This window comes from Schistocerca piceifrons, chromosome 2 (genome assembly GCF_021461385.2).
Source record: "Schistocerca piceifrons isolate TAMUIC-IGC-003096 chromosome 2, iqSchPice1.1, whole genome shotgun sequence".
NCBI lineage: Eukaryota > Metazoa > Arthropoda > Insecta > Orthoptera > Acrididae > Schistocerca > Schistocerca piceifrons.
Genome location: NC_060139.1, coordinates 585,564,190 through 585,636,259, shown reverse-complemented (window position 1 = coordinate 585,636,259; position 72,070 = coordinate 585,564,190). Strand labels below are relative to the sequence as shown.

Sequence of the window (72,070 nt, the reverse complement as noted above, 5' to 3'; positions counted from 1 at the left end):
TTTAATGTGAGGGCGCCACGGTGGAACACATGGTCCCAGCAGCCAATAGCGGCGTTCCCGATCTTGTGTTTAAGTGCCTGCCTCTTGCTCAGCCAGTTAGTCTAGTGTGGGCGTCCATCTATCGACATCTCACCTCAGACAGGTCCTTCATTGTTCGTGTCCATCCTCTCCCATTTGCATTGTTGCTCACGGGCCGCTCCTTGGGTCCCAACACACTTTCCATCAGATCAACCCCATGACTGTTCCAGTTGCAGTTACAACAGAAAGGACTGAATGAAAGAATACCATATGATACTAAACAGAAACTTTAAGGAAAGAATTCAAAAAATTATTATTTATGAATGTTAAAGCCCAGACCATAAACTGACCAAAGATAACATTTATCCTAGAAGAGAGTTGTAGCCACATCGAGCTGTAAGTTTGCTGTGACTACAATGTAATTTGGCAATGGGGATGTTAACTTCACTTCTCTCTTGTACTCTTGCAATAGTAGTATGCATGTTAAGCACTACTAGATTGTTTTAAAACCGATCTGAAGTTTAAAAGTTTTACTGCACTCCTGCCTTCTATATGCTTCCTAAAGTCCACAAACCCAACCACCTAGGACACCTTGTTGTTTCCAGTTACTGCACCCCCACTGAGAGAATCTCTGTTCTCATAGACCTTCAGCCTATTACCCACAACCTACCATTTTACATAAGAGATACAAGCCACTGCCTCCACTGACTTTCCTCAGGTCCCATTCCTTCACTGCGGTGCCCTGATCATCACTACTGATGCCACCTCCCTTTGCACTAACATCCCTAATGCCATGGCCTTCCTACTATTGAACAATACCTTTCCCAGTGCCTGATGGGTTCCAAACCTACAACCACTTTCCTGGTCACCATGACCAACTACATACTCACTCAAAATTACTTCTCCTTTGAAGGCTTCACCCCCCCCCCCAAAAAAAAAGAGAGATTGGCAATGGCATAGTACCATCCTGTGTCAACATATTCACTGCTCATCTAGAGTAATCCTTCCTAACCACCCAGAATCTCAAACTCCTCACCTGGTTTAGGTTCACTGATGACACCTTCATGTTCTGAATTTAAGGTGAGGGCACCCTGCCCACATTCCTTCAAAACCTCAACACCTTTGCCCTCATTCACTTCTCCTGGTCCTCCTCAACCCAGCAAGCCACCTTCCTCAATGTTGACCACCACATCTCAGATGGTTTCATCAGTATCTTCATCCATATCAAACCTACCAACTACCGGCAATACCTCCATTTTGACAACTGCCATCCATTCCATACCATAAGACCCTTCCATACAGTCTAGCCACCAATGGCTGTTGCATGTATAATGATGAGCAGTCCCTCTCAAAACATACAAAAGGTCTCAGCGAGGCCTTCACAGACTGTAATTTCCTTCCCAACATTGTGCAGAAATAGATCTCAGTGCTTGACCTCTCCAGTCACCACCCACCACCTCTCAAAGTCCCACAGTCCAGACACAAAATTGCAGTCCCCTCACAACTCAGTACCACCGAAAAAAGGAGCAACTGAATCACTTTCTCCACCACAGTTTCAACTACATCTCATTGTGACCCAAAATGAGGAACACCATACCCATTATCCTCCCACCCACTCCCACAGTGGTATTCCGCTGCCCACCAAATGTACGCAATATCCTCGTCCATCCCTACACTGGCTACAGGAAAATTAAAGAAACCTTTGGAGAAAGGAGAACCACTTACATGAATATCAAGAGCTTTGATGGAAACCCAGTTCTAAGCAAAGAAGGGAAAGCAGAAAGGTGGAAGGAGTATAAAGGGTCTATACAAGGGCAATGTACTTGAGGACAATATTATGGAAATGGAAGAGGATGTAGATGAAGATGAAATGGGAGATATGATACTACGTGAAGAGTTTGACAGGGCACTGCAAGACCTGAGTCGAAACAAGGCCCCGGGAGTAGATAACATTCCATTAGAGCTACTGACGGCCTTGGGAGAGCCAGTCCTGACAAAACTCTACCATCTGGTGAGCAATATGTATGAGACAGGCGAAATACCCTCAGACTTCAAGAAAAATATAATAATTCCAATCCCAAAGAAAGCAGGTGTTGACAGATGTGAAAATTACCGACCAATCAGTTTAATAAGTCACAGCTGCAAAACACTAACGCGAATTCTTTGCAGATGAATGGAAAAACTGATAGAAGCCGGCCTCGGGGAAGATGAGTTTGGATTCCACAGAAATGTTGGAACACGTGAGGCAATACTGATCCTACAACTTATCTTAGAAGAAAGATTAAGGAAAGGCAAACCTATGTTTCTAGCATTTGTAGACTTAGAGAAAGCTTTTGACAATGTTGATTGGAATACTCTCTTTCAAATTCTGAAGGTGGCAGGGGGAAAATACAGGGAGCGAAAGGCTATTTACAATTTGTACAGAAACCAGATGGCAGTTATAAAGAGTCGAGGGGTATGAAAGGGAAGCAGTGGTTAGGAAGGGAGTGAGACAGGGTTGTAGCCTATCCCCAATGCTATTCAATCTGTATATTGAGCAAGCAATAAAGAAAACAAAAGAAAAGTTTGGAGTAGGTATTAAAATCCATGGAGAAGAAATAAAAACTTTGAGGTTCGCCGATGACATTCAAGGACTTGGAAGAGCAGTTGAACGGAATGGACAGTGTCTTGAAAGGAGGGTACAAGATGAACATCAACAAAAGCAAAACAAGGATAATGGAATGTAGTCGAATTAAGTCGGGTGAAGCTGAGGGAATTAGATTAGGAAATGAGACACTTAAAGTAGTAAATGAGTTTTGCTATTTGGGTAGCAAAATAACTGATGATGGTCGAAGTAGAGAGGATATAAAATGTAGGCTGGCAATGGCAAGGAAAGCATTTCTGAAGAAAAAAAATTTGTTAACATCGAGTATAGATTTAAATGTCAGGAAGTCGTTTCTTAAAGTATTTGTATGGAGTGTAGCCATGTATGGAAGTGAAACGTGGACGATAAATAGTTTAGACAAGAAGAGAATAGAAGCTTTCGAAATGTGGTGCTACAGAAGAATGCTGAAGGTTAGATGAGTAGATCACATAACTAATGAGGAGGTATTGAATAGAATTGGGGAGAAGAGGAGCTTGCGGCACAACTTGACTAGAAGAAGGGATCGGTTGGTAGGACATGTTCTGAGACATGGAGGGCAGCGTGGAAAGTAAAAATCGTAGAGGGAGACCAAGAGATGAATACACTAAGCAGATTCAGAAGGATGTAGGCTGCAGTAGGTACTGGGAGATGAAGAAACTTGCACAGGATAGAGTAGCATGGAGAGCTGCATCAAACCAGTCTCAGGACTGAAGACCACAACAACAACACCATCCCTACACAGCCCCTTGCCTTATGGCTCATATCTCTGTAATATGACCTAGATGCAAGACCTGTTTCGTACATCATCCCACCACCACCTATTCCAGTCACGTCACAAACATCAGCTATTCCATCAAAACCAGGCCCGCCTATGAAACCAATCGTGTGGTCTGCAAACTACGCTGTAGCCACTGTGCTGCTTTCTATGTGGATCTATCACAACAAGCTATCTGTCCGCATTAATGGCCACCAACAAACTGTGACCAAAAAACAGCTGGACCACCCCAGTGCTGAGCATGCTGCCCAACACAACATTCATTATAAATACTGTTTCAGAGCCTGTGCCATCTGGATACTTCCTACCAAAATCACTTTTAAAATCACTTTTCTGAACAGTATGGGTGGAAACTGTCCCTACAATATATTCTGGCCTCAACCTATCCCCTTCCCTGTCCCCACTTCAGCAGTTCACAGCTTTCCATTCCACCAAGCCACCCAGTCTCTTTACTTCTCTCCTTTTCCATTCCCTCCCCCCCCCCCCCCCTCCATTCCCGTCCTCTGTCTAACCTCCTGACTGCCCTACCCTCTCTCCACCTCGTCTCTGTCCCTGTATGCTTCCACAAGCAGCACTTTACCATCCCATAGCCATACCCTGCTGTCCCTCCCCTCCCCACCACAGACTGACTGGTCCTTACCCCACCACCTAGACTGCTTTTCTCATCATGAGCAATTGCTAGCAGTCTGGCCTGAGCAGCTAGCGAAAACGCTCATGTGTGTGCGAGTTGCATTTGCATTAATGTGAATGTTGTGTAATTCAGAAGGAGGCCTTTTGGCTGAGAGTTTACTTGTTTAGCAGCCTTTTTATTTTGTGTGTCTGCAACTCAATATTTCCACTATATGGTGGGTAGCAATCTGTACTTTTCATGACATTGTTAATTTGTACCATTTTCTTTCCAAAGTGTTAATTAATCATTCTAATCTTACAAAAATTGATTTTTAGACCTATTGTCTGACTTTATTAAGTTCTTCAAATAGTTATAGAATATTATCCATGCTATAGACAAACAGTATATTGTCAGAAAAACAAGTACGTTAATTTGCATTGCTTCATTCTTTTTCCCAGTTTAAGGGTTGGGTTGTCTCAGGGAGGAGACCGAACAGTGAGGTCATGGGTCTCATCGGATGAGGGAACGAAGCGGAAGGAAGTCAGCCGGAATTTGCCTGGAGCGATTTAGGGAAATCACGGAAAACCTAAATCAGGATGGCCGGATGCGGGATTGAACCGTCATCCTCCCGAATTCGAGTCCAGTGTGCTAGCCCAGTTTAAGGATCTGAAAAATGTGCTCTAGGGCTGCTGGGAATAATTCTGGTTATATGGAATTTGATTATCTGACTCCTCTTACAGTTCTCAGTTTCCATCATCCCGATGGAGACTAATGTAAGTTGTACAAGTGGGAAACACTAATGAGGCAGCTTCATAGCATGCTAGTTCATCTTTGGGACACACAATGGTGGCAGTTCTATACGGCACAGGTTCAACGTGTACTCTGTAGGCTTGCAGAGACATGTGGCACCAGATATCTTGACACAGGTCATCAAATTTCCATAAATTACAGTCCAAGGGTTTGTGGGCTGCCACCCCAAAGTGTCCTAGAGATGTTCCATTGCTTTCAGATCAAGCGAATTCCACGGCCAAGACATCAACATGAATTCACTACCATTGTCCTCAAACCACTGCAGCAGGATTCAGCCTCGTGACACAGATAGTTACCCTGCTCGAAGATGCCATTATCATCACGGAACACGAAGTATGAAAGAATGCAGATGGTTTGCAATAACATTCACATAGTCCACAGCTGTCGTGGTGCCCTCAGTTACCACCACACATCCCAACTGAATGTTCCCCACAGTATAATACTGCCCTCACTCCTGTGTTCATGTTTCAAGTAGCAGTTCACCTGGATGAGGATGTTAGCAGGAAATGCTTCTTAAAAGCAGCAGGGGCTTGAATTTTGCTAAGGTTGAGGGGCAGTTTGTTCCAGAGGTGGAGGCAACAGAGAAGGAATTTGCAAATATTTTTGTTTTGTGAGTGTGCACAGTTAGGATGCCAAATAACAGTGACTTTGTGTTTCGATTATGATGGCATGAAAGGTGTTTAATCTCTGAAGCAAGGTACTAGGGTGGTTGCGCAATGAGGATACGGTGAAGTAGACAGTGTGTGGTAGTCACGCAATTCGTCTGGCCGCAGCAACCCTAGCTGGGAATATGAAGCACTAACATGATCATATCGACAAATGTTGCTGTGTAACACACACAGACATTCATGGTTAATTCTAACAGCCTTTTTGTTTTCACTACACAAGCCTTGTGGAACTACATCACAATAGTGGAGGTTCAGTAGAATGAGTGCTTGCATGAGCTGGCATTTCACGTCCTCTGGAAATACGTTCCGAAGCTTTTTGAGAGCACAGAGACAAGAGGACATCTTCCGGCGCACTGTGATTTAGTAAGGTCAACAAAGGAACACACAGGAGTTATCTGCTGTGGAGCCCCACATTCAGCAATATGTACTAAACAGTGTGCTCTGAAACACTTGTGCCAGCACCAGCACTGTACTCTGTGGCCAGATCTGCCACAGATCATAATGTCTCCTGCTTTACGGAATGGGCAAGTCTCCAATCTCCACATTCTATTGTGAGGAGTAGACATCCAGCACCTTGTCAAATACTTGATTTAATGCCCTTCCACCACTTTCCATAGATGCTCACTACAGTAACACACAAACACCTGACCAGCTTCATTTCTGAAATGCTCATTCCCATGTGCCGAAGTCACTCATGTCACTGGAGTTCCCCATTTGCTGCCCATATCATCGATAGAATGATTCCCCATTCACCTCTGCTCCATTTGGATTCTATCCTTACCGCACTGTGTGTCTGCAATGCCACCAGGCATCACTTAGTCTTGCAGTTGTTAGCAGTCATTATTCTTGGCTCACTGGTATACAAGTCATTCAGTATACTAACATAGATATGCCAATATCTTGTTTCTTAAGGGCCATTGGTACAGTTTTTGTTAAAATGAGTCAAATACTTTCTCAAAACCAAAGCGTATTGAAGAACATAAATCATACTCATTACTCCATTCTACTATTTGCTTCATGATTTGCAAACAGTCCATTGTGTTATATACACTTATAAAGCCAGCTTACCCTTCCTTTTTTTATTAAAATTACTTGTCTCTATCTACGGGACTGGTGATAATTTTAGTTAGTATGTAGTAATTACGGAAAGGAGGCTGATTCATCTGTAGTTTCTTATATTTTGTTTATTTGCTTTCTGTTAAGTAACAGTATACCATTACTTTGTCTCCAGCTTTCACCATTTATATTTAAAGAGCCCTCAAATGTCTGTACATATCTCACCTGACATTACTTCCTGCATGTCATGATTTTCATTATCAGTATTTCTGGTTTATCTCTTGAGTTACACAAACATTTAAATAAATCTGCAGACACTAGTACAGTTTTCTTCATTGTTCGTGACTGTGCTATCTGCCAACTTTACTAAATAAATGCAATGCCTGCCCAACATAACAATCTATCTTCAAATGTTACTGTTTTCAGTTTTTGATTGAAATTCTCATTTTTCATTTAATGCTTGTATTGTTCTGTTATAGATGTTCTTGAGCTGCAGTTATCTCAAGTTTTTAGCTTTCCATTGACTAGACTGCATTGCAAAATAGGTACAGAGTTGTGTGCACTGGTGGAATAGAAGGCTGTGTAATGTTAAGAGTGGAAGCAGGGAAGGGGATAAATGAGTGAAGGACAGGGACAAATGAAGAATGAGGCCAGCCTTCTAGTCCATCAATGCACCCAACAGATTTTTTTCCTCCCATTTACTTTTCCACTGCCCCTCTCATCCCTCAAACCACCAGACTGCACCTAGCATCCCTACCCTGTCCTAATCATGCCCCTGCATGTTCCCACAAGCAGTACTATAACTTCCTCCAACCCTAATCTGCTATCCCACTCCCTTCCTGTTCCAGCCTTCTCCTTACAACAACCACCACCACCACACCACCACCGCTGCCGCCCATAGGCTGCTTCTTTTCATCAGGTGCAGTTGCTGTACGCACTCCAGCCTAAGCAGCTAGAGACAGTGGTCGTGTGTGTGTGTGTGTGTGTGTGTGTGTGTGTGTGTGTGTGTTGTACTTCAGACGAAAGCCATTTGGCCAAAAGCTCAAATGTATAGCTGTCTTTTTGCTTTGCCTGTCTGTGGTTGGTTGGTTTGTAGGGGTTGAAGGGACCAGACTACAAAGGCCATCAGTCTCTTGTTACACAACCATGAAAACCTACAAGGAATAAAAACAAGTATAAGAGGTAACAAGGGACGACACAGAACAAGAAAGACACAGACAAAGACCAGAAAACAAGGAAATAAAAGCACATAAGAGTAGTACACTGGTTGGCCAACCATGGAAATAAAAAGGAAAGGCCAACCACCAAGAGACACACTAAAAACCCCAATCTAAAACCGTAGGCCAAAGGCCAGACACAACACACAAAAGAAACAAACCCTCAGATTGAGCGATAAAAGTCCCCCGCCTGAATAAAACACAAAACTAAGCCCGCCTTGGCAGCGTCACCTGTTAAAAGTGAAGGCAGGGCAAACGTCTGCCTGAGCGCAGTTAAAAAGTGGACACGCCAACAAAATGTGGACCACTGTCAACACTGACCCGCAGCAACATAAAGGTGGGTCCTCGTGGCACAATAAATAACCGTGTGTCATCCATGTGTGGCCAATGAACAGCCAGCAGAGGACAGCTGAGTCCTTGCAAGAGACACACAAAGAGAAGCACCACGCACCGGTAGTCTCCTTGACGACCTGAAGTTTGTTGGGAATAGGCAGCGTACGCCATTGAGCACCCCAGGTACCTAGTAGCTTCTGTCACAAAACTGACCTGAGACCACACTCCAAAAGGCCAATCTCCAAGGCTGGTGCACCGACAGCCTGTTTGGCCAGCATGTCAACAGGTTCATTACATGGAATGCCGACATGACCCGGGGTCCACAGAAAAACGATAGAGCAGCTGCAATGGGCAGGAGTATGGATGGACTCCTGGATAGCCATTACCATAAAGAGAGCAAGGAAAACACTGGTCGATAGCTCGTAAACCACTCAGGGAGTCACTGCAGATAAGGAAGGACTCATCTGAGCAGGAGCGGATATACTCTACGGCGTGAGAGATGGTGACCAACGTTGCAGTGAAAACACTGCAGCCAGCCAGCAATGAGCGTTGTTCATAATGATCCCCTAAAGTAAGAGCATAACCAACTTGACCAGCAACCATTGAACTGTCAGTATAGACCATGTCTGAGCCTTGAAACGCAGCAAGGATGGAAAGAAAGCTGCGGCGGAGGGCCTCAGGAGGGACTGAGTCCTTCGGGCCCTGTGCCAAATCGAGCCGAAGGCATGGGTAGGGTACACACCACGGAGGTATACAAATATGGGCCTGGAAAAGAGGTGGGAGAGGGAAAAACTCAAGCCCAGAGAGGAGAGTCTGGGTGCAAGCCACGATCTTACACCCCGACTGGGGCCACGGTTCTGGAAGATGGACGTTCGAGTTGGGGAACAGGACATGGTAATTGCGATGCCTGGGCAAGCTACAAACATGTGCAACATAAACGGTCAGTAGGCATTGGCGCTGGATCCGCAATGGAGGGACACCAGCCTCAATAAGTATGCCGTTTACAGGGCTTGTGCGGAAAGCGCCAGTTGTGAGTCGGATCCTGCAGTGAAGGATGGGGTCAAGCGATCGCAACACGGAAGGCGATGCCAAACTGAAAGCCAGGCTCCCATAATCTAGATGGGACTGAATCAATGCCTGATACAGTCATAGAAGAGTAGACCAATCAGCACCACAGCTTGTGCGACTCAAGCAAGGAAGAGTGTTAAGACTCTGCCTGTACGTTTGTTTAAGCTACCGAATACATGGGAGCCAAGTCAACAGTGTATTAAAAAGGAATCCCAGAACTGATGTGTCACGACCACAGCATGAGGTTCGCCGTCGAGATAAAGCCGTGGCTCAGGGTGAACACTGCTTCACCGGCAGCAATGCATAATGCACATCTTGGCAGCTGAAAACTGGAAGCCGTGCCCTGCAGCCCAAGACTGTGCCCTGCAGCTGCCGTACAGCAACAACTGCAATGCCAGCGGAGCTGTAGTACATACAAAAGTCATCAGCAAACAAGGATGCTGAGACAGACATTTCCACTGCTGCAGTGAGCCCATTGATAGCAACTAAAAAGAGGCAGACACTCAAGACACCTTGCAAGACCCCATTCTCCTGGACTTGGGAGGAACTATGGGAGGGCCCAACTTGCACATGGAAGGAACAAAGTGACAAAGTTTTGAATAGAAATCAGGAGCAGGCCCCTAAGACCCCACCCATGCAGTGTGGTGAGGATATGATGTCGTATCGTACACCTTTCGCATGTCAAAAACAATGGCAACCAAATGGTGACGGAGGCAAACACTGTATGGATGGCAGACTCCAGGCAGACCAGATTATTGGTGGCAGAGTGCCTCTTACAGAACCCACCCTGAGACAGAGCCAGAAGGTCCCGAGACTCAAGTAGCCAACTCAACCTCTGGCTCACAATGTGTTCAAGCAACTTGCAAAGAATGTTTGTGAGGCTAATGGGGCAGTAGCTGTCCACCTCCAGGGGCTTCGTGCCAGGCTCCAACACTGGTATGATAATGCTTTCCTGCCATGGAGACGGTTAAAAAGGTCTAGGAGGCATCGCTGGCAGTCCACCGAGAGGTTTTTGAGCACCTGACAGAGGATATGATCTGGCTCGGGAGCCGTATCAGGGCAAGCAGCTAGGGCACTTAGGAATTCCCACTCGCTGAACAGAGCATTGCACGATTCAGGGTGGCGTGTGTGAAATGAAAGGCTCCAACGTTCCAACCACTCTTTCAGGGAGCAGAAGGCCAACGAGTAATTCGTAGAAGCGGAACTCTGAGCAAAATGCTCCACTGAGTGGTTTGCAACTGTGTCAGAGTCAGTACGAAATGCTCCATTCAGGGAAAGCCCAGGTACGCTGACGGGGGTCCGATAGCCATAGAGTCGCCTAATCTGGGCCCAAACCTGCGATGGAGAGGTACAGAGGTCAATGGTGGAGGCATACCTTTCCCAGCACTCCTGCTTGCGTCGACGAATGAGGCAGCGGGCTCACGCACGGAGCCGTTTAAAAGCGAGGAGGTGTTCCAATGATGAGTGCCACTTATGATGCTGGAGGGCCTGCCTGCGATCTCTAATCACCTCAGCGATCTCGGGTGACCACCAAGGCACAGTCCTCCACCGAGTGGACCCGGAAGAACAGGGAATTGCACATTCTGCGGCAGAAATGATGTCGGTGGTGATCATGTGAACCACCACATCAATTGTGTCAGTGGAAAGAGGCTCAATAGTGGCAATGGAGGTGAACAAGTCCCAGTCAGCCTTATTAATATCCCATCTGGAGGGGGGCCCAGAAGAGTGATGCTGTGGTAGTGACAGAAAGATTGGAAAGTGGTCACTACCACACAAGTAGTCATGCACACTCCATTGGACAGACGGTAGAAGGCTAGGGCTGCAGATTGAAAGGTCGATGACTGAGTATGTGCCATGCACCACACTGAAATGTGTGGAGGCACCATCATTTAAGAGGGAAAGGTCGAGCTGTGCCAACATGTGCTCAACAACAGTGCCTCGGCCTGTCACCACCAAGCCACCCCACAAAGGGTTATGAGTGTTAAAATCGACCGGTAACAGAAAAGGTGGCGGCAGTTGGGCTATCGGCACAGCCAAACATGCTATAGGACATCACCATCCGGTGGAAGATGGATACTGCAGACAGTGACAGCCTGAGGCATTCACACCCGAACAGCGACAGCCTCCAAAGGTGTTTGAAGAGGTACACAGTTGCTGTAAAGAGAGTTAAGGACATAGATTCAGATGCCACCAGATATCCTCTCATAAGCTGCCTGATTCTTATAACAACCCTGACAGCCACAGAGGGCAGGGGTTCGCATCTTCGGAAACCAAGTTTCCTGGAGAGCAATGCAGAAGAAAGGGTGAAGGCTGCGAAGTTGTCAGAGCTTAGCAAGGTGGTGGAATAAACCGCTGTAATTCCACTGGAGGATGACACTGTCTGCGGCCGAAAAAGGCATGAAGGGACTGATCAGGCACATTACGCCACTGGGTCATTTACTGCCACCGAAGGAGAGCCAGAATCGAGAACCATTGCATCTGAGGTAGAGGCGAGATCGAGGTCGTTAGGATATGCCAAAATCTGCAAATCGTCCTGCCGCAGAGCTGGTAGCGACAGGTGGCACAGAGACAACCTAAACCTATGCCTTCCTACCCAGCAGTTTCTTCTTCTTCTTCTCTGTCTGCCCCTCCACCCGCTGCTCCTTACGAGTAACCTGGGAGAGTCTCCGAAGGAGGGTCAGGGACAGACGAAGAGCGGGAAACTCTTCGATCTGGCACCTGTGGTTCCTTGAGTCACCGACTGACGTCAGCTGTCACACTGGAGGAGGCCTTAGAAGGTAGACTTCCAAGGGATCCTTTCCGCACGAGAGAAGCCGGAGAAGGCTGGTGTACCTCCGGCGGGGCAATGGAGTTCGATATCCCCATCAATTTGGGGGTTGGTCTCCCAATGGAGGTACCTTGGGAGCACCAGTAGAAGTAGTGTCCCCTGTCACAGACATGGGGCAAGAGGTGGGTGCAGCCCTGAGGGCCCACTGGAGGTGTAACAACCATAGGGCCAGCCGTCGCCAACGGGGGCAACGAAGTTGCAGTTGCACCATAGGATGCAGTCATTGGAACAGGAAAAAGGTGTTCATATTTCCTCTTTGTGTCTTGATAGGTGAGGCTGTCCAGGGTTTTGATTTCCATTATTCACTGTTCTTTGTGGAGAACAGGGCAGTCAGGCGAGCAGGGGGAATGGTGCTTCCCACAGCGGACACAAGTGGGAGGAGGCACACACAGAGCTCCCAGGTGCAGAGGACAACCGCAATTCCTGCAGGTGACACTGGAGGAGGGACGTAAGGTTTCATGTCGCAATGGTAAAGCGTCACCTAGACCTTTTCAGGTAACGAGTCACCCTCAAAAGCCAAGATGAAGGCACTGGTTGTGACCCTGTTGTCTTTGGGTCCCCTGTGCATGCGCCAGACAAAGTGGACACCCCGTCGCTCTAAGTTGGTGCGTAGCTCCACATCCAACTCCAAGGTCACGATGGAAAATAAGACCCTGGACCATGTTAATGCTTTTATGGGGAGTAAATGAGACAGGGATATCACCCAGCTTGTCACAGGCGAGTAACTCCAATGACTGGGCTGGGGAGGCCGCCTGGTTCAAAAGCGCCCCGCTACGCATCTTAGACAACACCGCCACTTCTCCAAACCTATCCCCAAGGTGGTCTACGAAAAACTGGGGCTTCATTGCCTGAAATGTCTCTCCATCAGTCCTGCTGCAAACCAGATACCGAGGTGAATACAGCTCTCGAGACCTGGTCGCCCTATGGTCCTCCCAAGGTGTAGCCAGGGAGGGGAACGATCAGGAATTGTATGTCGCAGCATCAAAATCATTTCTAACACGCTTCGAGACTGCTGGGGCCAAGCAACCACCAACTTGATTCGATTTAACCCGTTTCATTGCAAGTAAAACGCCCTGATGCCACCCACCCCGAACAGGGGCTCTACCCACGGGTGCCACCCAGCCTCAGCAAGGACCACCTGGCAGGATGGCCATTGCCATGAGTCCTGGTGCCCCAGAAGGACGGACACCTACTCCTTGGCATTCATGGGGAGGTCTCAGCTCAGGCATCAGCAGTGCGATCCTTGTGTTCTCAGGAGGCTACCACCAAGAGGGTACATGACGACCCCACCACGACATGGGCGATAAGGATGGGACTACACAGGAGACAAGATTGAGGCAACCCGGAAGACGTTGGGTGCAAAGCCCGCCACACGACAATAAGTAGCATGCAAGATCTTGGTGCATGATAGACAAACAAAAAACACCATCTAAGGTGTCCTTCCCCAAGTGGCACGCACTAGCAACAGAAATTTGTAAAAAATGTTGGTCAAACCCGAGAGGGAACCAACACAAAGGCCAAAACGATGGAGACTCCTTTTAGTCGCCTCTTACGACAGGCAGGAATACCGCGGGCCTATTCTAACCCCCGGACCCTCAGGAGGCACCTGTTTGTGGCTCAACGTCTCCTCTACATGGTGAGCAGCAATCTATCCTTTTCATAATATTGAACATTTTAATATGGTCATGAGTTGAATAACTGTAATGTAAATTTTAATGAATTAATATAGTCTGCTCATTATTACTGCCAACATTCCATCCAGTAGTCTCTACCTGATAGCTTTACAATTAATAACTTTCCTTTTCTGTAATTTTTATGTTAAATGTGATGTAATCTGCAGCTAAGTGCAAACATTTTGCAAGGCAACTAAACATAAATGTTTTGCAAATTTTTGTAAGTTGCCCACCATAGGAACCGTCCAGAAAGTTACTTTTACAGAAGAAGAAGAAGAAGAAGAAGTAGTAGTAGTAGTAGTAGTAGTAGTTAAGCACTGTGTTTTGTTTTAAGGTTGTCTTGTGGTATCTCAAAAACTGCCTTTTATTGACAACTTGGAACATGAAAATACTATTTACTACATTAAAACGAAGAAATTCAGTTTTTGTTGTGATCAGACTTGCCACTTTTCTTAACATTCAAGAAAACACAGCTACGGTTTATCAAACAGGTTATCAGTCATCTGAATGACATATGAAACAAAGCTCCTGATTGATGGGCCATAAGGCAGTGTTTTTAAAAATAAGCCTCCAAATGCTGTACCAGATGAACATTTAAAGATATAACCTTATATTTTAATAATTGTAAAACAGTGCAAATAAAAATTAACTTCCACAACATATGAATGTCAGCTCACTGAAGTTTGAACATCATTTATAATTTGAAGCTAAGATTCCTTTTGGGCAACTGAACACACACCTGCAAAATGTAATTTGTTACATAGTCTTTGGTAATGTATTAGGTCTATGACTTTGCTTCCACCGTTTTGCAATAGATGGCAGTAACGGCAAGTGGAGTTCGGGTGGTTGGTCATAGGTGTAATACAATAAGCTTAGGCATCTGTAAACATAATGCCATAAAAATATCAGTTGATTTGTGATTGCACCAAAAGATTATTCTCAATTGAGTACATCAACTTACGTACCCATTTCTCGCCATTTGCAGAAAGTTTTAATTTTCTGCTTTAACACCAAGAAATCTGCGGCTGTGGCTCTTAAAGTGCTGGGTAAGACCGAAGAAGAATGTGCAGAGAATATTTTCAATGCCTAAAGAACAGTGATTTAGATGTCAAAGACCAGCATGGCAGTGGAAGACAGAACATTTTCGTAGCTACTGAAACAGGCGAAGACAGTCACAGGACATCATCATCAAAAGCAATTTATGCGTTTGAGCCCAGCACTGAAACACGAACAGCCACAACACAGCAATAGACACGTAATGGTAATTTTGCAGCACATCAGTGCTCGACCCCATGTCGCAAAACCCATCAAAATATACATGGAAACGTTGAAATGAGAAGTCCTATCCCTCCCGCCGTATTCTCCATACATCACTCTCTCTGACTACCACCTTCTTTAATCAGTGGCATACAGTCTGGCTGACCAGCACTTCTGATCATATGAAGAAGTGCAAACTTGAATCGATTCATGGATCACCACAAAAGACGCACAGTTCTTACGCCATGGGATTCTTATGCTATCTGAAAGATGGGAGAATATAGTGGCCAGAGCGATGGGCAATACTATGAATCATATTTCCCCTCCCCCCCCCCCCCCTCAACAAAGCCCACTTAGAGAAAAAATGGCGGAAGCAAAGTTGTGGACCTAGTAAGTAAAACTGCAAAATTAGGTCGCCCACGTAAGAGCCTACCATGAAAAAAAAACTTTGTTGTCATTCAAAATAAGATTTATCGGGCATGTTTGCTTGGTGTGTTACGATTTTGGTGTATTATGAGAGTATTATTCACTAAAATTCTGTTAATTCAAAAAACAAGGTAGATGAAACAGAACATTTTTGGTATGACAATTTATTTACAACAATAAATTTAATTAACAATAAATATTAACCATTTAAATGTGACCACATAATACTCAGAACCTTGAATTTAGGAACCTTAGTCAGATGGAAATGTTAAGCCATACATACAATTGACTAGTAAAATGAAGTATGTTGCTTATGGAAAATCATATGACAGAAATATCCAACTTTTTATGACATGCTTTGCAAATGTCCATCAAATTCTGTACAGCAGTCACGCAAAACAAAAAATACTGCTAGTGTAAAAATCTTTTCATTGTACACTCCAGAGAAATGGAGTAAAAGCATTACACATACTAGTAAAAGCTTACAGAAAAAATTAACATTAGATCATCGAAATGGTTAAGAGAAAAAATTCAAACAATCAAACTACTGTTGCCACTTCCTAATGATGTTACAGCACTAAGGAGTCTTGCCAACAGATAACGAATACTACAGAGCAATATGAAGCACCATTCCCATACAATCAAATACAGCAGTTACGTCTTCATATGAAATTATGAAAAAGTTCAGAACAGGGTAAGTCATGACTACTTTAATGGAATTATACTGAAGTAACAAAATATCTGCAGAAATATTATAATTACAAGTGAGTCAACAGTTTCAAAAAGAAAAAGTAAATGCAGTTCATATATTGGTGCAACATGATGAACAGAAATGTTACCTCAAGGATTTTTGTCGGGCCTCTTCAGAAACATAAAGAGTTCATCTGAGCTATGTTTCAGCAATTTTTCATAACAAAGATTTCATACATCAAATAATCTGAACTGATACTCATTAATTCAGAACAACAATCTGATAACCACATTAACAAAGAAAGTGACTGGGAAGGGAAACAGCAGGTACCGAAAATACTGATTTCCTATTTAACTTTAATACAGAATGACTGACAGAAACTTGGAATGACAGGTAAAGGTATATGGCACTGTAAGAAAATCACAGGAGGGTTGAACAAGGAGAGCACAGTCACTTCTTCATCTCTAAAAAAAACAATGTTAAGGTAATAAATCATAACTGGATAGGGAAAGGAAGGGTTGAAGGGGAAGGCTGGCTAACAGAAGGAAGAGAGAACAAAGGAATAAGTATAGGAATTTGGCACTGGTGAACTCCCCTGGTGTAGGCACAGGGAGTTGGATGTGGTACACAGTGCAGGAATGGAATGGGAGAGGTATACCAAAGAACAAGAGAGAGAAAGAGGGAAATGACAAAAAATCTAGAATGAATAAAATAGGGAAAAGGATTGAAGGTGGGTGTGGGACTGGAGCTACCAGAGTTTGAGGCCAGGAGAATCTTCCTGTCGCAAGGCTAACTAACATTTCTTTTGTGCCTCTCCCTCCCAGTCCCCAGACACCCTTTTCTCCAATTCCTCAACTCCTTTTTCAACACCTCAACTATGCAGTGAGGGGTTATCTCTACTCCTCCACAACTTTGAATAATTATCCTTTCAGATGGCCATTTTAATTTCATCATCCATCATAAATGGAGTTGGTTACAGTGTACTTTACAGCCAGCTGAAACTGTTTATGTAGAGGAAGATCTTGTGAATTTTTCCAAAAATTTGCCCTTCTTTTGCTTTACTTGTGAACTAGTAGACAGAATTATCATCTGGCATTTTATGCCTCAAGGTATTACATTTTCTCTTGGTGATGTAATGCAATATGGATATAATGCTGTTGTTTTTGTTATTGTGTCCTTTATTTGAGTAAAACTGAAACACACTGCAGTAGTTTATTCCCCGCAGTTTCATAAGGATGTCATGTCTGTAGTAAACGGGTGACTGTGAGTTGCGTAGTTTGCCAAAGCCGTGCCCTGTGTTATTAAGGAGTGTGTTGCATTTCAGCTTTCTTTCTTAAAACATAGAATACTATACATTAGTAGATATATTCAATGCAGAGATCATCAAAACAATGTGTTTATGGAAATAGGAGTTCTAAGTGTATCCAGTAAACTAACTGGAGGTGTACCACAGGCTTTTAAATAACTAATAGTTTTTTTTTTTTTTTTAGTTCAAGAAATTTGTATGAGAAAATGACCAAGGACAGGAAACCATTTAGAATTGTCACCACACACAAGTTTCAACAATTTGTATTTTTGAGAATCAAACACATATACTACTGTGTTATGAGTTTGATGTAAAATAATGTAATTTATTGGATAACAACTAGAATTTGAGTGATTATGCCCTGGGAAAGTTAGCAACCACAGGAATCCAAAATTAAGATGTCTACAATTTTACAGCAGCCTTTGGCCCTGCTCTAGTAAATAAAAATTTGATTCCTGCAGTCATCATTACTTTTCATCTTCTTCTCGGTCATGAAGTATACTGGCTTAATGATGAGTTGTAGCTTGGGTTCTTGTACCAAAAATTTATGGAGGTTCGTAACTACATAATATCTATAGATCCTTTACCTAATCTTCCAAAATGAGTTTTCTAACATGCAATCAGTGTGGAAATAAGCAAGATCTCTTGGATATATCAAGTGTTTCACAACACCCTATCAGTGAGCTGCACAGACAGCTTGCACATAATGTGCTGCAATACTGCAACATACACTGCATGACATATGCATGACCCATATGATGGTGAGCGAAAAGTTTCTCCATAAAATTTTTATTGACTTTTTTATGTAGTATAACTATTTCTCAAAGCCCTTAAAAGGTTTTAATTACAAATATTATATCTGAGCGAGTCATAAATTTTGATTTTGTTACAGTGCTGTGTCTCCTAAACAAAAAATTACTCAATAGTTACTCAATAGAACATTTTCTTTTGCAACTGGAGGACCTGAAATCTGTCATTCCTTCATTCAGCAATATCGCTCTTCAGTTATGACTAATTTACATTTAACAGTTTTCTATGACACCAAAATATCTGACTACAATATTCTGAATAGCTGCTCAGTGAAATTAATTGTGAAACCTCCTGTCAGATTAAAACTGTTCGCTACGACTGGGACTCCAACCCAGAACTTTGTCTTTCGTGGGAAATGCTCTTACTGAATAAGCATTCCAGGTACAACACACAGTTTGTCACCCTTTCCGAACTTCAAAGACCTTCTCCTGCACACCCTGTGGAACCCCAGCTCTCCTGGAGGAAAAGATACTGTGGGTCGCGCACAGATAACTCGGTCGATAGGAACATTGTCCATGAAAGGCAATGTTCTGAGTTTGAGGCCCATCCATCAGACAGATTTAATGTGTCAGGAAGTTCCATAACACACACTCTCTTGTAGGATGAAAGATGCAGTCTGGAAAATTCACATGATAAGAATATTTGTTGGGAACCTTAAAATGGTGAACCACTGAAAATAACTAAGGAGATGAAAAAAGGGATACTGGGACATGTTTGTCAAGTGACTGAAATCATAATTTTATAAAAATATGTTACGTAACTCAACACCTAGTGAAGTTGAACTTATCACAGTCCAAACTTTCATCTGTCAGTTGAATTGGGCAGATTTTAAATGCTACTCTTTCTACATTCGGGCAACAACCATTAGCATATTCAAGTCGTTATGAATTGTTAAGCACAAGGTGAGGACAAAGAGCGCAACTGAAATTATTCTCTGGAGAGAGATGGTATGCCTTCATGAGGCACTGTAATTTTAGTTCATAGTTACACAGGAAAGAAGCTGTATACCTTCATAATTAGCAAAGTGTACTGTTATGCCGTTTTGTCTGGTCTGAATATTTCTTTCTATTCACTTTTTCATGTATGTAAGTGATTTTAGACTGCCCTTCATGAAGAGCTGGTGATGACTAATTGTGTCCACTAATCTACAAACTTTTTACCATATTGTTCAACATATAATTTGCTGAAATTACTGGCACAACAACATTAATTCACACTGAGGAACATGAAAAGGAATACATAATACAAAAAATGTTGATATGGAACATTATCACTGCAGCTACAAACTGCTTTACATTCACTGCACACAATGAAAATCACACACATAAATGACTTAAATACCTTGTTATTAGAAAGTACTGCCATTTCCATGGCAGCTGATAATTTCATTAACATGAGATCATAACAGATACAACTACATGCCTCAAAAACAGCAATGTACATGTAAACTTTGATCACAAAACTGCCCCATTCATTTTTCCATGCTTGTGAATGGAATGCAAAGGTTCATATCATATACTGCAGGCTTTGAAACAGTGATACATATTTTGTATTTATGTTCAGTTATTGCATATAATACAGTCTCACAAGATAAGATATTGAGCCCATGACCATGTCACAGTTACATCACACAACTCACACTTGGAAATCGTATATCACAAGCACTGTCCTTTCTGCTTTCTATCTTGATTGCACCCGTCTTCTCAATATGTCACCCTAACCAACCTCTCCACATACTCTTAATATGCTGCCTTACTGTCTTTCTTCCAGTAATTTCCTTCCCTGCTTTTGCTAGGGTTTTTACTTGCATTTCACAAATAAGCGAGAGCTGCAATTTGTATCAATATCAACCAAAATTATTGTTATGACAGGATATATAAAGCAATCTGTGGAAAAATATAAATAACAAAGAAAAATAAAACTGGGAAATACAAGCACTCATGGCACCAGTATCAGTAGCATTGTCATACACCAACTGTATCTATCCCAGAACATAGCAGAATCAGATGACTATTTGATGAATATTTTGTCACTGTATTCATCTGGACATTTAATCAATCTCCTGTCTCAAATGTTCATGATTTTCTCAATGTGTTACAATGGCAGAGTATAACAGTCACAGCAATATATACTTGCATTACCTCACAGGATGAAACAGTTTCTCTTTCAAACTCACTCTGACACATGTAATACATTTAATAAGTTTCATCTATTTATTTACAGGCATCCTTTCCTTAAAATGTTTCTATGTTACATACACATCTTGTGATAAGATGACAGAATGTGTGTTTCCATAACACATGACGGGGACACTGTTTTCATCCTTAGTACATCAATTTGTTTTGTGCTTGCTTTTTCTTTCCTGTAAAGTGAATGAAACTAAAGTTTACGATACCTTGCTCCAGTACAAAATTTGAAGTCTTCATGTATTCTATTGTAACAATATAATTCAAGAGGCTTTAAAATATATCACAAACTTATATGCTCAGAAGAGCAACCTAGAGATATGTTTTATCTTTTGATATAAAATTAATATAGGCTTTGATTTCAAAAACACAAAACAAACTCACTGACAGGCAAGCATAAAAATATAACTTACACATAATTACAATATATGTGAGAAAATGATTTTTCCTCAGGTACATTTACTGTATTCTCACGAACAGAATCCAATAAAATAATTAAATAAAAGAATTTGTTACTACAAAATGAATGCATGATTATGCTGATCAACTGTTTGGCAGTAACAGTGCATCAACTTTCACAGTTCTGTATGATGAGTGTGTGTATGCTGAGATTTTGGATTGAAATCAGATGGGTGAATAAATAATCCTTCCATAGCTTTCCAGTGTACATGCCCCACAGCAGGTGTCGGAACCCCAACAATCTCTGCTTGGCCATTAATTGGGCGTCCATATGTCCGACCAGTTGCAGATAAATAGCTGAAAATTGTAAAAATCTATTACATTTATATTTTATAAATATTTACTTGAGCCTAAAATCTTAAAAGTTATATTTGCAACTGAATAAAAATGAAATGAGTTTGTCTGGTTCCCCATACACAAAATAGTACAAGGTTAGAACTATAATTTTTAATAGTTTCTGTCCCTGACTTTCTCCATAGTTTATACAAAATGGATTAAGTGAAACACCTTTACTGATGATTAACTTTCTCCATCTGTAAACAGATGAGCCAAACATGTTACACAACCATACACAATTAATCAGTGTATTTCATATACAATGCAAGTGCTGTATACTGCATTGCTGTGGGAACTAATGCCAGCAGCCCATTTCTCGGACTGTAGCAGATGGAGTATCAGTTTTAGCGGAAAGTAGGAAAGTTAGGAGTGGTCTAGGAAAACCATCCGAGAACACAATTACGCCATTTAGCACTTCAGGTTGCTGTTAGTAGCATCTGCTCACAGAGCTGTGCACAAACTCAAACTGAAACTTTGCAAAATAACAGAAGTGCACTAACTGAGCAATTCAAATAATATTACTCCATGTCAGTACAAGTTGACTGTTGCATCTGTGTACAATAGGTTGGCCTGAAATGCACAGGTGATACATGGTTGCATTAGTAGGGATACATAATTTGCAGAAAATTGATACTGGACTTCTAAAAACCCTCATCAAATACATCAATAGTCTCTATATTATGAGAAGGAAAGTTGCTACTCACCATATAGCGGAAATGCTGTGTCACAGGTAGGCACAACAAAAAGATTTTAAAATTTAAAGGTTTCGGCCAAAGGCCTTTGTCAATAATAGACAAACAGAAGCACACACACACTCACGCAAATGCAATTCACACACACGACTGCAGTCTCGGGCAACTGAAACCCCACTGCGAGCAGCAGCACCACTGCATGATGGGAGTGACAACTTGGTGGGTGAAAGGAGGAGGCTGGGGCAGGGAGGAGGAGGAATAGTACAGTGGGGATGGCAGACAGTGAAGTGCTGCAGGTTGGGCGACGTGCAGGGGAGAGTGGGGAGGGAGAGGAAGAAGTAACGGAAAAGGAAAGAAAGAGATAGATATAAATAAATAAATAAATAAATAAAAAAGACTAGGTGGGGTGGTGTAAAGACGGCTGTGTAGTCCAGGAATAGGAGCAGGGAAAGGGCTGGATGGGTGTGTACAGCGACTAAGGAAGCTTGAGGCCAGGAGGGTTACAGGAACGTAGGACATATTGCAGGGAAGTTCCCAACTGCGCAACTCAGAAAAGCTGGTGTTGGTGGGAAGGATTGGATTGGATTGGATTGGATTGTTTGGGGGAAGAGACCAGACAGCGAGGTCATTGGTCTCATCGGATTAGGGAAGGACGGGGAAGGAACTTGGCCATGCCCTTTCAAAGGAACCATCCTGGCATTTGCCTGGAGCGATTTAGGGAAATCACGGAAAACCTAAATCAGGATGGTCGGATGCGGGATTGAACCGTCATCCTCCGTGGGAAGGATCCATATGGCACAAGCTGTGAAGCAGTCATTGAAATGAAGGATATCATGTTTAGTAGCGTAATACACCTGTGAAACCAGTTATGTGGTCTACAAGTTAAGCTGCAACCACTGTGGTGGCGTGACAACCAACAAGCTGTCTGTCTGCATCAATGGCCACCGACAAACTGTGGCCAAGGAACAGGTGGACTACCCTGTTGCTGCATCACTGGAAGTACTCAAGGTTGTACGAAAAAGAGCTTATGAGAAGAGCTTCAAGGACTGGAAGAGGCATTGGAACAAGTGTATTGCATCTGATGGGGATTACTTTGAAGGGGACAACATGAATATTGATGAATAAATAAATATTTTTTCATAAAAATACAAAGTCACCTTACTTTTTGAACACACCTTGTAGCTTTGTCATAGAAAACTGAATGCAGAACCAACATACCATCATGGGTTTCCTTTCCCAACAGACATATGGTAAACTAATGTTACGATTCTGTTGTACATCAAGTGAAGATGGAGTCATGATAGGAACTGGGAACAGAATACTGGCACACATACTGCTGGTATGTGTGTATTGAAAATTGGTGACGGAAACTGAGGAACCAAAACCATGTGTTGGAAAAAAAACTTTAATCCTACATAAAAAGCTGGACATTCAACAACATGGAAGTATGTTAGGCCACAGTAGCACTTTAGCACATGGTTAATGTGACACTCCAACCTGCAAACCATAACTCACAGATCACAAATATCAGTTTAATGTAGTCAAAATTCACTACTTACACTTCCGTATCAACATGTTTCAACATTATAGCTTCATCACGTTCCCAAAATTCACCCTCGCACAACACCATCCAGTGGTCACCTGAATCTCCAACACCTGAAAAGAGGGAGACACTGGTAGAGGTCTTACATGATGACACTTTATCAAAACCATTTTTTCCCTTTTACTTATCATCCAGTATCTGTCAGTCAATCACAAAGTAAAATCCTGTAACTCTTATTCTGCAGGAGATGGAATGCACAAAGTGAAAGTTAATGTTGTAAAATGCACTGCATATTACTGAGAAAAGATTTACAGCAACCAATCACTGTTTCTGGAACCTGATGTATTCACATCCATCCACAGCTGTATTTGGAAAGGGAAAATTCAGATCTACACTTCATATACCACATAAGAGTCCTGATACTTGCTCTTGTCACTAAATAGTTGTTCTTTCTTCTTGTTTCTGTGGTAAGTTTCACATGTGCTGTGGATTTATCAGTCTACTTCAGTTTAACTGCAAAAGCTAACTTAATATAGGGTTACTCCTCATAAAGTAGAAACATTTTAGGAATATCTCCTTCTTGAATTAAATGTTGCACAATGTTCCCTACAGAATGAAACAGAACAGCACAGAATTTGAGCTCAAGACAAAAAAGTTCAAGACTAAGAAAGCTTCAAAGGAAAACAAAATTACATGCAAGCGTTATGCCAGTTTTGGCCACATTTAAGATAACTTAAATTTAAAACTGGTTGTAATGTATGGGGGATATATGGATTAATGTACAACTTTTCGTGCCCTATGTACTGTTAAAATTTCATGGCTTACCATTCACTGCTTTCGAACTACACTAGGTCAAAGCTGGAGAAAAGTCAACTGGGACAATTTTTCTATCATTTTGTGATTAATAATTTATTGCCAAATGAAGAACATTGAATGTCCTTTATAATACAATCACTTTAATGTGGCAGCTTTAGGTAAAGGTGTTTTAAACTATGGTTGCACAAGATAACAATTGAGCTTGGGCCTGAACTACCACATTTACAACATTGCTAACCTCAGCAAACAATTTCGCCGGCCGGATTGGCCGTGCGATTCTAGGTGCTACAGTCAGGAACCGAGCGACCGCTACGGTCGCAGGTTTGAATCCTGCCTCGGGCATGGATGTGTGTGATGTCCTTAGGTTAGTTAGGTTTCATTAGTTCTAAGTCCTAGGCAACTGATGACCTCAGAAGTTAAGTTGCATAGTGCTCAGAGCCATTTTGAACCAAACAATTTCGCTGTAGCGGTTACCTAATGCTTTGTGTACTCTGCTTTGAGTTGTGCACTGCTTATTGTTTTCTTTTCTTATTTTGAAAAGAGTTCTCTACCAAGAGCATCTTTCTAGTTTTGTCTTCACAGGAGCAAGAACTTGAACATAGGCTACCAGGCCTGCAAGATGGGGGCAGGGCTTCTTGTTCTGCTGTCACCCCTCCCCCTCGCCCCACACACATATATCCCCCAGGCCAGTCCTCATTTGTTAACACTCGTGACCGACTGTCACATTATTGTGTCCGCACTTTACTAGTATGGCAGAGAAAGTGTTTGTTGTCAATTCTGCTGAGCTGCTTCAGTTGTTTGTGAATATTCTATTCCACTAAATTAATGTGTAAACATATAATTTAGAATTCCTGCACCAAATTTGTACAAACTTTATTGTTGTACTGCTACATATTAGACATGGCATGTTTTCTTGTACTAGAAAATATTTTGGTTGTTTTGCACATCTTTCATTCTTCCATACAAGGTAAAAAATCAAGCACAACTACAACTGTTCAACATGGGTGAACTATTGTGTGTTACATTTGATAGATTTTAGTTATTTTTAGATGTTATAGTTATATTTACTAATACTGGTATTCTTATTTTATCTCTAACTAATTATGTCCATGAAATTTTAACATCATTGCACAGCCAGGATGGAAATAATTAGGAAAGGATGGGTTTACATACTGTCTAACATGCACTCCTTGTTAACTAATGGTTGCAGCTGATCATTAAGATCGTAATTGTTGGTGACTGCCATCAACAATTAAAACCTAGCTCTTGTTAAAGTAATTTCTTCGGGCCACTGTGAAAAGCACCAATTATTTGTTGAAATGCATGATGAACACAATGCTATCTTGTAAATCAATTTATTCACATCCAATATCATTCAGAATACCATTTTCACAGTGGAAAAATATTTTTTTACAAAGGCAACATCACACCACATTCATGCTTTTCAAACATGACATGAAGAACATTGAGTGACTTGAAAAACGTGAGAACTGCAAGTGCTCAGCATTACAGCACTGACTGAAACAACAACGACAACAACAACAACAACAACAAGTTAACCACTAATAGCCCAGGTTAAAAATCAAAAGCACTGTGTTCATCCCGCATATCAGCAAACAGTTCATGTTAGCCAGTTTGTGACTCGAAATGTGGACGTGTTGATATGTCTTATGTTTGAAGAAAAATGTTTGTAGGAAAAATTATGTATGAATGTTTCTTTTTGTGTTGTTTGTGTCACCACTGGTCATGCAGAGGTGAGTGGTAGTCCATTCTCAGTTCTGAATTGTAATCAAGAGGTTGTCACTCTTGAGTACAATGAGTCAGTAATTTGTTGCCACTTTACAAGGTGAGGTCCCCAGTGGTTGGATCAACTTTTCAAAACTATCTCTATGATGGCGTACATTAGGATTGTATGTTAACCCACCCTGAAGCCACTCATGCTGTGGGCCCTCAACAAATGAAGTTTTTTCCGCTTGATAGTCTGGAGCATTATAATCTAGATGTTTATCTCGAGTGCCAGCGTAGCATAATGGATGGCATACAAGACTGATAAGCTAAAGGTGATGGATTCAAGTCCTGTCAGATGGTTTTTAGATTTTTGTTTTTAAATTTTTGTCGAAATGACTTCCATCTGTCTTTTTATTCAACTAACTGGTTCAAACATAATTTTCTTTAATTTCAAATCCTTTGTCATATAATTTTGTCCATCTGGTTTAATTATATTTCTTTATGTATTGTAATGCATAATCATTTAAAAATACCAATCCATCAATTATACAACAAAATGCAAAATAATACACCAGTATTTACATTGGTTGTGCCATCATCACAAAAATTTATTTTCTGTTGCAAGATATACTTTTTTTGCGGGAGGGAAGGTGGTGGGGGGTAATCATCATCATATAAATGGTGAAAGCATAAACTGTTCTCACACCATGGACAAAATATAAATACTACATTCCCACATTCACATTCTTTGTTCATTAAATTCAAAGGGAAGCACACTTCATTAAATTACAAAATATTGTCTTCTCATACCCTACCTTGGATCTGTACTAGGCGAATCTTGCAAGAAAAGGTCCCCAGCAGTAGGATCGACTTCCTGAAACTGTCTGTAAGGCTATGTACGCTAAGATCCTACATTATCACACACTGCAGCCATTCACCCCTGCTTGGGTAGCTCTGTTTGTAGAGCACTTTCCCACGAAAAGCAAAGGTCCCGAGTTCGAGTCAGCAGTCCGACACACAGTTTTAATATACCAGGAAGTAGCATATTCAAATGTTTAAGTATTACAACAAATAAATAAATATAATTAAATTCAAACTCACAAATATTCCAAATGGAAAAATAATAACAGAAAGAAAAAAAATTAGAGCAGAAAAAAGTGCATACCTTGATTAAAATGATGTGGCAAAGGAATAGAAATAAAAAATTACATTTAAACCAATTAATTGAACAAAAATGATGCTCAAAGCCTTTCTGATAAAAATTAAAACATAAAAAATTTGGAATTACCCAATGAGATTCCAACCCACAGCCTTCGGTATGGAAGGCCCTTACCATATTCATTACACTACACAATAAATCTGTAAAACAGTACTTTTTGAAACTACTGAGTGTAACACGAAATACCGGGGTTTGTCCCCTTCCCCCACTCCCACCCCTGGCAAATACATGAAAATAATGGCTCACCAGGACGAAAGACTGGGACCTTTATCTACAACACCAGATAAACAGTTTCAGAAAGTTGATCCCACAGCTGAAGACTTCCCCTTGTTAGTTACATGTTATGAAATGCTGGTGCATCAGAATTCAATGAACACTTGAGTGAATTTTGATTGCATCTTCATGTTTAGCAATAAGTAATTCAGATGTACTCTGTTTCTTTTTCTTTTCTTCCTTCCCTCTCCTCCCCCCCCCCCCCCCCCCCTTTGCTATAAAAATGTCACATGGCTGACACAGGAGTACACTTTGAAGGAATAATTTTCATAGTGCCCATAATTTTTCCAGCATTTTTCATATTTGCTTTGCTCTAGTTGAAAACACTTTATTACGAACCAGTAGTTTTCAATATTGAAAGGGAAACAATGATTTATACATTGGCCAGCCTGTCATGGGTGTACCGACAGCCTAAATCTGATACAATGCACAGCTCCAGTTTTTATCTCATTTTACTGCATCAACTACACTTTAATCTGAATGTGTATTGGGAGGAACATATGATTCTCTGTTGGGATATCATCTTTGAATTCTGAAAGTAGTTCCACACATTAAGAAAGTCAACTTAGTTGCATAGTCTTCTGCTGGAGTCTGTGGACTCATCTTGACCAAATAAATCTACTACGCACTGTACAACTCTGCAACAAATATCCATTTCTTACATCATTTTCAACTAGAAAAATAATATTAGAGGATGTGTCACACAGTTATAGTGTACGTAATATAATATGCCTATACGCAACATCTCTCAAAAACTGTGGTCTGTCAGTTGCCACACTACAACTGAAATGGTAAAAGAAAGTATGTGAACACTATCAGTGATTTGGTAATGATGTTATACTCAATGACATGGGGAATTTTGTCTAAATTTATGTGCTTGTATTTGGAATCAGATTCTGGTTGCTGCAGCAAGAAAAATTTTCCTTAAATTTTCTTGGTTATAACATTATTTCTCATGTAACTAAACATCATTATCTGCAGGCAGTCTTTCAATTGTAAATTCTTAGTTTTTATCTGAATAAAAGATGTACAACTAATTCAATGAAAAACCACACAACTGATTGATTAGGTGTGCTGATAGCTTACCATTATCATCTCCATATGCTGAGATTTCCTGGTCACCTGACAGAGGCGAGGCGAAATGATGTGAATGCAGATTTTTCAGAGTTGCCAAATGTGTTAATCTTATTATATCACCACACTTCACTGGTTCACTGAAAGGTAAGACAGTATACTTAAAACTTTTGTACAGTTATGATAGCAGCAGCAGCACACCCAGCAGTCCAAGGGAGTGCATGCCTGAAAGAACAATAGAGCATATTTTTTTCTTCTTTTTTGCAGTAATAGTTTAACAAATTTTGCTGGTTAATACCATGTTTTGTGACCATAATAAGACCATCATAAAAGACAGTACCAAACTATAAAACTTGTAACAATGACACAGTTTAGAACTGAGGTGCAATAACCTGGCAGTGACTATGTTCCTTATTCTCCTGTGTTCCTCCATTGGAGAAAGGACTATATGAGACATAAAACAAAGTACTTAATGTTTCATTTTTCATTTGTAACATGTGAATCGACAGTGCCATGTGTTTCCTTCAAACCACACCACCACTGTAACTCCCACAGCCCAGCAGACATTTCACTCTTTAGGCCTACAGTAGTAGGTGGAACAGCAACAGCTGCTGTTTGATTTTATGCCGAGTCCTTGTCTGGCCAACAGTTCTAACCTGCCAAAACCTTTATCAAAGGAACAAATATTTTGTATGATTACTGTATGACAGTCACACTTAACACACTGCATTTGGGGACAGAAAAACACTAAAACAATCAAAGAGTAGTTGATTAGCTCCAGGGCAAATGTGACATAAAATGGAATAATCAATTTATCTTGTACGTACATCATTTCATAAAACAGGATAGATCCTGGTTTCCACAAAGATAACGGATTGTTTTACCTTTCCTGATTGATAACTTCACCGATAAGTGTTGATGTAAAAAAAAAAAGGTCCCACCACCTGAATAATGTCTCTAGACACCGTTCTCCAACATAGCCTTAGATTGTGTTGAAGTGCCATTATCCAAAATCCACCACATTTTCTCCCAGATACTGTGAAGTTAGTGCGAAAAATGTAACTACTAAGGAATTATTTCTAAAATATTTGTGTGTTCTCTCTGGTAACATCTTACCAGGAGACAGGCTGCCTTCTGAGATGATTACAAAATTATAAAGGAAGGCATGATAGGATTTAAAACCCCAATAATGTTCCAGAGACTTGAGGGCCCTGTAACAAGCTAGGCTGCAACTTCCAGGCCTTGCACCACAGGATTCAGAACAGTACGGTCCCCCTAAATGGAACAGGTGTAGTGATGTCGACTGGGAAAATGCCCAGTGGGTAGAATGTTTATAAATGGGCATTTGTCCAGGAATTTTCTAAAAGCAGTTTTAAATGCAGAAAATCTGGGCATTTACAAAAAATTACTTTCAAAAGTTTTTACTGCTAGAATGTAAAATTTACCAATTGTTGTTGTTGTTGTTGTTGTTGTCGTCGTCTTCAGTCAACAAACTGGTTTGATGAAGCTCTCCATGCAACTACATCATTTGAAAATCTCATCTCCGAGTACCTACTGCAACCTACATCCTTCTGAATCTGCTTAGTGTATTCATCTCTTGGTCTCCCTCTATGATTTTTAACCTCCACGCTTCCCTCCAATACTAAATTGGTGATCCCTTGGTGACCCAGAACATGTCCTATCAACCAATCCTCCTTTTAATCAGGATGTGCCACAAATTCCTCTTCTCCCCAATTATATTCAGTATCTCCTCATTAGTTATGTGATCTATCCATCTAATCTACAGCATTCTTTGGTAGCACCAAATTTCGAAAGTTTCTATTCTCCTCTTGTCTGAACTATTTATCGTCCATGTTTCACTTCCATACATGGCTACACCCCATACAAATACTTTCTGAAAAGACTTCCTGACACTTAAATCTATACTCAATGTTAACAAATTTCTCTTCTTCAGAAACGTTTTCCTTGCCATAGCCAGTCTACGTTTTATATCCTCTCTACTTTGACCATTATCGGTTATTTTGCTCCCCAAAGAGCAAAACTCATCTACTACTTTAAGTGTCTCATTTCCTAATCTAATTCCCTCAGCATTAACTGATTTAAGGGGAGTTGGAACGCCCTATTCTGATAATGTTAAATTTAGTGACTTGGCCTCCCTGTATTTCAGGAACCACTGCAACCATTGACAGGAAACTTTTGCAGGACATTAAACTGTATGTTCTGAGTCTACTGAACTACAATAATTGCATTTCAGCCACTGCTTTTGGGAATACAACTTTTTAATTACACGATTCAAATTCTGTATACTTTTTTGTATGTTATCCTAAATAATTTTAATTAGTACATAACATTATGTCCTCCCTTTAGTTCAGTAGACTCAGGATATGTATGCTGTTACTTCCTGAAAATGTGGATTCTCTACTCTAAGTGATTTCTGAGATTTAGGGAAAAATGCAACAGAAAATGTAAATTTTCAGGAACGGATTCTAAAGAGACTGTAACTCACTTAACATACGCTTAATTTTTTTGTCCACTCAAATGCGCCCTGCACCATACTGTGTATCATCCTCTTGATCTTTTTCGAAGTTTTTTTCTTTTCAGACTCCTTAGTAGCCAAATGTGCTGCATACCATACTTTATCAAAGCGAACCTTGTCCACCCATTCAAGTTCTTTGATGCAGTTTGCTCCAGGATTTCCCATCACTAAAAGCATCACTGACCCCCCCCCCCCCCCCCGCCCCCCCTCACTTTATTGTCTTCATCCCAACAAAAACATTTTTTGGTAAGCGAGTCCATATCAGATTATTGAACGACTCATTGGGGTTTTGAGTCTGACCATGCAGACACTTCTTCAGTAATTCAGGATTTGCCACGTTTCTGTAAACAGGTTTTACGATATCCATGACTGCTGCTGGAATGGAATGTTTATGGCTGTATGAACTGTTTCAGTTAAGTACTGGGCATTGCAGTAATTGCACCATGAATCAGGTCCAGGAGGGCAAAGGTGGTATACTGGTTTTTCATCAGTTGACAGTGTGGAAGAAGGCAGCCCACACTGCCTGCTTCATTTTCAACAAATCCTCATTATTATTTATAATGGCCATCACATAATATTGCTGTAGTTCATCAATCATTTTGTCTGTCAACCTCCCTCTTATGGTCTTACCATCAGAAAGTTTCTTGTCCCTCAACCTGGGGCCCATCCTCTTCTGGGCATGACCTTTTGTAAAACAGCAATCCACAGCCTTCTATATAAAAAATTACCAATTTTATTAGATCGTCAAGTAATGCACGTAAAAATTTTAACATTTTCAACTGGTGTAGATTATATTTAAAAAAATAAAATACATCTCATGTGAGTTTATAAGTGATCTATATATCATTTTACTTGGAAAATTGCAAATTTTATAATGAGACAAAAGTCTGAAAATGTGAAAAAAATATCCCGTTCCAATTCCCCTTAATTCGACTACATTCCATTACCCTCGTTTTGCTTTTGTTGATGTTCATCTCATATCCTCCTTTCAAGACACTGTCCATTCCATTCAACTGCTCTTCCAGGTCCTTTGCTGTCTAACAGAATTACAATGTCATTGGCAAACCTCAAAGTTTTTATTTCTTCTTCACAGATTTTAATTCCTACTCCAAATTTTTCTTTTGTTTCCTTTTTACTGCTTGCTCAATATACAGATTGAATAACATTGGGGATAAGCTACAACCCTGTCTTATTCCCTTCTCAATCACTGCCTCCCCAATGCTTTCATAGACTCTTGTAACTGCCTTCTGGTTTCTGTGCAAATTATGAATAGCCTTTCACTCCCTGTATTTTACACCTGCCACCTCCAATTTTGAAAGAGAGTATTCCAGTCAACATTGTCAAAAGCTATAAATGCAGGTTTTCCTTTCCTTTGTCTATCAACTAAGATAAGCTGTAAGGTCAGTATTGCCTCGTGTGTTCCAACATTTCTATGGATTTCAAACTGATCTTCCCCAAGGTCAGCATCTACCAGTTTTTTCCATTTGTCTGTAAAAAATTCGTGTTAGTATTTTGCAGTCATGACTTATTAAATGGATATTTCGGTAATTTTCATACTTGTTGACACCTGTTTTCTTTGGAACTGGAATTATTATATTCTTCTTGAAATGTGAGGGTGTTCTGTCTCATGCATCTTGTTCACCAGATGGCTGGCTCTCTCAAGGCTATGGTAGTTCTAATGGAATTTTGTCTATTCCCATTGCCTTTTTTTGACTTAGTCTTTCAGTGTTCTGTCAAAGTCTTCACACAGTATCATATCTCCCATTTCATCTTCATCTACATCCTCTTCCATTTCCATAATATTGCCCTCAAGTACATCACCCTTGTACAAACATTCTATATACTCCTTCCACCTTTCTGCTTTCCCTTCTTTGCTTAGGACTGGTTTTCCATCTGAGCTCTTTATATTCATACAGGTGGTTCTCTTTTCTCCAAATGTCTCTTTAATTTTCCTTTAGGAAGTATCTACCTTACCCCTAGTGATATATGCCTCTACATCCTTAAATTTATCCTCTAGCCATCCTTGCTGAGCCATTTTGCACTTCCTGTCGATATCATTTTTGAGACGTTCGTATTCCTTTTCACCCATTTCATTTACTGGATTTTTATATTTTCTCCTTCCATCAATTAAACTCAATATCTCTTCTGTTACCCAAGGATTTCTAACAACCCTCGTCTTTTTACCAACTTGATCCTCTGCTGCCTTGACTATTTCATCTCTCAAAGTTACCCACTCTTCTTCTTCTGTATTTCTTCCCCCTGTATTTGTTAATTAGTCCCTAATGTTCTCTCTCAAACTCTCTACATCTGGTTGTTTCAGTTTATCCAGGTCCCATCTCCTTAAATTCCGACCTTTTTGCAGTTTCTTCAGTTTTAATCTATAGTTCATAAACAATAAACTGTCCACATCTGACCCTGAAAATGTCTTACAATTTAAAACAATGGTTCCTAAATGTGTGTCTTACCATTATATGATCTATCTGAAATTTTCCAGTGCCTCCAGGCATATTCCACATATACAACTTTCTTTCACGATCCTTAAACCAAATGTTAGCTATGATTAAGTTATGCTCTGCGCAAAATTCTACCATGCGGCTTCCTCTTTCATTCCTTATCCCAGTCCATATTCATCAACTACTTTTCCTTGTCTTCCTTTCCCTACTATCAAACTCCAGTCCCCCATGACTATTAAATCTTTGTCTCCCTTGACTATCTGAATAATTTCTTTTATCGCATCATACATTTCTTCAATCTCTTCATCATCTGCGGAACTAGCTGACATATAAACCCGTACTACTGTGGTAGGTGTGGGCTTCGTGTCTATCTTGTCTACAATAATGTGTTCACTATGCTGTTCATAGTAGCTTATCTCTGCTCATATTTTGTTTATTCATTATTAAATCTACTCCTGTGTTACCCCTATTTGATTTTGTATTTATAGTCCTTTATTCACCTGACCAGAAGTCTTGTTCCTACTGCCACTGAACTTCACAAATTCCCACTATATCTGACTTTAACCTATCCACTTCCCCTTTTAAATTTTCTAACATATCTGCCCAATTAAGGAATCGTGCATCCCACACTCCGATCCGTATAACGGCAGTTTCCTTTATCCCGATAACAACAGCCTCCCGAGTTGTCCCCACCTGGAGATACAAATGGGGGACTATTTCACCTCCGGAATATTTTACCCAAGAGGACGCCATCATCATTTAAACATACAGTAAAGCTGCATGCCCTCGGTAAAAATAACGGCTGTATTTTCCCCTTGCTTTCAGCCATTCGTAGTACCAGCACAGCAAGGCTGTTTTGGTTAATGTTACAAGGCCCGATCAGTCAATCATCCAGACTGTTGTCCTCGCAACTACTGAAAACGCTGCTGCCCCTCTTCAGGAATCACATGTTTGTCCGGCCTCTCAACAGATGCCCCTCCGTTGTGGCTGCACCTATTGTATGGCTATCTCTATCGCTGAGGCACGTAAGCCTCTCCACCAAAGGCTAGGCCCATGGTTCATCGGGAGAGATTTACCAATTAAAATAAGGAAATGGGGTGATACTCCAGACATAAGAATTAGTAAATGTTTACACTTATTTTTATTTACCAGTTCCTCTCTCTCTCTCTCTCTCTCTCTCTCTCTCTCTCTCTCTCTCTCTCTCTCTCTCTCTCTCTCTTCCCCCCCCCCCCCCCCCCACACACAGCGTTGAACAGCTCTGTAGTGATAAGCTGGTATGAAAAACATTGTCCTTATGTCAGAGCTCTGTCAGATCTCTGAATATTATTGTAGAATGACTTAATAACAAAATTATTACAGACTGTATTAAACATCTGGATGTGTTTCTTGATGATAAATGCATTCTTAAATGTTACACTATACTCAGTGGGAGGGGAGGGGAGGGAGGAATTTTTATTGTCAGATGTGGCAACATTTGAGGCAGATTATAGTTTTCTTTTCTCCTCCTTTCTTTATCTGCCTTCTTATGACTGCAAGATAAAATGAGAAAACTAAATATAAAAAAAGATTTCATACCAAAGAATTGATGCCCAAGGTGCTAGAATTGTTTGATTCTGATATTAGTCGATCCCTAGAGAATCCACGATTATTAGAACTGTGGAATTGGAATTAGTGTGTGACACATCCCAAACTAAAATCATTATGAATAAACTTTATTGACTCTAATTCCAGTTATTCTAAGTAAATATTAATGTTATTGCTATTACTGCAAATAGGTAGTAGATGAAATTGAGTGAACGGCTGGTAATTTCAAGTAGTTCATGCAATTCTATAGGTTATTTATTTAATTGGAATTGGCAACACTGGTCTGACCATCTGACAGTCATCCAAGTCTACAGGGTTGAGTGAGAAGCATCACAACCTTGTCTTTGAGTTATTTACAGTGTTACAGACAATAGGCAATTGAACAGTTGCAAGATGATTACCGTATTTACTTGAATCTAAGCCGCACTCGAATCTAATCCGCACCTGAAAAATGAGACTCTAAATCAAGGGAAAAAAATTTCCCGAATCTAAGCCGCACCTGAAATTTGAGACTCAAAATTCAAGGGGAGAGAAAATTTTAGACCGCACCTCCAAATCGAAACAAAGTTGGTCCATTAGGTTGAATGGATGAAGATACAGCTACAGTAGTTTGGTTCGAGTCATAATCTTAACTGTTAAGCTTTACCAAGTAGCCATTGCTATGTGTCAGGTGCTCCGTCCGTATTTATTCGGGTACCCTTCCTTTTTCAGGTGCTTCACCTGGTTTGAATCTATTGCTTATTTTGCTTTGAACTAATAAGTGCTGTTCTTTTTGTTATAGGTGTTGCGTCACTCTAAGCTGAAAATGCATTATTGTACTGTGTCATGCATTGTTTGTCGCATTCTGATAAGATTGTCCATGACCTGTCGCCACTCGCGGCAAGGCTTGCTTTTTGTGCATGCTTCTGCTGCTTACAATTAAAAAAAAAAGGGGGGAGGGGGAGGGGGGAGGGGGAGGGGGAGGGGGAGAGAGAGAGAGAGAGAGAGAGAGGAATTGTCTCCTAAGCGAATCAATGGCAAGAGACTTATTTGTTGTTACTTACACTGCTGCTTTCTTTGATAATGATCAACAAGAACCAAATAATCGACACTGTATGATAGATGATGTTCTGAACGAGAGTATTGCGAAAAATTTTCTCTGTTTGAAAATCTTTGCAGACACCTCTTTAGTACATTACATTCTGCACAGAAATTAGTCATCTTAGATTTAAAAATCTAGTCAGTTGCTGTGCTTCATTTCTGACTATCACTATTCAGCATAAGAATAATATGAATATAAACACGGCATGATAAGTATATTCTTCCGCATTTGCTGTTGTCTCACTCTAGTTTCATAGTTTATTAGGCAGACAGGATTTATATGAGATAGCAGCAAACACGAAAGAATACATGGCATAATGTTTACATTCTTCTACCTTTTCTTTTAATTTATTTACTGTTGCAGAGGTTTTGGCACCAGTATTTATCTTTGTGCCTGCAAAGCATGCCTGTATAGCGGTACATATATTCGACGGCAGAAGTTAGTTGTGGCGGCACCTACCATCATTTTTCAGAACTTCCGCTTACTTTGCAATTGATTCTAAGCCGCAGGTGGTTTTTTGGATTACAAAAACCAGTAAAAAAGTGCAGCTTAGATTCGAGTAAATACGGTAAGAAAAAAGGACTTATTTGGACCTTTTTCAGTTTAAATTATTGTTTTCAGGAATAGTCACATTCTGACAAAACTGAAAAGTACATCAAAAAGTGTTTCAAGTGTCCTCAGAATTTGAACAAAGTGCCCGATTTACATACAGTGATTGAGAGCAAATCTGTAATTATTTTGCAGTAGTATACTATAAGTAAAAATACTACCTATAGGCTAGCTACTTAATATAAACTATACTTTATTTCAAAACTTACTTTTAAGCTTTTCTAAAAGTATTTGTATGGAGTGTAGCTATGTATGGAAGTGAAACATGGACGGTAAATAGTTTAGACAAGAAGAGAACAGAAGCCTTTGAAATGTGGAGCTACAGACGAATGCTGAAGATTATGTAACTAATGAGGATCATGTAACTAATGAGGAGGTACTGAACTGAATCGGGGAGAACAGAAATTTGTGGCACAACTTGACTAGAAGAAGGGATCAGTTGGTAGGACATATTCTGAGGCATCAAGGGATCACAATTTAGTATTGGAGAGCATGTGGAGGGCAAAAATCGCATAGGGATACCAAGATATGAATACAATGAGCAGATTCAGAAGGATGTTACTGACCTATTAAGGACGTAAAAAGTTATGTTTACAGTCCAATTGATTTCCCCTAACTCTCAAGCAGACGAGGTCGGCCTGTACGCTTTTTGCGCTGTACGTGTCCCTTCACGTTTCCACTTCACTATCACATTGGAAACAGTGGACCTAGGGATGTTTAGGAGTGTGGAAATCTTGCGTACAGACATATGACAAGTGACACCCAATCACATGACCATGTACAGAGTTCGTGAGTTCCGCGGAGCGCCCCATTCTGCCCTCTCACAATGTCTAATGACTATTGAGGTCACTGATCACTGATGTGGAGCACCTGGCAGCATGTGGCAGCACAATGCACCTAATATGAGAAACGTATGCTTTTGTAGGTGTCCGGATACTTTTTATCACATAGTGTATGTTCTAAGATTCCACAACAAATTCATATCAAGGATACTGGATGGTACTTTTGTATTTCACTTCTACTGCCCTTCTTGTAGAGAAGTGGGACCAATGCTGTTTTCCAAGAATTGGGCACAGTTTTTCGTTCAAGGGATCTACAATAGATTATACTGAGAAGCGGGGCTAACTCAGCCATAATTTCAGTACAGAACCTGACAGGGATTCTGTCGAGCCCTGGAGCTTTGTTCAATTTTAATGATTTCAGTTGTTTCTCAACACCCATGACACTAATATTTATTTCCTTCATATTTTCAGTAGTATGAGGATTAAATTGAGGCAATTCTCCTGGGTTTTCCTTTGTAAAGGAATATTTGAAAAACTGAGTTAAGAATTTTGGCTTTTGATTTGTTACCCTCAATTTCAGCTCCTGTCCCATTTGCCATGGACTTGACACATACGACAATACAACAATGCCCGTAATAAATATCACTGCATTACCATTTCCACAGCTTCATGCCTGTCTTTAGGAAACTCAAGGCAAATTAGGACCAACAATTTTAAAAAAGGTCTCTTTAACTGCAAAAACTTTGGAACAGACATAACAAAATCTATAAAAATGGAAGAGAGTAATTTTCAATACTACATCCAAAATGCCTTCTTACCACTTCCGTCAAATAATTCACAGCTTTTGTTGGACTCTTGGCCTGGACTTAACATCACATCTGTCTTTAGGAGGACAAGAAGATTTAGCCGCTTGATAACAAAATTTCTTGACTTGGTAAAGCATTTTTCAGAAAACTGTTGGACAATATAATTTCCGATAGCTGTTTGTCTTTTTTTCAGGTTTATCAATGGAATACTATTGATAAATTTCAATCATCTGCGCAATGTCAGTTTGCATCCCCAGGTTTCATGGTACCCTGCACAATATGCAGAACAACTGCCATGACCATTTCTTATTCCACCTCAGTTCCCTAGTTACTGTAACATGCCTAAATGCAATATTTTTTTCTTATATCAGGTGTGTCTGAACTAAAGAAAATATTTGTTTTCATCACACAACAGATGTTTCACATTTTTGGGATGACTACTGGAAATAATCAAGGAACTGATTCACTGTCAGTAAAATAGTCATTATTCACAAATTACCATAAGAACTGTGCTATAGAAATGGTTATAAAATATTTCATGTCAACGTATTACAGTTCCGACTGCTGGCTTAATCTGTAATGCAAAATCATATACTGCCCTGATTTCTTTCCAATGCTAGTCACTTGTGAAACAATTACATCTTGAGCAGTTAAGCTGACAATATGCATTGCAAGTTGTTGAAAAAGTTAAAGATTTGAGACATGTTTGGTTTACTTTATGTGATGTAATCTCTTACACTCTCTCAGCAATTTATTGTCACCTTGTCGAGATTAGGTGTTCTGCATCTTCCCAACACACATTTTGATGCTGCTCCCTGAGACTGACGGATTACATATTGAAGATGTCGAGTCAGGGCACTGAAATATTGTGTTTTAAATAAAATGAACATTATTAATGTTACACTTTTTTATCCTTCTTGTCTACATATTTGCAACCCTTTGGCACTAGAGGGCTCTGAATTGTAGTGTTTAACATCCTGGTCTGTAACGTAAATATGTCACTGTATGAGAACCAGCATGCTGTAATCTAGTTTCGAATTTGAAGAGCTCATCCCCACATGGATCATCCTCTCCATCATGATAATGCCAGACTATGTAGAAGGGCTGCATTATCTGCAACAATCCAACACCTCCATATAGTACCAAAATGGCCCCAACCAATCTTCATATGTTTCCAGAGCTTAAAAAATACCTCTGAGGAGTTCAATTCGATAGTGATGAAGTGGTGCAAGAAGAGGTGAGTTTGGGGCCCCATCAATGAAGTCAAACATTCTACAGTTATGGTATCAACAAAATGGTTTCTTGTTGGGAGAAATGTGTTTACTGGCATTTATCGTCAGAATGGCTCTGTTGAGAAATAAATATGCAGACTTGAAGAATGAAGGTTTAGAATGTTAGTAACATATGCGTTACTGAAACAGCTTTAAGTGTTTTCACATAAAAAAACTTTGAGGCATTACTTTTCAGAATGTCCTTATATTTTTATTTGTTTAGTATTACTGCATCAAATACATTTTTTACAACTCCCTTATGACCTACTCTGTATTTCAATACGGGTATTGGAGAAGTGCTTTGTAAATCAATAATAGAAACACATGTAAGCAGAAAATGAAGAGATGGCCATTGAAACAACACGAGTAATTAGTATAATTCGTCACCACAACCAATATTCATTTTACAGATGAAATCATTAGTAACGTTTATCAACATGAAAAGTGTAAATGTTAACATACTATCTTCCCCACTAACAGCCTTCATCTTCTCACACACACACACACACACACACACACACACACACACACACACACACCACAGCAAACATCTGCTGTTTACTGCAAATGAGCACAGGACAACCGTCTTGTGAATGTTAACGTACAAATGACACTGTAAAGGGAACCATTGAGTCACTCATTCAAAGCAAATGAGATAGCTGAAGCAAATACCTGGTCTCCAAACTGACAGTCAATCTACAGTGACTGACCAAAAAATCAGACTTTTTAACCTTCAGATACATACAGTAAGTATTTCTTCATTCAAAAAAATGATGGTGTAAAGAGAGAAGTGTATTCATCATATTTCAGCATAGGATCAATTAACAAACAACATGGCAACATCTCTGGTAAGACCACTATTGCTTTTGTATGACCATTTAATTTCATTTTAATTAAATAAGGGAAAGTTATAAAGGATTTGTATTTGATTAATGTGATTGTGTAGCTTGACAAAAACGTAGTACTCATGCATGTAACAATTTCAAGGTCAGAGTAGTTTTCTTCGGTAAAATATGGAAGTTAAAGGAACTTCCTACATCCACGTTCAGCAAACCACTAGGAATTACTTGAATACTTACCGTTTAACGTTTATTAGGTTTCGATTACGTTTGTGTATGGAATGTAGGAACAATGATTGCTTAAATGCCTGTATGTGCACTCTCATTAGCCCAATCTAGTAGTTGTGGCCCCAAGAGGGGTATGTAGTTGGTTGTTGTATTTTCCTACAATCTTCACCTAATGCTGGTTCTTGCAAACATGTAAATAGGCTTTTATGATTTACTTTGTGTCTATCTTCAAGTATCTCCCAGTTCAGATATTTCAGCATCTCTCTGATGTTCTTCCATGAGTCAAACAAACCTGTGGACATACATGCTGCCATTCTCTGTATATTTTCAATATCCGCTGATAGCCCTATGCAGGGAGAAGAAAGACTCCAGTCAGTAAACATTATACATTCCTCACTATGAAGTGGACAGACTGCTACTCACCACATAAATGAGATATAAACAGGTGCATTGAAAAACTGACTTCTACAATATTACTAGTTATTTTCCGATGACTCCTAATGCATAAACAATTTTTCTTTGCAAAGGTTGGTTAACCCAACATACAATTAAAAAGTCTTGCCAACAGCTTCAGGAAGCTACAGTTGTCGTCCAGTTTGGAGGAGTGGTGTGGGATCCCTACAGTTTATAACAACAAATCAAAGAAAAGGTTTTCAATGTAGAAAACTGTAAAAAGATCATCATATCGTGAAACACCACCGTTTGCATAGAGCCTTCTGATTTACTGGAAACTGTCATTGCTTTAAGCAGTTTTGGTAAACCATTGAAAAGCAATCTGAAGGACCCGGTTGGGATTTCATTCAATCTATTTTCAAATGTGAGTTCAAGCAATCTGACTTATCAGATAGGAATTTGACACAAATTCTTCCCAAATGCAAGTTCACTGCCTCAAAGACACTACCATCTGGTTCCATGACAGTAATCCACATACCTTCCATGTGCTCAAATTTGGTTCCACACACCTATCTTCAAGGATCTGGCAGTTCAGTTTCTTCTGCATCTCTGTCTCCCACAGGTCGAACATACTTGTTACCATTCAGCCTGCCTTTCTCTGTATACATTCAATATTCTGTTAGCCATACTTGGTACAAGACCCACTCACTTGACTGATACTCTACAAAGGGTCACAGAAGGTTTTTTATAAGCAATCTCTTATGTGAACTGACTGCATTTTCCCTAATATTCTAACAATAAACGAAGGTCTGTCACATGCTTCACTTTTGAATGAGCCTGGAAGGTCATTCCATTTCTTATACCAACAAATTGTTAAACCCAGGTATTTGTACGAGCTGATCAATTTCAATTGTGACTTTTTGATGTATGTCATAAGACATTACTTTTTTGGTGAACTGCACAATTTTAAATTTTTGAACATTTCAAGGAAAATGCTAATCCCTGCATCACTTTGACATTTTATCAAGATCCAAATGAATATTTGTGCAGCTTTTTCAGACAGTACTAGGATGTAGATAACTGTATCATCTACAAAAAGCCTAAGGTTAGCATTAACATTGTCTGCAAAGGTCATTAATATAAATCATGAACAGCAATGGTTCCAGCCCCTTCCCAATGGCACACCAGAAGCTACCTCAACATCTGTCTACACTGTTCATTCTCACTGCCAAGAAATCCTCAATCCACTTACAAATTATCTTGACACCCCATGTGTAAACATACATTAGCACAAACCATTTCAGATGAGAATGCCTTGAGGTTGTACCGAGACCTTCTCACCTGAAATAGGTAGAAACCAAGGGCTATCAAAAACTTTAATATTACACCACTACCTGTACATTACTGTAACCAAAAGTCAAGATGGATGGAATCCAGCCTCTTTAAGGAAGACATGAAATGTATTCAGAATTGTGAATATGGACAACCATCAGATGAATAATGGAATGTGACAATGAAAACCTGTGCCGGACCGGGACTCAAACCCGGATTTCCCCCTTATCACAAGCGGTCACCTTACCATTTGGTTATGCGAGCTTGACCTATGGCCAGATCAGATCTAAACTTCCCGATGCCGTCAACTTTCTCTCTACAACCTGTACTCATACATCCATTTATGCATCATGTTCGAAGGAACTTTGCATCGTATTTAGAATAACACATGCACTGCAATATTGTATTTCTCTGCCAACACCAAGCAAGTGACTTTCAATTAAATGTCTCCCCTCTACAGGAATATACATAACGGATGTATGAGTACAGGTTGTAGACACATGGTTGACGACATATGGAAGTTTGGGTCTAGCGTTGGTCATGCTTGAATAGCCAATTGGTAAGGCAACCACTCAAGATAAGTGCGAAATCCAGGTTCGAGTCCCAGTCTAGCATGGATTTTCATTGTCGTCACTCCATTATACAGTTGATGGATGACCATACGCACAACTGTAAATAAATTTAGTGTATTTCATAATATTTGCCACAGTGCCTGCTCATTCTTAAGGAATGGTTTTATAACAAGTTTGTTCCTGCTGTTACAAAACACCTAAAAAAATCCTACCTCTATGTGTCATTGATACTGGGCAGTACTACATCTCATCCATCTGATGATGAACTTGAAAAAGGTGAAGTAAAAGCTTTATTTCTTTCTGCCAACATAACATGTCTAATTCAACCCACAGACCAGGTTATTAATGAGTGGCTGCAAAGGTGATGTCATCAAAAATAACAATGGATCAATTTTAGAGATGACTCAAGATGGCAGCAGCTTGTTTCAATCAATGAAATTAATAAGTATTAAAGGCATTATCTATATGATTGATGAAGCTTCAGAAACAATGCCAGCATTGAAAAATTTGGTGCAAACTGAGTCCAAATATTAACCTTTCATTGGGCGCACCTGCAGCAGATAGCTGCAAGATTTAGTTTTCTGTTAGTATCACCGATAGCTTTACAGTTGTGTCCATGTCTAGATATGTATCTGTTGTTCTCAAGAGATGTCACAACTTACTACATTTGACCTATTCATGATTTCAGCAGTTTTGTCGCTATTGTTTGAAACGTGAGTAATGCGTTTGCGGTGTGTTAGACACTACGCGCCTTGTGATGTAAGTATTTTCTATACTTGTGTTTTTCTTTTGCCTCAAGGCAATCTTTCTTTTATATTAGTATATAAAGAATATTTGAATCGAATCAAAGTTCCCATATGCAATTTTCATTACTTTTTAGTCTTGGATATTGATTTGCTACAATATATTACTTTTACAAAAACACGTTTTTCGTTAGGTCTCATAAAAGCGTGGAAATGGAGAAAAAGAAAGCATTTGACAGGCACCGTCTAATTGTACGTCCTGAAGACTATGAGAAAGCACTGCGAGAATGTCAGAAGAAGAATTACGAGAATTGTCAAATTCATATGAATCTGAGATGGAAGAGGAAGTCACTGAAAAAGACAACCACGGCAGTGACTCCGAATAATCACCAGAGGAAACAGATGACCACCTGGTTGAAGAGGGGAGACAACAAACAGAGGATTACCGATTTTACGTAGGAAAAGATAAAGAAACTATTTGGATAAGTAAAGCCCTTCCTTCTTCTAAAACCAAGGTCAAGAACATCCTTAAAGTTTTGCCAGGTCCAAAAGCAAATTCTGAAATTACGGAAAAAGAAATTGATGCATTTTACCTATTTATTACTGATAGGATGATTATTTTTCCTTAGGTTAAAAAGTAAAACTAGTTGTGGTGCAAAAGCCACAACGTGCCCACTCATGGAAGTATGAAAGCCGCACCCACCGACGGGGTTAAGGAAAATAAAGATGAAGTATCGAAATAAATCAGGGATGAGAGTCATGACGACACTGGAAACTGGACATTGAGCCCAGTGACAAAAGTGAGCGCATCAGTACAACTGACGTTGACTGCACAATGGAAGAAGAATTAACTGATGATAAAATCATTGACACTGTAACTCGAACAACCAATGAGAACATGTTAAGGGTCAATAAAAGTTTTCCTCTGAGAATCAGACAGTTGTTGTGTTCCTACTAAGCTCCTGATCCCGTAGGAATGGATTAGCTAGATTCTATAGTGTAACCAAAATGACAATCCAAAGTAATGGGCCTTATAGAAGCATCCAATCCTACATGTCTGTTCTACCCCATGACATCATCAATATAGCAGAAACGGCTACTTCCAGAGAATACAAAATGATGACACTGTCACTACCTACAGATGCCAACAAACGCAAAAAAAATATGTCATACGTTAACATCTCACACCAAAAATAAAATGAAACTAATGGGAAAACTGCGGAAAATTGGAGATTTAGGTTGAGAACAAGCAAAATACACAACAACAAAAAGAATAACATACCATCCCAAAACAAATAATATCGAAAAAACATTTATATTACAACAAATTACAACCAAAAAAATCACAGGAACTGGACATTTCCCTTGACCTATAGATCTCAACTGCAGCTACCGATTCCAAAAAAACCAATACCTACAACGCCAAAAAGTGGAATTGTACATTTCCCTTGACCCATATAGCTCAGCTGCAGCTATCAATACCTTAAAACCAACACCTACAACTCCAAAAAGTGGAACCAAAACCCCAATTACTCAAAAACCCAAATAGCCCATACTCACTACATCAATTAAAAGACAACCGACCTACCATAAATAAACAACACACAAAACATCACAATTACTACAAACCAAAATAAAAGTTACTTCCGAATGAAAACCTCTGGCAATATCATCTAAGTTGCGCCCCCCCCCCCCCCCCCCCCCACACACACACCTCAGGACCTAGCCGCCGGACTCTCGTCAACCTCATGTTGTTGCCACGAACACAACACCTAACGCATTCAGCAATAAGCCTGAACATCTGTAGAAACTCTATGACGGACATCATATCATCACCCATCTCAGAATGTAATGAAACAATCATGCACTTCACTGTCATATGCATACCTAAAAGCAATTTAAAAAGTTACACTTCTTTCTGCACAAAACCAAACTACTTGGACCTAACAAAAATGCCAAACACACCAACAAAAAATCCTTAATACCTCACTGAAAACACTTCCACAACCCACATTACTGCACCAACTACAAAACTAAGAACTACGTTAGTACAATGACAACTGAAACTCCAACGAATTATGTACCACGCGTTACACTCGGCACGTCCACATCTACCACCACAGGGCACTATCAATTTCAATAACGTGACATCTACAAAAACAACCAATTCAAGAACTCTGCACTGTAGTGATGTCGGACATCACAACACCATTACATCATGGGTCAAAGCAGACGGGTAGAATTGGACGCTTCTGTTGAACCAAGTAAGGTCGGTATAACACTACCAAATATCTTTGTCAAAGATATTTGATGGTGTAATAGGAACTTTGTCAAATGTCGTCCAATATTTGATCAAATCTAGGGCCTCGCTGTAGATTTGATCAAAGAAAATGCTTGTCTTCTGTTCACTGCAATGTGACATGCTACCACATGGGGCGCTAGCATCGCTGCAGCGTTCTGCCGTCTGTTGTGTTTTTATAAACATTGCCGGTAAATACAATTGGTGTGTACCGACAACTACAAAATTAATAGAGATGTAAGAAGCTTTACAAAGTTAGGCACCCTGAATACAAAAACAGATTAAGAAGATTGGAGACCAGACCTGACCTGACCTGACCTGACCTGACCTAACCTAACATAACCCTCTCCTGTAGCAAGGAATCTGAGTGTTACAGTGAGCCTGTCTTCTGAAGATGTAGCAGTTCTTAAGTGAATATTGTGCTTTGTGATATGAGGATACACTTCACTGAGCACACACTGAAAAGTAATTGATATACGACTTGACGTCTTCCACTGTAAGCTCACGTAACAAGTTTTGTTGAAAGCTTTTATCGTGTCGTCATAAAATCAACGGCTTCACCCAGATTAGATTAGTTTTTCGTTCCATAGATCTGTGCCGAGGAGATCCTCGTGGATGTGGAACATGTCCATTTTTTTTAAGCTGAAATAACAATACTAATAGTATGAATAAATACAATACATCATTTGTTTCTATTAAAAATTTCGTCAATGGAGTAAGAGTTTGAGTTGGCCACTAGTAAGTCTTTCAGGCTCCTTTTAAACTGATCTTTATTTGTAACTAAATTTTTTATGTTTGCTGGCAAACTATTGAAGATGAGTGTTCCTGAGTAGTGGACCCATTTTGAAATGAAGTGCTTTTTAAGTCCTTGTGCAGATCATTTTTGTTCCTCGTATTGTATGTATGAACTGAGTTGTTTGTTGGAAAAAGAGATATATTATTTAGGACAAATGTCATTAAGGAGTAAATATACTGAGAGACAGTAGTTAGTATGCCCAGTTCTTTGAAGAGGTTTCTGTAGGACGTGTATTTACTCCGCAAATAATATGTATTACACGCTTTTGGACTTTGAAAACTTTTGTTTGATGTGAAGACTTACCCCAAAATATTATACCATATGACATTATGGAATGAAAGTAGGCAAAGTATGCAAGCTTTATCATTTTTATGTTGCCTATGTCTGCTAACACTCGAATTGCAAATACAGATTTGTTAAGGCGTTTCTGCAGTTCTGTGGTGTGCTCCTCCCAACTGAATTTATTATCAAGTTGTAATCCCAGAAATTTAAGACTGTCAACCTCGTATTTATGGTTCCTTTTTTTCCCCCCACTTCTTTTCCGCATGTACACACAATGCAATTGTGGTATGTGCAACTGCTGCGGTTAATAACAAGTTGTCGTCAGCCATCTTGAACTTTGACGAAAAATTTGATGATAGTGTAATACCCCTTCTAGCGCTATGTCAAAGATCTTTGTCAAATATATTTGACAGAATATTTGACCACATCTTTGATAAAATCTTTGACAAAGAAATTTGATAGTGTAATACCGGCCTAGTGACATTCATGTTGTTGTTGTGTTCTTCAGTCTAGAGACTAGCTTGAGGCAGCCCTCCATGCTACTCTATCCTGTGCAAGCTGCTTCATCTCCCAGTACCTACTGCAAACTACATCCTTCTGAATCTACTTAGTGTATTCATCTCTTGGTCTCCCTCTACGATTTTTACCCTCCATGCTGCCCTCCAATACTAAATTGGTGATCCCTTGATGCCTCAGAACAGGTCCTCCCAACCAATCCCTTCTTCTAATCGATGTTAACAAATTTCTCTTCTTCACAAACGCTTTACTTGCCGTTGCCAGTCTACATTTTATATCCTCTCTACTTCAACCATCATCAGTTATTTTGCTACCCAAATAGCAAAACCCATTTACGACTTTAAGTGTCTCATTTCCTAATCTAATACCCTTAGCATCACCCAATTTAATTCAACTACATTCCATTATCCTCATTTTGCCTTTGTTGATGTTGATATTATATCCTCCTTTCAATATACTGTCCATTCCGTTCAACTGCTCTTCCAGGTCCTTTGCTGTCTTTGGCAGAATTACAATGTCATCGGTGAACCTTAAAGTTTTTATTTCATCTCCATGGATTTTAATTCTTACTCTGAATTTTTCTCTTGTTTCCTTTACTGCTTGCTCAATATACAGATTGAATAACATCGGGGAGAGGCTACAACCTTGTCTCACTCTCTTCCCAACGACTGCTCCCCTTACATCCCCCTCGACTCTTGTAACTGCCTTCTGGTTTCTGTACAAGTTGTAAACAGCCTTTCGCTCCCTGTATTTTCCCCCTGCCCACCTTCAGAATTTGAAAACAAGTATTCCAGTCAATATTGTCAAAAGCTTTCTCTAAGTCTACAAGTCTACAAATGCCAGAAATATAGGTTTGTCTTTCATTAATCTATCTTGTAAGATAAGCCAGTATTGCCTCACGTGTTCCAACATTTATATGGAATCCAAACTCATCTTCCCCGAGGTTGGCTTCTACCAGTTTTTCCATTCGTCTGTAAAGAATTGGTGTTAGTATTTTGCAGGTGTGACTTATTAAACTGATAGTTCGGTAATTTTCACATCTGTCAACAGCTGCTTTCTTTGGGCTTGGAATTATTATATTCTTATTGAAGTCTGAGGGTATTTCGACTGTCTCTTACATGTTACTCACCAGATGGTAGAGTTTTGTAAGAGGCTATCAGTAGTTCTAATGGAATGTTGTCTACTCCCGGGGCCTTGTTTCGACTTAGGTCTTTCAGTGTTCTGTAAAATTCTTCACGCAGTATCATATTTCCCATTTCATCTTCATCTATGTCTTCTTCCAATTCCGTAATATTGTCCTCAAGTACATCACCCTTGTACAGACATTCTATATACTCCTTCCACCTTTCTGCTTTCCCTTCTTTGCTTAGGACTGGTTTTACATCTGAGCTCTTGATATCCATACAAGTGGTTCTCTTTTCTCCAAAAGTCTCTAATTTTTCTGTAGGTAGTATCTATCTTACCTCTACTTATAAATGACTCTACATCCTTACATTTGTCCTCTAGCCATCCCTGCTTAGCCATTTTGCACTTCCTGTCGATCTCATTTCGAGATGTTTGTATTCCTTTTTGCCTGCTTCATTTACGGCATTTTTATATTTCCTCATTTCATCAATTAAATTCAATCTCTCTTCTGTTACCCAAGAATTTCTACTAGCCCTCGTCTTTTTACCTACTTGATCCTTTGCTGCCTTCACCATATCATCCCTCAAAGCTACCAACAGATTGTGGTCCGCATCTGCCCCTGGAAATGTCTTACAATTTAAAACCTGGTTCTTAAATCTCTGTCTTACCATTATATAATCTATCTGAAACCTTCCAGTATCTACAGGCCTCTTCCATGCATATAACCTTTCATGATTCTTGAACCAAGTGTTAGCTACGATTAAGTTATGCTCTGTGCAAAGTTCTACCAGGCGGCTTCCTCTTTCATTCCTTACTCCTTTACCATATTCACCTACTACGTTTCCTTCTATTCCTTTTCTTACTATCGAATTCCAATCACCCATGACTATTAAATTTTTGTCTCCCTTAACTATCATAATAATTTCTTTTATCGCATCATACATTTCATCAATAATTTCGTCATCTGCAGAGCTAGTTGGCATATAAACCTGTACTACTGTGGTAGGTGACAGCTTCGTATCTATCTTGGCCACAATAATGCATTCACCATGCTGTTTGTAGTGAATTACCTGCATTCCTATATTTTTATTCATTATTAAACCTACTCCTGCATTACACCTATTTGATTTTGTATTTATAACCCTATATTCACCTGACCAGAAGTCTTGTTCCTCCTGCCACCAAACTACACTAATTCCTAGTATATCTAACTTTAACCTATCCATTTCCCTTTTTAAATTTTCTAACCTACCTGTAGAACGTCAGTTTCCTTTCTCCCGATAATGACGTCCTCCCGAGTAGTCCCCACGTTGAGATCCAAATAGGGGGCCTATTTTACCTCCGGAATATTTTACCCAAGAGGAAGCCGTCATCATTTAACCACCGGAATATTTTACCCAAGAGGACGCCGTCATCATTTAACCATACAGTAAAGCTGCATGCCCTCAGGAAAAATTACGGTTGTAGTTTCCCCTTGCTTTCAGCCGTTCACAGTAGGAGCACAGCAAAGGCTGTTTTGGTTAGGCCGGTATTACACTATCAAATTTCTTTGTCCAATATCTTTGTCAAAGATATTTGATAGTGTAATAGGGACTTTGTCAAATGTCGTCCAATATTTGATCAAATCTAGGGCCTCACTGTATATTTGATCAAAGAAAATGCTTGTCTTCTGTTCACTGCAATGTGACATGTTACCACATGGAGCGCTAGCATCGCTGCAGCGTACTGTCGTCTGTAGTGTTTTTATAACCATTGCCGGTAAATACAATTGGTGTGTGCCGACAACTACAAAATTAATAAAGATGTCTGAAGCTGATGAGGCGCTTTACAACGTTAGGCACCCTGAATACAAAAATAGATTAAGAAGATTGGAGACCTAACCTGATCTGATCTAACCTAACCTAACATAACCCTCTCCTGTAGCAAGGAATGGGAGTGTTATAGTGAGCCTGTCTTCAGAAGATGTAGCAGTTCTTAAGTGAATATTGTGCTTTGTGAAATTGAGGATACACTTCATTGAGCACATACAGAAATGTATGCTCATCCATTCTTAAGTAATTGATGTACGACTTGACGTCTTCCACTGTAAGCTCACGTAACAAGTTTTGTTGAATGCTTTTACTGTGTCGTCGTAAAACCCACGGCTTCACTCAGATTAGATCAGTTTTTCGTTCCATAGATACGTGCTGAGGAGAGCCTCGTGGATGTGGAACATGTCGATTTTTTTTAAGCTGAAATAACAATACTAATAGTATGAATAAATACAATACATCATTTGTTTCTATTAAAAATTTCGCCAATGGAGTAGAAGGAGTTGGCCAGTAGTAAGTCTTTCAGGCTCCTTTTAAACTGATCTTTATTTCTAACTAAATTTTTTATGTTTCCTGGCAAATTATTGAAGATGAGTGTTCGTGAGTAGTGGACCCCTTTTTGAACTAAAGTAAGTTGGTTGGTTTGTGGGATTAAAGGGACCAGACTGCGATGGTCATCGGTCCCTTTTTCCAAATACTAAAAACACCCACAGAGAATAAAAACGAGTAACAGAATAGATCACAGATGCTTTTAAGTCCTTGTGCAGATCATTTTTGTTCCTGGTATTGTATGTATGAACTGAGTTGTTTGTTGGAAAAAGAGATATATTATTTACGACAAATTTCATTAAGAAGTAAATATACTGAGAGGCAGTAGTTAGCATACCCAGTTCTTTGAAGAGGTTTCTGCAGGACGTCCGTGAATTTACTCCACAAATAATACGTATTACACGCTTTTGGACCTTGAAAACTTGTTTGACTTCAAGATTTACCCCAAAATATTATCCCCTATGACATTATGGAATGAAAGTATGCAAGCTTTTTCATTGCATGTGCACACAATGCAATTAGAGTACGTAGAACTGCTGCGGTTGTAACAAGTTGTTGTCAGCCATCTTGAACTTTGACGAAAAATTTGATGACAGTGTAATACCCCCCCTAGCGCTACGTCAAAGATCTTTGTCAAATATATTGGACGGAATATTGGATCACATCTTTGATCAAATCTTTGACAAAGAAATTTGATAGTGTAATACCAGCCTTAGTGTTACAAGGCCAGATCAGTCAATCATCCAGACTGTTGCCACTGCAACTACTGAAAAGGCTGCTGCCCCTTATCAGGAACCACACGTTTGCCTGGCCTCTCAACAGATACCCTCCATTGTCGTTGCACCTACAGTACGGTTATCTGTATCGCTGAGGCATGCAAGCCTCCCCACCAACGGCAAGGTCCATGGTTCATGGGGAGGAATGACATACATAACCTGTCTTACAAATAATTGCTTGAACTGTTCAGTAAATGTAATCAAGCTTGTCGTTTTTAGGATTTCCCAACTCAAAACCAAACCACAATCTCTGACCCTAACTTAAGCTTTGAGCTACACAAGAGATGAATTGATCACCAGATACTTTCTTCGAAGATATAGCTTCTTATGTCATACTGGTTGACATTACTATAAGGTTTGGTTGGAAGATAATTTGATTGTGTGTTGAGGTACCCGACAGGTGTTAAGTGTGCAATAAAGATTGTGGTAACAAACTGACCTGTAACGCAGTTTGAATGTCCACATTTGGACCGTATTTAATGAACTTTTCACTACAGAACTAAAACAGAAAGCTCTTGATGCCAATAAAGTTTACTTTGGTTCAAAATCTGTTCTCCGCTGTTGATGCTGTTGGGTATTCACAACTTTATAATGTGGGCATCTATGTGATACAATTTGCATAAATTTTCTTTAAGGCTGTGCTTGAGATATCAAGCAGCCATATTAGGATTTTTTTTAATAAAAAAAAAAAAAAGAAAAGTTCAAACTGTTTGAATAAGACAGATATTCAAAACAGAAATAAATCTAGTCATCACAGAGACCCTGCTAATGTTTTATACATACAATACATTCATGAGAGTGTCTTTTAATGTAAATAAATAAACAACATAATTTAACATGCGAGATGTTTCTATCAACTGATCCACAGCCCTACAGACCCTAAATGTAAATAAATAAATAGATAACCTTTGCACAGAGGAAGTGAGGATGGCAAGCAGTTCACACAAGAAGAGAACAGAAGCTTCTGAAATTTGGTGACACAAAAAGAATGCCAATGATTAAACTGGTAGATTAAATAACTAATGAGGTAACCTGTTGGATCAAACTGGGTAAAAAATTAATTTATGGCGCAGCTTGACTAAAAGATGGGATATGTTGATAGGACATATCCTGAGACATTAAGGAACAGTCAATATGGTAATTGGAGGGAAGTGAGAATGGTAAAAACTGTACATGGAGACCTAGGCATGAATATAGTAAGCTGGTTGATAGCGATATGGGTTTAAGTAACAGATATGAAGAGGCCTGGACAGGGTAAGACTAGTGCAGAGAGGGAGATGTATCAACCAATCTTGAGATTGTTTTCACCATTTAGTTTGCAGACACCATCACTATTTGCTAATAAAGAGTAAAGGAAAGACTGTTACTTGTCTTGAAATCTGCAGACCTGGTTAATGATTCAAGCACACAAGCAGTAGACTAAATGCAACGTAATAGGTGAAAATAACGATTTCTTCTACATACCCTCTGATACAATGTTTTCCCGTCGTTCCTTTTATTGTCCAATGAGAGTTCACGTCCTCTTGCACTTCTGTGCCTGTTACGGATTGCTGTCCACTTCCTGTGCCATATTTCACGTCATGGGAATGTAAACGAACTTTAAAATCCACGTTCATCAGCTTTATTACGGAGCCACAAGTCACATACTGACTAGCACGACCTATGTTGACATGTATTAACGCAAAATAAAAGCAATTATAATCTCTGGCTTCTTCGTTTATGATTTGTTTTACAAATATATAGCAGTCTGCTTACCCGATATAATATTAACGTGTAAAAAGAAACAAAACACCAGTAATACTACTCCGGCACTCATTCCTGCCTCTCTGCACAGCTCCATTTTGATTTTTAAAAGACGTGACTAATTTTGATTGGAGCCTGCCGTTCACTCCGTCCGTCTTCTGTCACTTCGTATTACCAACCTTGTAAAAACCAAAGCTTGCTGTCACAATGTGAATAAAATACTGTTTCTTTGGCGGGATATGTACTTCGCTAAACGTCTAAGCGAATAAATATGAATACTTAATGGTAAAATATGAGATTCAGTACGTAACTACATCCCATTCATCCATTATCTTCTTCAGGAAACTGTAGGCTACGTTAATGACACCCCAACTCATAAATGCTCTTGTGTAGTTCAGATGTACGCCACTATAAATTGATTTTAAACCACGATCGCTATGAATCTGTGACAAAACAACCCAAACACTCTGATATTCTCCACCTATTCGACACTGCATTTGAACTTTTATAACATTCAAAGGATAAAACACAGTACTTGTGAATGCACCTATGACAGCACCACTCACAAAATCCTGACACATCTGCCTGTACCAAGAAACTGATTTTGGAAAGGCTTCTTTTGCTTCATCCCGCAATAAAAAAAACATCACATTGGATGGGCCATTCCGTAGCAGAATTGGTATTAGACCCCTGTAACATTCACTAAATCCATGATGTATCAGTATGTGCCTCAGAGCATCACTTGTGTTCTTGAATTTGTTGTGATAATGACGATCCTGGAGCAATGTTTGTATTCTTTCAAATGGCATAAAGATAGCTTCAACTGACCCAGCAATCATAGCAGCAATACTTTTTGATGTGATTGCGGAAAACCTTGCATCTTCTAATGGCCTTCGGCATTCTTCATACAAACCAAACATAAGCGACAGTGATAGTGTTTTCTGACACAATGGAGGCAGAATTCCGCGATACAAGAAATATATTCCTTCATTTGAAAGTTGTTGGAATGCACTTTTTATTCCAACTCCATGAAGCATCTGCAATAAATAACCAAACAAAAATATGCGTAAGTTAATATTCTTATCACGGAATTTACTGCTAAAACATATAACAATTACGTTGGTAATTTTCACAGTTTTACTCCATTGCCTTTGAGAGAGATACTTTTCATTACACAAGTTAATGCAGATTAATTACAGGACGACAAAACAATAATGAATCAATTTCTAGGAACATATATCTGTCCCTATCCAGAAAACGAGTTCTAGATTTCAAGCAACAAGCCCTCTCTTTCGAAGAACACGAAAAAAAAGCAATGTCTGGGGTCAGCAAAACTTGCAATTCAACTGATCAAGGCTTCCTGCAGTCCCCTTCAAGGCAATGAGAAATATTACGAATGAAACATGACAAATACTTAGATTCAGGTAATGTGTTGTATGCCACAATTTATACTAACCTGCCTAAATATTATTTTATAAATAGGATATGTCACTGTAATGTTAATAAAAGCGGCCCCCCATCCACACACATATTCCTTAACATCTCTGAATACTGGAATCTTCTGACGAATATTCTGTAAACGATGAAGCGGAGATCCGTGTAAACTGCTGTCCGTAATACCAAGCTGGTTACCTCTTGTAGGTGATTCATTTTGTTGCATTGTATTTTCAGTGTTCGAAGAACATGTCATAATTGAAAATCACTTTTTCATATCCTAATTCTGAAGCCAAACATTCAACAATACACTTCGCCGCTGTATTGAATAATAACACGGATGGTCATGCGGTTATTTGCATAGCTTCTTATTACATGATAAATGTTTCTCCTGACGTTACAGGGTCATCTGAAATCGCAAACATTCGCACTGTTGCATTATAAATTGCTCAGCAACTTTGTGAACAAAAAACATATACACCAGCACAATATTTACTACTTCTTATCTGCAACAAGTTCCGATTTACACTTGCCCTGCGAAATCAGTCAGGTTTCCTGGTGCAGCCAAATGTTTACCTTTTGTGGTACACCTGTTCGAAACAACACACTAGCGCGGACTACGTATTTGTGTGGTTGGTAGTCTGAATTTATGCATGACTTTTAGAGACTGGCGGTGCCGTCGTCGTGTGTAAAACTGTAACGCAGAGTATGTTCATTATCAATATCCGTAACGTAGAGTACTGTTAGTTGCAATTACGATCATTTTTGTCGACATTTAGGTTACTGTGTAGTTGACTATTCATTTCTACCATATGTCAACGTGGCGACAACGTACGTTAAAAAAACAATTTTTACACGGTAAACGAGTTCCTTCTCAACGCCTAGTACTTAACGGTCGTCTGACAAAGCATCATACATAGATCATTTTATGAAATTGTGTCAGTAATCTTAATGTTGTAATGCGATTGGTACTGATAGTCATCGGAGCACAATAAATAAAATCTTGCCCTTCTGTTACTTCAGGGCAATACTTTGAACTCTTGTTAATGTATTTTAAATGCTGTTAACTTACAACATGAAACCCTTAAGCAAAAACTGATTTGTATTGTCGTTCCACAGTATGTCTATATGTGCTTACGGGGACTGAGTTACTTCAGTACACTGAACAGCTGTAAGAAGTATTTAATGACAGTTATAGGCCTACCATATAGTAATTTAAGATTTAATTGCTGTCATGACTAGCACAACTTACTGAAGATGTCATATTTTACTACACTTTTCTGCTTGCCAATGATGTGTATTCAATATATTATCGAGTGTGAGTCAAACAACTTTCATTGTAACTTTTTACCATGATATCAGTACTTCAGAAATTTTCATGTAAGTGTTTAGCATTCAAGCAGTTTTACATTACATTTGTTACCCTATATTCCATGGATCCCACGGATCTCTAGGAGTTGGAAAGACGTCAAAGATGTACATTTAATTTAACTGCGTCACACATTGCTCTCTTGATAGCCAAACACATTTCATTCAGCATCTCTCTATCTATAGCCCTACGTTTCGTTTTATACTTAATATGCAATATGACAGGGAGGGTCCCTCTCATTGTGAACTGTTTTACTGGGTACATATCTATCCAGTGCATGGTCAACTATTCTTTTAAACTTGAGCCAGAGTTCATCTACATGCTAAAGCCGTGTGCTAAAAGTTTCAAGTTCCTCATTGAGATATGGCACTACTGATTTTTTATCCAGTTTGCTGAAAATATATGTCTTTCTGCACGTTTTAGTTGTCATTGTTGCCATAACCTGTCATGGTCACTGATTCTAGCTTCGATGTAGACATCTTCATAGAGGTCAGGTATATTTGTTCCTAATTAGCATTTTGTAATGTTTCACGGGATGTCTTATTACACCCACTACTAACAAAACTGTAATTTTTCCAATTATTTTTTGGATGATTCTAGGCTCCACCAATGATTACAGCATGATTTGGAAACTTAACTACATGTGAAATGAGGTTTTCTCTAAAGTTTTCGGTTACATCAGTAGATTAGTCTGATGGGCGATAGAAAGATCTAGTTATCATTTTATGCCCACCCCTGATACCGACATCATATGAGTGGGGTCTCCGGGGCCCGCTCCCGATTTTTATCCAAAACTTCCTGTCGCTCCGTGTCCAAGTTGGTGTCTCCCATAGTTCCGTCCATATCCAGGAGAGTGGAGTCCCGCAGGGCTCTGTATTGAGTATCTCTATTTTTAGTGGCCATTAACGGTCTAGCAGCAGCTGTTGGGCCCTCTGTCTCACCTTCTCTCTCTGCAGACAATTTCTACATTTCGTACTGCTGCTCCAGTACTGGTGTTGCTGAGCATTGCCTACAGGGAGCCATCCACAAGGCGCAGTCACGGGCTCTAGCCCACGGCTTCCTACCCGTTCATCTGGACCCAGAACTTTACCTTCATTATGATCCACTCAATGCAGTGGAGTCATGTCTATTCTTAGGACTGGTTTTTGATGCTTGATTGACTTGGCTTCCTTATCTTCGTCAGCTTAAGCAGAAGTGCTGGCAGCATATCAATGCCCTCCTTTGCTTGAGCAACACCAATTGGGGTGCAGATCGTTCTATGCTGCTGCGGCTCTACAGAGCCCTTGTCCAATCCCGAATTGACTATGAGAGTGTAGTTTATGGTTTGGCAGCACCCAGCATTCCTTACCTGATGGCTGCAGTGTATTCACTGCAGAGCTGGTTGCCATTTCTCGTGCACTTCAGTATGTCCATTCATGCCCTGGGGAGTGTTTTCTTTTATGTATTGACTCCCTGAGCAGCCTGAAAACTATTGTCCAGTGCTACACTCATCATCCTTTGGTAGCGTCCATCCAGGAGTCCATCTATGCACTGGAACAGTCCAGTTGTTCAGTGTGGTGTTCATCTGGCCCCTTGGTCACGTTGGAATCCCAGGAAATGAACTTGCTGACAGGCTGGCCAAACAGGCTACACGGAAACCACTTCTGGAGATCAGCATCCCCTCAACTGACCTGCATTTGTTATTACCCCACAAGGTTTTTCATCTTTGGGAGACGGAATGGCAAAATCTCAGTATGCACAACAAACTGTGAGCCATTAAGGGGACCACGAATGTGTGGAAATCCTCGATGAGTGCCTCTCGCAGGGACTCCGTGGTTCTCTGCCAGTTCCACATTAGCCTTGCCTGGGACCCACAGCTACCTCCTGCACCGTGAAGACCCACATCAGTGTTGGGGCAGCACCCGGTTGACAGTGGACCTTATTCTTCTGCTCTGTCCTTTGGCTGCCCTGTGACTTCATCTTCGGTTGCCGGACTCGTTATCATTGATTATAGCTGACAATGCCTCATCGGCTGATTTGGTTTTACATTTCATCCGTGAGGGTGGGTTTTATCATTGGATCTGAGTTTTAGCACACGTCCTTTGTCCCTCTGTGACCTCCACCCCAATGCTTTTAGGGTGGAGGTTTTAATGTGTTACAGAGTGGGTGGCTTTGCCTTTTTATTTTTGTGGTCAGCCAGCCACTGTAATCTGCTTCCTTGTTTGACTCTCTTCTAACTGTTTCTTGCATCTCTCTGTTGTTTTCTTTTCCTCTTTATGTCCTTTTAGTGTTCATTGGCTTTCCTTCGTTCTTGTGGTCTTTCCTTTCTTTCCATTTTGTGTTATGTGTCTCGTCTGTTTTATTCTCACACGTATGGCATTGTTTCATTTGGAACAAGGGACCAATGGCCTCATAGTTTGGTCCCTTTGCCCTCTTTTAAACCAACCAACGACCCAACGAAATCTGATACTGAGTTGCGCCCAAACAATGTTGCATGCAGCTTCAGTTTCTTGTCCACTGTGACAAATACACCACTTCCATTTCCCATTTGTATATTCTTTAAATATACACTTAAATTTTCCCCCAAAAAATCTCCCTTCAATTAATTTCAATTTTCAACCTGCTTTCTGGACTTGGTATCACGTGAGGTTCACTGCTTTTCATGAGCACTTCAAACTCTGAGACTTTGTTGCAAATGTTTTGATAGTTTACCATTAGGATTTTAATAGTCTCACATGTGGGAGGCATTTCTTTCAATCTTACACTGATACTTCTCGGTTTCCTACAGCATTCATTATGTGGATTAGATGGAAAGTTGTCTTAATCTAAAAAAAAAACCTTGTGTGCACCCCACACGCTGTCAGCTACCTGAGTAACCACCTCTGATGTGAAGTGCACATCTGACCCATTTATGGCCCACTGCTGTTCTCAACCCTGTGGTACAGATCCAGGAGGTCGCATCCTAGCTTGTCACAGGATCTTCAAACTCTGGTTCAGTCCTTCCACTTGATTAAGAACCAAAGGGCCATGATCAGTTCTGAGGTCAATGCTGCAAATTATGAGCTTCGTTGAAACTCTGTGCACAAGGCTGGTCTTCCAAACCTTCTTTGCCACTCGTTGGAATGACGCAAGAATGACCTTGGAGCCCAGATGGCAGACATAATTTATTCCAACGTGCACTACAATCTGCAATTGGTTGCAGCCTGTTCTGTGAATGGTTGCTGAATAGCCTCTTCAGGAGGCACACGCACTGAGTGCACCTGGCATTCTTCCTGTCCCTTGCTGCCATTTCCATTAGAGGTACCATCATTCGCAATACATTTGAACTGCTGATGATTAATAGACTCTTACCACTATGAGTTTGCCTCCTTATGAGACCAGACAAAACAGGTTTCCCTAGAACAGTTGAAGTGAACCCCACTGGCCCAGTTTCAGTGAAAGACATCACCTCAAACTTGCTAATTAGGGGGCTCGGTACAACACCTTGAGTCCTCCCTGGTCCCCCTCTGTGCTGTACAGTACCCTTAGATCTACCATTGTCATACAGCGTGCAGTCAAGTGGATGAGTAATGACAGATCCTGCACTTTCTGCTGAGGAGACAGAATCCATAAGAGAGGATAGTACATGATGTACTTCTGGTATAGATATCATAGGCACATGTCTCTTGGGAGCTCTTCCAACACACCAATTCATAGCAGCTGCTTACAAACGTCAACCAACTCATCCATATAGAGAACAGCATTCATAGTGTGGCTGCATTTTGAGTTGTGCGATGGATTACAAGGCAGTGAACAAATAACTTTAAATTAATCCTGCTGATTATTATTTAAACATTGAAAATATAGTTTTGTAAGCATCTGAAAATTCTCAAAAGTAACCCATTATCACATAACTGTACAATGAAATTAGAGAATGATTGTTTTGAACGAGGATAGGCCTGCTGTTCTCAAAAATTTTAAAAGAGCACAATTAAGTTTAAGCCTACAATGAACAATAATTGTATGAGTTTATCGTGGCACTCCCAAATGTTCGAAGTTTCAGAATATATCGCAATACAAACAGGTATTGATACAGTCAATGGAAGATTAGGCAGAGTGACACGAACAGTAAAATATGCAAATCTAGAACTAAAAATTGGCACATGATCTTGTACATGATGTCGTAAACAAAGGAAAATTCCTAAGTCTACTTTTATATATAAATAAACGTGCATATTGCACAGATTTTTCAATTAGCTGATTCTGTACCACACTTTTACAATGGTGTGCTGAAGAAGAACGCCGCAGAGTGAGTTTATCTCGATCAGAATTGTTAAAATGTGCAGCACCAACAAACAAGCCTTATACCTGTTACAGCTAAAAATGCAGTCATATATGGTGTATATGCAAATGGATCTCATTCATTCAGTAGCGTGATTTAAGATATAATGTTTTGCTGCTGCTACAATGTTTTCTCTAGAGGTTTGTCCTCCCAGTAACAGGTTCATGACTTGTGTATGTCACAAAACATGAGACTTCATTAATATGTGCCTCTTTCCTGTAAAAGTAACCTTATTCAAAATTTATCCATTTGTTAAATTTTTAACATCCTGTAGAACAATATTTAATGTATCCAGTTTTTTTCTGCCTTGTTCATGTTGTTCTGTCATCATTACCGTGACATAATTGCACAATTTTGGGAACTTTTTGCTCATTGCAGTAGGCCTATAATTATTTTGTAGCAGTAAATCCGTCAATTTTTTCACCTTCAGGAACATTCTGTCATTGTTTTCCTTGATTTAGTCATATTGCATGATCTAACTTTTCAATAATCTGAATGATTACTGCATTCTTACTGCTTATTCCCCAGATTTCATATTCTTAAACCACACTTGACGGTATTAGTGTGTCCAGTTCTTTTCCTTACTTTCAGCCAAAAGTCCCAAGTCATCAGCAGTCCTTTCTAAAGCTACATCCACACACGTACTTCTGCAAGACACCATATGGTGTGTGGCAGAGGGTAAGTTGCAGGCTACTAATGGTTTCCCTTTCTTGTTACACTTGCAAATAGAATGAGGGCAAAAACAACTGTCTATATGCCTCTGTATGAGCCCTAATTTTTCTTGTCTTATATTCATAGTCCTTATGTGAAATGTATATTGGTGGTGTACGTTGGTTGGAATGGATCATTTTACAGTCAGCATCAAATGCCAGTTCTCTAAATTTTTTCAGCAGCATTCCTCAAAAGGAACATCGCTTTACCTCCAGGGATTCCCATTCAAGTTCCCAAAGCATGTCCATAATACTTGCAGCTTTGTCTAACTTACCATAACAAATCTAGCAGTCTGCCTCAGAACTGCTTGATGTCTTCCTTTAATATGACCAGGTAGGGTGCCAAACACTTAAGCAGGACTGAAGAATGGGTCACACTTGCATTCTATATGCAATCACCTTTACAGATGAACCACACGTTCCTAAAACTCTCCCAGTAAACTGAAGTTGACCATTCACCTTCCTTACTACAATCCTTATATGCTTGTTCCATTTTCTATCACTTTGCAACATTACGCCTGGATATTTAAAGTCACATTGTCTCCTCCTGCTGTCACTTTATGGTGATGCCTTCCTGTACACCACAGCATCATCAGCAAATTGCTGCTCACCCTGTCTATCAGATCATTTATGTAATATGGGGACTAATAGCAACACTAACACACTTCTGTGGCACTCCTGATGATACCCTTTTCTCTGGTGAATGCCAGCTGTTGAGGACAACATACTGGGTCCTATTATGTAAGAAGTCTTCAAGCCACTCTCGTATCTGTGAACCTAATTTGTTTGCTCGTACCTTCGTTAACAGTCTGCAGCAGGGCACCATGTCAAATGCTTTTCGGAGATCTAGGAGTATGGAATCTGCCTGTTGCCCGTCATCCATTCTTCACAGTATATCATGTGAGAAAAGGGCAAGTTGAGTTTTGCACAAACAACACTAACTTCACATTTCATGGGCAGAAGCTTTTCGTTCTTGAGAAACTTTATTATATTTGAACTTAGAATATGTTCAAGAATGCTGCAGCAAACTGATGTTAAGGATATTGGTCTGTAACTTTGTAGGTCAGTGCTTTCACCATTCTTATATACTGGAATCACCTGCGCTTTTTGCCATTCGCTTGCGCCTTTGCACCAGCTGAGAGATTCAGCTAAGTAAGAGGACATTGCTGTGTAGTAAAACTTAATTGGAATTCTATCCAGACCTGATGACTTATTTGTTTCAAACCCTTTCAGTTGCAATGGCAAGGATGTCTATTACTATGTCTTCCCTACAGGAGTCTCTGTGTTGGTCAAATGATTGTATGTTTGTACTATCCTCCTGCGTGAACAAGTTCTTAATTGTGAGGCTTAAAACTTCAGCTTTACTTTTGATACTTTCTATTGCCACACCAGATTGATCAACAAGCGACTTTACATGGTACTGGAATTTTCTTCGGTTCTCAGCTAGATCCTTTGCTAAGGTGTGATTGGGGTAGTTGCTACATGCTTTGTACATTGATCTTTTTACAGATGCACAAATCTCTACTAACTTTCGCGTGCTGTCATGTGGTTGTTCTCTTTAGAACTGAGAGTTTAACGGTCTTCACTTCCTTAGCATTTTCTGAATTTTATTATTAAACCATGGTGCATCTTTTCTGTCCTTAATCCACTTGGCATGTACTTTTTCAGAGCACAATTAACAATCTGTTTAAACCGTACCCATAATTCTTCTACTTCCCTCATACTGAGACTAAATGATGTCCATTCATTGTTAATAAGGTCAAGCCTGTTCATAGCTACAAGGTCTAAAATATTTACATGTGTATGGGCTGTCTAACTCACTGCTGAAGACATGTTTTTGGAAAATATGTTCTGTCCATTCCCCGTGCAATGGAGCCATAGACATCTCAATCTCTAGTCAGTTGGTTAAAATCACTAATATTGCATGATCTGGGAATTTCTACCCTGAGCATAGACTTTCTTTGAATGGTTCTGAAAATGCCTTGGCGGAATCAGGTGGCCAGTGAAAACATTCAACAATTAATTAGACCTGTTATATGCACCCAGATAACTTCAGTCACACTCTAAATCAACCACATTGAAGACAATATTTTTGTTGAGCGCAGTGAGCACTGCCCCTCTTATGGCATCTAATGTGTCTTCCTTATACAGTTCTATAGCTCGCTAAATATTTCAGAGCTTTCTGCTTCGGGTTTCAGCCTGCTCTTGATCCAGAGAATAATTTGAGTGCGGCAAATTTCCTGGAGGGAACTTCGTTATAAATATTTCAACAATTTACTGAAATTTGTTGGCAGTTTGAAGTATATTCTTCCTCAATGCAGTCTGATTTCGCTACCTGCATGTTGACTGACAAAAGCTCATCAAACTACCATGCGTAGCCTAAAACAAACAGTGTGCACTCCACTAGTTTTCTGCTGCTAGAGTAGCTGCTTCCTTTGTGTAGTACACTCCTGACCAATCAAGGGGAGTCCTGCAGCTGTCCATCCATAACCCGGCTGTATAGAAATCTGCAGCCTGGACTGTCAAACATGGGAACAGTGCTAAAAATTGTGATCTCTGCTTGAACTCTGTGCATGAGGCCAGCAGCCTTCACTACCTCTGACAGCCACCTGCGCGACCTTAGGATGGTCTCAGAACCCAAGTGACAGGCATCATTGCAGCCTATGTGAGTCACAACTTCCAGGTGACTGTATACTTGATAGCTGCTGGCAAGGCCTCAGTATCTCGGATGTGGCCCTCCAGCAGACATACAAAGTGCACATCGGCTTTCTTTTTGGTACTGAATGATATTTTTCTAAGAGGTACCATGACACTCCTGATGTTGGAGCTCCTGATAAATAGCAAACCCCACCTCCCATGTGCCTGCTTGGACCCTGCTGGAAGAGTGGACACATGTCCACTCACAGGTTTAATGGGCAATGTCAGATGACTGGGCTCCACATTGGCCCTCCGCCTCGAGCAATGGGAAGGCGTTACCACTCACCACTCAGTCTGAAGTGAGGGCAGCAGAGGCCACATGCAAAATGTGCGATATCTGAGGTGCCTCATTATATGCACCAGATGCTGTGCCACCACTAAACACTTAGGCAGTAGGCAGTAACCTTCAGCTGTTAGTGATCTGTGGCCAGCTCTTCCTGCATCTCTACACAGCATGCACACATCTTATCCATCCCAGAACTACAAGGTGCATTCAAGTTCTAAGGCCTCCGATTTTTTTTCTAATTAACTACTCACCTGAAATCGATGAAACTGGCGTTACTTCTCGACGTAATCGCCCTGCAGACGTACACATTTTTCACAACGCTGACGCCATGATTCCATGGCAGTGGCGAAGGCTTCTTTAGGAGTCTGTTTTGACCACTGGAAAATCGCTGAGGCAATAGCAGCACGGCTGGTGAATGTGCGGCCACGGAGAGTGTCTTTCATTGTTGGAAAAAGCCAAAAGTCACTAGGAGCCAGGTCAGGTGAGTAGAGAGCATGAGGAATCACTTCAAAGTTGTTATCATGAAGAAACTGTTGCGTAACGTTAGCTCGATGTGCGGGTGCATTGTTTTGGTGAAACAGCACATGCGCAGCCCTTCCTGGGCATTTTTGTTGCAGTGCAGGAAGGAATTTGTTCTTCAAAACATTTTCGTAGGATGCACCTGTTACCGTAGTGCCCTTTGGAACGCAATGGGTAAGGATTACGCCCTCACTGTCCCAGAACATAAACACCATCATTTTTTCAGCACTGGTGGTTATCCGAAATGTTTTTGGTGGCGGTGAATCTGTGTGCTTCCATTGAGCTGACTGGCGCTTTGTTTCTGGATTGAAAAATGGCATCCACGTCTCATCCATTGTCACAACCGACGAAAAGAAAGTCCCATTCATGCTGTCGTTGCGCGTCAACATTGCTTGACAACATGCCACACGGGCAGCCATGTGGTTGTCCGTCAGCATTCGTGGCACCCACCTGGATGACACTTTTCGCATTTTCAGGTCGTCATGCAGGATTGTGTGCACAGAACCCACAGAAATGCCAACTCTGGAGGCGATCAGTTCAACAGTAATTCGGCGATCCCGCAAAACAATTCTTTCCACTTTCTTGATCATGTCGTCAGACTGGCTTGTGCGAGCTCGAGGTTGTTTCAGTTTGTTGTCACACGATGTTCTGCCTTTATTAAACTGTTAAACCCACAAACGCACTTTCGACACATCCGTAACTCCATCACCACATGTCTCCTTCAACTGTCGATGAATTTCAATTTGTTTCACACCACGCAAATTCAGAAAACGAATGATTGCACGCTTTTCAAGTAAGGAAAACGTCGCCATTTTAAGTATTTAAAACAGTTCTCATTCTCGCCGCTGGCGGTAAAATTCCATCTGCCATACGGTGCTGCCATCTCTGGGACGTATTGACAATGAACGCGGCCTCATTTTAAAACAATGCGCATGTTTCTATCTCTTTCCAGTCTGGAGAAAAAAAATCGGAGGCCTTAGAACTTGAATGCACCTCGTACTAAGAAAAAATTGAAAAAGCTAAATGTGTTAACTAGCTGTTCTGCTGGAGTATAATGCCTTCAGCTGTTCGTGATCTGTGGCCAGCTCTTCCTGCATCTCTACACAGCATGCACACATCTTTTCGTCCATCCCAGAACTACTAAGAAAACATAGAAAAAGCTAAATATGTTAACTAGCTGTTCTGCTGGAGCATAATGGGTGGCAACTGGAACCTGACTGACAGAAACAAACTGTTACTTGCTCTTCAAAACAAATAGATGAACAACCACTGCATTACACTCTGCCTGAATTTACACATAAAGTTACAAAACATGAGATTGCACCTCTTAAATAGAAAAACACACACAGGATTCAAAAAGTAAACTACTGAGAAAACACAGAAACAGCTAAATACAAAACTTGCTGCTGGCAACGTCTGGAACCTGGCAGCCCAAAACAAAGGCCTGAAGCGACCAGTTTCTACCTTCTCAAAAGAAACAAGTGAATAATGACTACTGCAACCTGCCTCAAATTCAACTTTAAAATTACAAAATTCTAAAGTTTTAAGGGTTTCTTTTATGTTCTGCATTGTAGAAGGTAACAGGGGTGGTACTAGGCCACTTTGGCTTACACCACCCTTAACACAAGCTTGTCTTTCTGGTGTTCTTCATTCATTACTGTCTCCTGTTTTATTGTAACAAAGTGTAGATTACTCATCTAATGGAGATACATTGTTGCATAATGAAAAACCTCTCCTGTCAACCATTTGTTATGTTGACATCATTTATGTCAATCATCATATTTTTCTGGCTGTAAAATTAATTATATATTACGTTCAAGGAGATATATTCAATTTTCAGGAATGTCCTATCATCAAGAATAGTCTGCTTCTAGCTGCTATAGCTGCTAACAGTTCTTGCCATTACACACAAGAGCACTCGGTGTTTAAGACACTGCACTTGCATTGGGAGGACTGGAGTTAAAATATCTGTTCAGACTTCCAGATTGAGAGTTTGCATACTTTCCTGAAACTGCTTAAATCTAACATTGGGGACAGTTACCTTGTAAAGGATACACAAATTACTCATCAACCTTTCTCATTCTGAGCTTCTGCTCAGTCTCTTACGATTTGTCATCAGAGGGGTGCAAAACCCTAATTTTCCTGCTTGCCATCTACCCTCATATCGTGAAAATGTTAAGAAATTGCAGTCATACACATTAACGTAGAAGGCACTACTTTTGTTGATGTTGGTACAGTAAATATATTTGACACATTGATAGTGCGAGTTCCTTAGAAAAAAACAAAGCTTAGATTTTATATACATAAATGCAAAAATCATGTTACCAAAAGTGCCTCATGTAAATTGACAGAGAATGGAATAGCTGTTATGGAGAGAGCTGGTTGGTAGTAGTTCATTGCCCGTATCAGTGTCTTACCAGAAGAATGTAAAACATTGGAAAATAAGATTCATATATTCGCAAGACAAGAGTTTTCTTGCTGTTAGAATGCAATTAAAATAATTTACTTTAGACAGTAAAATACAAATGGTTAAAAACAAAAGTATTTTTGTGAAAAAACATTCTTCCCAACATTTTCTTTTGTAATTCTGTCCCATATATTAGAGTTTGTTTCTTTTGACAACATTAAACTGGAGGACGCAGCTTACACTGCCTATCAAAAAAGAATGAATAAAGCATCCCTTTCCACTGCATTCATGTGTATAATAACCAGAAAAAGCAAAGTTTCATGTCATCTTTTAATCTAATGCAGTGTTGCCACAAGTGTCCAAAAAGCATGTTGTATATTAACGTATTCTCACTAAGAAAATATACTGTAGTTGGATAGATAAAAAACCTGCTTACCAAATGGCGGGAGAAGATTCATATAAAAGAAGGTTATACTTATGCAAGCTTTCGGATCCAGTAGCTCCTTCTTCTGGCAGAAGGGCGGAAGGGGGAGGAAAAGGGGATGAAGGAAAAGGACTGGAGAGGTTTAAGAAATGGGTAGATTTCGGAAAAGTCACCCAGAATGATGGGTCAAGGGAGACTTACCTTCAGCGGGATGAGAAGGAAAGACTGAGTGTTGGGAACTGCACTGGTGAGATTTGAAAAACTGAGCCTTGAAGATTACTGCTAAAACATCATGCATGAGTCAATAAGAATGAAAAACTAAGTGCATTGTTCGTAACAGAGGTGGGAGGGGGACAGTGAAAAATAGACAGGTCTGAAAATGAATGATGTAGAAATCTAAAAATGGAGTGAAGAAATGAGTATTACTATGAAGAAATACTGAGATGGAAGAAATTAATGTAAGTTAAGGCCAGAAACCAAGGACATGTTGTAGCAGTAGTTCCCACCTGCAGAGTTCTGAAAAACTCGTGACTGGGGGAAGACTCTGGAGGGCACGTGTGATAAAACAGGCACCGAAGTCGTGACCCTCATGCTGTAGAGAATTTTCTGCAACAGGATATTGTATGTCGCCAGTACACTCCCTCTATGCCCATTTGTCCTAAGTGATAATTTGGTGTTAACCATGACAATGTAAAAAGCCGAACAGTGTTTACATAACTGCTGGTATGTGACATGTCGTTTCACAGGTGGCTCTCTCTTTGATAGTATATTTTTTGTCAGTTACAGGGCTGGTATAAGTGGTGGTAGGAGGGTGTATAGGGCAAGTCTTGCAGTGGGAACGGCCACAGGCGTAGGAGCCATAGGGTAGGGAGATGGGTGCAGAGGGAGCATAGGCTCTGACAAGGATACTATGGAGACTGGGAGGGTGACAAAAAGCTATTCTAGGTGTGGTGGGAAAAATCTCCGACAGAATGTATCTCATTTCAGGGCATAATTTTAGGAAGTCGTGCCCTTGTTGAAGTAGCTGATTAATACATTCCAGACCACGATAATAATGAGTGACATGTGGTGTGCTGTGAAGTTGTGTTTTTTTTGAGAGATCAGCAGTACCAGGATTGGAAGTGATGGCCAGGGAATCAGTTTTGAACTAGGCTGGAGGAGTAAATACATTCTACATCTACATCCATACTCCGTAAGCCACCCGACGGTGTGTGGCGGAGGGCACTTTGAGTACCTGTATCAGTTCTCCCTTCTATTCCAGTCTCATATTGTTCGTGTAAAGAAAGATTGTCGGTATGCCTCTGCGTGGGCTCTAATCTCTCTGATTTTATCCTCATGGTCTCTTTGCGAGATATATGTAGGAGGGAGCAATATATTGCTTGACTCCTCGGTGAAGGTATGTTCTTGAAACTTCAACAAAAGCCCGAACCGAGCTACTGAGCGTCTTTCCTGCAGTCTTCCACTGGAACTTATCTATCACCTCCGTAACACTTTCGTGATTACTAAACGATCCTGTAACGAAGCGCGCTGCTCTCCTTTGGATCTTCTCTATCTCTTCTATCAACCCTATCTGGTACAGATCCCACACTGGTGAGCAATATTGAAGCAATGGGTGAACAAGTGTACTGTAACCTACTTCCTTTATTTGTGGATTGCTTTTCCTTAGGATTCTTCCAATGAATCTCAGTCTGGCATCTGATTTACCAATTATCAACTTTATATGATCATTCCATTTTAAATCACTCCTAATGCCTACTCCCAGATAATTTATGGAATTAAGTGCTTCCAGTTGCTGACCTGCTATATTGTAGCTAAACGATAAAGGATCTTTATTTCTATGTATTCACAGCACATTACACTTTTCTACACTGAGATTCAATTGCCATTCCCTGCACCATGCGTCAATTCGTTTGCAGATCTTCCTGAATTTCAGTACAATTTTCCGTTGTTACATTCATTGAAGGGTGAGGTGAGAATGGTGGTGCATTGCTGTAAAGAGTCTACATCCAAACTAACGTGTTTGCTTCGAATGCCAAGACTGTATGGGAGGGAATGTTTGATATGGAAAGGCTGGCAGCTGTCGAAATGTAAGTACTATTGTTTGTTAGTAGGTTTAATGTGGGCAGAAGTGTGTAGCTGCCCATCAGTGAGGACGAGATCAACATGAAAGAAAGTGGATTGGGATTCAGAACAGGACCATGTGAAATTTAATTTGGAGATGGTATTTAGAGATTCCAGGAATTTTCACAGGTCAGCCTCACCATGAGTCTGTATGGCAAAGATGTCATCAATGTCTGTAAACCAAACCAGGGGCTGAAGGTGTATGTATCCCAGGAAAGCCCCCTCTAAGCGACCCATGAAAAGGTTGGCATAGGAAGGAGCTGTCCTGGTTCCCATGGCTGCAGCTCTGATCTGTTTGTATGTCTGACAGACATTCTGTCTGATATTTTGCCCACCATACCTAGAATAACTTTTTGTTATCCTCCCAATTTCCACAGTAACCTTGTCAGACCCTAAGCTCCTTCTGCACCCATCTCCCTACCCTATGGCTCCTACCCTTGTGTACCCGCTGCAAGACTTGCCCTATGCACCTTCCTATCACCACCTATACCAGCAGTGTAACTGGCTAAAAATATACTATCAAAAGGAGAGACACCTGTGAAACAACACATTTCGTATATCAGCTGTTATGTAAACACTGTTTCGCCTTTTACATCGGCATCACCAGATTATTAGTTTGGACAAATGGGCATAGGCAAAGGGTGTATACTGGCAACACACAACATCCTATCGCAGACCACAATCTACAACATGATGGTCATAACCTCAGTGTAGGTTTCACCACATGTGCCATCTGAATTCTTTTCCCAGACAAGAGTTTCTCAGAACTCTGCGGATGGGAATCAGTACTACATGTCCTTGGTTCTCGCAACCCACCTGGCTTCAATTTACGTTAATTTCTTCTAGCTCACCATTTCTTCACAGTAACTACTCCTTCCTTCACTCCATTTTAGTTTTCTACATCTTTCATTTTCTGATTTGTCTGTTTCCCACTGTTCCCCTCCCACCTTTGTTACATACATTGCGCTTAGCTTTTCTGTCTTATTACCTCTTGCACAATGTTTTAGCAGTAATCTCTGTCTTGCGTATTAACCTGTCTTCTACCTTTGAGCTCTCAGGTTTTCAAATCTTGTCCACTACAGTTCCCAACAATCAGTCTTTTCTTCTCATCCCATCAGGTAAGTCACCTCTGACCTGCCATTCTGGGTGACTTTTCCAAAATCTGCCCCTTTTCCTAAACCTCTAGAGTCCTTTTCCTTGATCTGTCTTCATTCCCTTTCAATTCTTCTGCCAGAAGGAGCCACTGGCTCTGAAAGCTTGCATAAGTATAACCTTCTCTTATGTGCATGTACTGCCACCACTTGGTGAGTAGATATTTTATCTATCCAATTACTTTATATTATTAATAAAATGTGCTGTAACTGTACAACTGATTCATTCCATATCGTAGCGAGAGGCCACGATTACGATCTATGGAATGTGTAAATATATAACTAACTAATCAGGAGCAGGATATTTGAATTAAGATTGATTTCCTCCACTGACAGTGACCCCGTTCCACAAATCTGTCTGGGTCTCCAGTCCCTCCTCAGATCCTTTGGTCAGTCCCAGAATCTCTCTCTCTCTCTCTCTCTCTCTCTCTCTCTCTCTCTCTCTCTCTCTCTGTGTGTGTGTGTGTGTGTGTGTGTGTGTGTGTGTGTGTGTGTGTGTGTGTGTGTGTGTGTGTGTGTGTGTGTGTGTGCGCACGCGCCCATCTCAACTACCGTATTTACTCGAATCTAAGCCGCACCTGAAAAATGAGACTCGAAATTCAAGGGGAGATAAAAGTTTTAGGACGCACCTCCAAATCTAAACTAAGTTGGTCCATTATGATACGAGACACAATTGAGGTAGAATGAATGACGATACAGCTACAGTAGTTTGGTTCGAGTCGTAAGCTTAGCAGTTAAGCTTTACCAGGTAGCCATTGCTATGCGTCAGGCGCTCCGTCCGTATTTATACGGGTACCCTTCCTTCTTCACGTGCTTCGTCTGGTTTGAATTGATTGCTTATTTTTCTTTGATCTGATAAGTGCCGTTATGTGTTTACGTCACTCTAAGCTGAAAATGCATTACTGTACTGTGTCATGCATTGTTTGTCGCATTCTGATAATGAGTGTTTACGGCCTGTAGCCGCTCGCGGCTTGGCTTGCTCTTGTGCGCGGTTACTTACACTGCTGCTTTCTTTGATAATGATCAACAAGA

The 72,070-nt window shown here is 40.3% G+C and overlaps 2 protein-coding genes across 3 annotated transcripts; both read right to left on the bottom strand.

Annotated features, from left to right (window-relative positions):
* Positions 1-19,497: 19,497 nt before the first annotated feature.
* Positions 19,498-53,864, bottom strand: LOC124777834 (stromal cell-derived factor 2). Its single transcript, XM_047253363.1, has 5 exons — positions 53,633-53,864; positions 53,342-53,537; positions 28,507-28,634; positions 23,401-23,497; positions 19,498-21,110 (listed from the first exon to the last, which is right to left on the bottom strand). Exons 1-5 carry the CDS (start codon positions 53,715-53,717, stop codon positions 20,930-20,932), a joined length of 687 nt encoding a protein of 228 aa, XP_047109319.1. The 5' UTR covers positions 53,718-53,864; the 3' UTR covers positions 19,498-20,929.
* Positions 53,865-53,911: 47 nt separating this feature from the next.
* LOC124777833 (mitochondrial nicotinamide adenine dinucleotide transporter SLC25A51) lies at positions 53,912-55,675 on the bottom strand. Of its 2 annotated transcripts, none has more exons than XM_047253362.1 (3): positions 55,631-55,675; positions 55,077-55,463; positions 53,912-54,657 (listed from the first exon to the last, which is right to left on the bottom strand). In XM_047253362.1, the coding sequence occupies exons 2-3, from the start codon at positions 55,308-55,310 to the stop codon at positions 53,920-53,922; spliced, it is 972 nt and encodes a 323-aa protein (XP_047109318.1). In that variant the 5' UTR covers positions 55,311-55,463; positions 55,631-55,675; the 3' UTR covers positions 53,912-53,919. The 2 variants fall into 2 exon arrangements, with proteins under 2 accessions (XP_047109318.1, XP_047109317.1); XM_047253361.1 differs by having other exon boundaries at positions 55,551-55,666.
* Between the last annotated feature and the right edge of the window lie 16,395 nt (positions 55,676-72,070).

Excerpts from the sequence above, each read along its gene's own strand:
- LOC124777834 (XM_047253363.1), bottom strand. The coding sequence starts at position 53,717 with ATGGAGCTGTGCAGAGAGGCAGGAATGAGTGCCGGAGTAGTATTACTG. Across the intron at positions 53,538-53,632 it reads ACACGTTAATATTATATCGG|GTCGTGCTAGTCAGTATGTG; the intron begins GTAAGCAGACTG and ends ATGTCAACATAG. Across the intron at positions 28,635-53,341 it reads GGAAAACATTGTATCAGAGG|TGAACCAGTGAAGTGTGGTG; the intron begins GTATGTAGAAGA and ends CTTACCTTTCAG.
- LOC124777833 (XM_047253362.1), bottom strand. The coding sequence starts at position 55,310 with ATGACATGTTCTTCGAACACTGAAAATACAATGCAACAAAATGAATCA. Across the intron at positions 54,658-55,076 it reads ATAAAATAATATTTAGGCAG|ATGCTTCATGGAGTTGGAAT; the intron begins GTTAGTATAAAT and ends TATTTATTGCAG.